Source organism: Schistocerca cancellata, chromosome 3, assembly GCF_023864275.1.
Source record: "Schistocerca cancellata isolate TAMUIC-IGC-003103 chromosome 3, iqSchCanc2.1, whole genome shotgun sequence".
Taxonomy (NCBI): domain Eukaryota; kingdom Metazoa; phylum Arthropoda; class Insecta; order Orthoptera; family Acrididae; genus Schistocerca; species Schistocerca cancellata.
Genome location: NC_064628.1, coordinates 140,612,609 through 140,684,697, shown reverse-complemented (window position 1 = coordinate 140,684,697; position 72,089 = coordinate 140,612,609).

Genomic DNA, 72,089 nt, shown 5'->3' with positions numbered 1-72,089 from the left:
CATGCGGGAGGCCGGGTGGACGTACCGCCGAATTGCTCAATACGTGGGGCGTGAGGTCTCCACAGTACATCGATGTTGTCGCCAGTGGTCGGCGGAAAGTGCACGTGCCCGTCGACCTGGGACCGGACCGCAGCAACGCACGGATGCACGCCAAGACCGTAGGATCCTACGCAGTGCCGTAGGGGACCGCACCGCCACTTCCCAGCAAATTAGGGACACTGTTGCTCCTGGGGTATCGGCGAGGACCATACGCAACCGTCTCTATGAAGCTGGGCTACGGTCCCGCACACCGTTAGGCCGTCTTCCGCTCACGCCCCAACATCGTGCAGCCCGCCTCCAGTGGTGTCGCGACAGGCGTGAATTGAGGGACGAATGGAGACGTGTCGTCTTCAGCGATGAGAGTCGCTTCTGCCTTGGTGCCAATGATGGTCGTATGCGTGTTTGGCGCCGTGCAGGTGAGCGCCACAATCAGGACTGCATACGACCGAGGCACACAGGGCCAACACCCGGCATCATGGTGTGGGGAGCGATCTCCTACACTGGCCGTACACCACTGGTGATCGTCGAGGGGACACTGAATAGTGCACGGTACATCCAAACCGTCATCGAACCCATCGTTCTACCATTCCTAGACCGGCAAGGGAACTTGCTGTGCCAACAGGACAATGCACGTCCGCATGTATCCCGTGCCACCCAACGTGCTCTAGAAGGTGTAAGTCAACTACCCTGGCCAGCAAGATCTCCGGATCTGTCCCCCATTGAGCATGTTTGGGACTGGATGAAGCGTCGTCTCACGCGGTCTGCACGTCCAGCACGAACGCTGGTCCAACTGAGGCGCCAGGTGGAAATGGCATGGCAAGCCGTTCCACAGGACTACATCCAGCATCTCTACGATCGTCTCCATGGGAGAATAGCAGCCTACATTGTTGCGAAAGGTGGATATACACTGTACTAGTGCCGACATTGTGCATGCTCTGTTGCCTGTGTCTATGTGCCTGTGGTTCTGTCAGTGTGATCATGTGATGTATCTGACCCCAGGAATGTGTCAATAAAGTTTCCCCTTCCTGGGACAATGAATTCACGGTGTTCTTATTTCAATTTCCAGGAGTGTACTCTGTCAAATCTATCCCTAAATAAATTGTTCCAAAATAAATAAAGTACAGTCCTTCCTGTCATTTTTCCCCAGACTGCCATGGGATGACAGCGCCCTCTGGTGCCAGTACTGTGTATAGGTCAGTTGGACTCCTGTCATTTACTTAGGTTAGTGGAGGTAGGCCAAGTGAGCTTTTTCCCCTACTACATTTGAACTTCTCAGTATGACAGCATTGTTATGTTGCCATATCTATCACCGCCATCTTGGATCGGTCATTTTGAATAAATTTGGCAACAATGCAACGTAGGGTGGTACATAGGTTGTCCCACTACTGTTGTCATTATAGCAAGTATGAATACCAAAGTTAATAAATCAGTCAAGAAAGCTAGGAGAGTGTTTCTGCTACACAGAGCAGATAAGCAGTTATTACCATCTCACTTAGACAGTGAATTGGCATCACTTAGTTTCAGTAAGATGGATGTAGAGGAATTATGGGCAAAGTTTAAGCAGATTGTAAACCATGGTCTGGAGCGTTATGTGTGTTGTAAGTGGATAAAGGATGCAAAAGACTGACCACGTTTTAATAATTAAATCTGGAGGATACTGAGGAAGCAGAGGCTGTTGCACTTACGGTTGAAAAGGGACGATAAGTGGAGGTTAGTGAGTTTTATGCATCTTTGGAAAGAGCTATGTGCGAAGCATAGAGCAACTACCACAATCACACCTTAGCAAAAGGTACGACTGAGAATGCGAGAGAACTAGTCTAGTGAAAAACCGCTAAGCGGGTCCAGGGTTACATTCGGTCACTTGTTGACCAGTCTGGTGTGGCAGTTGAAGACAGCTAAACAAAAGCCGAAGTTTCAAATTTAACTTTCAAGAAATCGTTTACACAAGAAAATCGTACAAAAATGCCTTCATCTGACCACAGGACAGACTTCTGTATGGACGACATAGTAATAAGCATCCCTCGCGTAGAGAAGCAACTGAAAGATTTGAAAGTATATAAATCAGAATGTCTGGATAGAATTCAACTTCGATTTTATAAAGAGTACTCTACGGCATTGGCTCCTGACCTAGCTTGCATTTATCGGTGAGTCTCTCGTCCAGCACAGGGCCACAAGCGACTGGAAAAAGGTGCAGGTTACCTGGGAAATTATAGAAAAATATCCCTAATTCAATTTGGTGCAGAATTACTGAACATATTCTCAGTTTTAATTTAATATACTTCCTGTAGACTGAGAAGTTTATGTCGACGAATAGGCATGGTTTTAGAAAGCATAGCGTGTGCGAAAGTCAGCTTATCCTTTTCTCACATGATATACTGCCAACTATGGACGAAGGCAACAGGCAGACTCCATATTTCTAGATTTCCGTGAAGCATTTGACACGGTGCCCCACTGCAGGCTGTTAAAGGAGGTACGAGCATATGGAATAAGTTCACAGATGTGTGTGTGTGGCTCGAAGACTTCTGAAGTAATACAACGTAGTATGTTGTCCTCGACGACGAATGTTCATCAGAAACAAGGGCACAGTCAGCTAGTGCCCCAGCGAAGTGTGGTAGGAGCGCTGTTGATTTGGTGGACAGATGACGATAACGTTTTGTTTGTGGTGCGCGGTCATCAGCGTCTATACAAAGGCCCAATTCTTACAAAGTCCAATTTTTACACAATCCAATCTAGCCACTGTCACGAATGATGAAGCTGATGATGAAATGATGAGGACAACACAAAGTCCAGAGCAGAGAAAATCCCCAACCTGGCTGGGAATCGAACCCGGGACCCCGTAATCCTTGGAGGACAGAGTGAGCAGCAGTTTGCGATTGTGTGCTGATGACGCCGTGATGTGTTATATTGTGTCGAAATTGAGTGACTGTCGGGATACACAAGACGACTTAGACAAAATTTCCAGTTGGTGTTGTCATGACTGGGTGTTGTGTGATGTCCTTAGGTTAGTTAGGTTTAAGTAGTTCTAAGTTCCAGGGGACTGATGACCATAGCTGTTAAGTCCCATAGTGCTCAGAGCCATTTGAACCATTTTTGAATCCAGTTGGTGTGATGAATGGCAGCCAGGAAAAACGTACGTTATTGCGGATGAGTAGGCAGATCAAACCCATAATGTCCGGATGCAGTATTAGTAGCATCCTGCTTGACGCAGTTAAGTCGTTTAAATATCTGGGCGTAACGCTGCAAAGCAATATGAGACGGAAGAACATGTGAGAACTGTGGTAGGGAAGGCGAATGGTCGACTTTGTTTTATTGGGAGAATTTTAAGAAAGGAAACCGCATATAGGTCACTGGTGCGACCTATTCTCGAGTATTGCTCGAGTGTTTGGGATCCTTACCTGGTCGTACTGAAGGAAAACATTGAAGCAATTTAGAGGGGGGGGGGAGAGGCTGCTATATTTGTTACCGGTAGGTTCGGAGAGTACTGAAGTGTTCCAGAGATGCCTGGAGAACTCAAATTGGAATCCCTCGAGGAAAGGTGACGTTGTTTTCGGAAGACACAAAAGAAAATTTAGAGAACCAGCATTTGAAGTTGAATGCCGAAAGGCTCTGTCTCAGGCTGATACTGATCTTCGGCCTGACATGGCTGCTTGTCCTGTTCCAGAGGTTGCCCCTCAGTCTGCAAGATCCGGGCGGTCGCAGAGGGTGGGCTTACTGGTAGTTGGGAGCTCCAACGTCAGGCGCGTAATGGGGCCCCTTAGGGATATGGCAGCAAGGGAGGGGAAGAAAACCAAAGTGCACTCCGTGTGCATACCGGGGGGAGTCATTCCAGATGTGGACAGGGTCCTTCCGGATGCCATGAAGGGTACAGGGTGCACCCATCTGCAGGTGGTCGCTCATGTCGGCACCAATGATGTGTGTCGCTATGGATCGGAGGAAATCCTCTCTGGCTTCCAGCGGCTATCTGATTTGGTGAAGACTGCCAGTCTCGCTAGCGGGATGAAAGCAGAGCTCACCATCTACAGCATCGTCGACAGGACTGACTGCGGACCTTTGGTACAGAGCCGAGTGGAGGGTCTGAATCAGAGGCTGAGACGGTTCTGCGACCGTGTGGGCTGCAGATTCCTCGACTTGCGCCATAGGGTGGTGGGGTTTCGGGTTCCGCTGGATAGGTCAGGAGTCCACTACATGCAACAAGCGGCTACACGGGTAGCAGGGGTTGTGTGGCGTGGACTGGGCGGTTTTTTAGGTTAGATGGCCTCGGGCAAGTACAGAAAGGGCAACAGCCTCAACGGGTGCGGGGCAAAGTCAGGACATGCGGGGACCAAGCAGCAATCGGTATTGTAATTGTAAACTGTCGAAGCTGCGTTGGTAAAGTACCGGAACTTCAAGCGCTGATAGAAAGCACCGAAGCTGAAATCGTTAGAGGTACAGAAAGCTGGCTGAAGCCAGAGATAAATTCTGCCGAAATTTTTACAAACGTACAGACAGGATAGATTGCATGCAACCGGTGGTGGAGTGTTCGTTGCTGTTAGTAGTAGTTTATCCTGTAGTGAAGTAGAAGTGGATAGTTCCTGTGAATTATTATGGGTGGAGGTTACACTCAACAAACGAGCTAGGTTAATAATTGGCTCCTTTTACCGACCCCCCGACTCAGCAGCATTAGTGGCAGAACAGCTGAGAGAAAATTTGGAATACATTTCACACAAATTTTCTCAGCATGTTATAGTCTTAGGTGGAGATTTCAATTTACCAGATATAGACTGGGACACTCAGATGTTTAGGACGGGTGGTAGGGACAGAGCATCGAGTGACATTATACTGAGTGCACTATCCGAAAATTACCTCGAGCAATTAAACAGAGAACCGACTCGTGGAGATAACATCTTGGACCTACTGATAACAAACAGACCCGAACTTTTCGACTCTGTAAGCGCAGAACAGAGAATCAGTGATCATAAGGCCGTTGCAGCATCCCTGAATATGGAAGTTAATAGGAATATAAAAAAAGGGAGGAAGGTTTATCTGTTTAGCAAGAGTAATAGAAGGCAGATTTCAGGCTACCTAACAGATCAAAACGAAAATTTCTGTTCCGACACTGACAATGCTGAGTGTTTATGGAAAAAGTTCAAGGCAATCGTAAAATGCGTTTTAGACAGGTACGTGCCGATTAAAACTGTGAGGGACGGGAAAAACCCACCGTGGTACAACAACAAAGTTAGGAAATTACTGCGAAAGCAAAGAGAGCTTCACTCCAAATTTAAACGCAGCCAAAACCTCTCAAACAAACAGAAGCTAAACGATGTCAAAGTTAGCGTAAGGAGGGCTATGCGTGAAGCGTTTAGTGAATTCGAAAGTAAAATACTAGGTACCGACTTGACAGAAAATCCTAGGAAGTTCTGGTCTTACGTTAAATCAGTAAGTGGCTCGAAACAGCATGTCCAGACACTCCGGGATGATGATGGCATTGAAACAGAGGATGACAAGCGTAAAGCTGAAATACTAAACACCTTTTTCCAAAGCTGTTTCACAGAGGAAGACCGCACTGCAGTTCCTTCTCTAAATCCTCGCACAAACGAAAAAATGGCTGACATCGAAATAAGTGTCCAAGGAATAGAAAAGCAACTGGAATCACTCAACAGAGGAAAGTCCACTGGAACTGACGGGATACCAATTCGATTCTACACAGAGTACGCGAAAGAACTTGCCCCCCTTGTAACAGCCGTGTACCGCAAGTCTCTAGAGGAACGGAAGGTTCCAAATGATTGGAAAAGAGCACAGGTAGTCCCAGTCTTCAAGAAGGGTCGTCGAGCAGATGCGCAAAACTATAGACCTATATCTCTGACGTCGATCTGTTGTAGAATTTTAGAACATGTTTTTTGCTCGAGTATCATGTCGTTTTTGGAAACTCAGAATCTACTATGTAGGAATCAACATGGATTCCGGAAACAGCGATCGTGTGAGACCCAACTCGCTCTATTTGTTCATGAGACCCAGAAAATATTAGATGCAGGCTCCCAGGTAGATGCTATTTTTCTTGACTTCCGGAAGGCGTTCGATACAGTTCCGCACTGTCGCCTGATAAACAAAGTAAGAGCCTACGGAATATCGGACCAGCTGTGTGGCTGGATTGAAGAGTTTTTAGCAAACAGAACACAGCATGTTGTTATCAACGGAGATACGTTACAGACGTTAAAGTAACCTCTGGCGTGCCACAGGGGAGTGTTATGGGACCATTGCTTTTCACAATATATATAAATGACCTACTAGACAGTGTCGGAAGTTCCATGCGGCTTTTCGCGGATGATGCTGTAGTATACAGAGAAGTTGCAGCATTAGAAAATTGTAGCGAAATGCAGGAAGATCTGCAGCGGATAGGCACTTGGTGCAGGGAATGGCAACTGACCCTTAACATAGACAAATGTAATGTATTGAGAATGCATAGAAAGAAGGATCCTTTATTGTATGATTATATGATAGCGGAACAAACACTGGTAGCAGTTACTTCTGTAAAATACACTCCTGGAAATTGAAATAAGAACACTGTGAATTCATTGTCCCAGGAAAGGGAAACTTTATTGACACATTCCTGGGGTCAGATACATCACATGATCACACTGACAGAACCACAGGCACATAGACACAGGCAACAGACCATGCACAATGTCGGCACTAGTACAGTGTATATCCACCTTTCGCAGCAATGCAGGCTGCTATTCTCCCATGGAGACGATCGTAGAGATGCTGGATGTAGTCCTGTGGAACGGCTTGCCATGCCATTTCCACCTGGCGCCTCAGTTGGACCAGCGTTCGTGCTGGACGTGCAGACCGCGTGAGACGACGCTTCATCCAGTCCCAAACATGCTCAATGGGAGATAGATCCGGAGATCTTGCTGGCCAGGGTAGTTGACTTACACCTTCTAGAGCACGTTGGGTGGCACGGGATACATGCGGACGTGCATTGTCCTGTTGGAACAGCAAGTTCCCTTGCCGGTCTAGGAATGGTAGAACGATGGGTTTGATGACGGTTTGGATGTACCGTGCACTATTCAGTGTCCCCTCGACGATCACCAGTGGTGTACGGCCAGTGTAGGAGATCGCTCCCCACACCATGATGCCGGGTGTTGGCCCTGTGTGCCTCGGTCGTATGCAGTCCTGATTGTGGCGCTCACCAGCATGGCGCCAAACACGCATACGACCATCATTGGCACCAAGGCAGAAGCGACTCTCATCGCTGAAGACGACACGTCTCCATTCGTCCCTCCATTCACGCCTGTCGCGACACCACTGGAGGCGGGCTGCACGATGTTGGGGCGTGAGCGGAAGACGGCCTAACGGTGTGCGGGACCGTAGCCCAGCTTCATGGAGACGGTTGCGAATGGTCCTCGCCGATACTCCAGGAGCAACAGTGTCCCTAACTTGCTGGGAAGTGGCGGTGCGGTCCCCTACGGCACTGCGTAGGATCCTACGGTCTTGGCGTGCATCCGTGCGTCGCTGCGGTCCGGTCCCATGTCGACGGGCACGTGCACCTTCCGCCGACCACTGGCGACAACATCGATGTACTGTGGAGACCTCACGCCCCACGTGTTGAGCAATTCGGCGGTTCGTCCACCCGGCCTCCCGCATGCCCACTATACGCCCTCGCTCAAAGTCCGTCAACTGCACATACGGTTCACGTCCACGCTGTCGCGGCATGCTACCAGTTTTAAAGACTGCGATGGAGCTCCGTATGCCACGGCAAACCGGCTGACACTGACGGCGGCGGTGCACAAATGCTGCGCAGCTAGCGCCATTCGACGGCCAACACCGCGGTTCCTGGTGTGTCCGCTGTGCCGTGCGTGTGATCATTGCTTGTACAGCCCTCTCGCAGTGTCCGGAGCAAGTATGGTGGGTCTGACACACCGGTGTCAATGTGTTCTTTTTTCCATTTCCAGGAGTGTATCTGGGAGTATGCGTGCGGAACGATTTGAAGTGGAATGATCATATAAAATTAATTGTTGGTAAGGCGGGTACCAGGTTGAGATTCATTGGGAGAGTCCTTAGAAAATGTAGTCCATCAACAAAGGAGGTGGCTTACAAAACACTCGTTCGACCTATACTTGAGTATTGCTCATCAGTGTGGGATCCGCACCAGATCGGGTTGACGGAGGAGATAGAGAAGATCCAAAGAAGAGCGGCGCGTTTCGTCACAGGGTTAGTTGGTAACCGTGATAGCGTTACGGAGATGTTTAACAAACTCAAGTGGCAGACTCTGCAAGAGAGGCGCTCTGCATCGCGGTGTAGCTTGCTCGCCAGGTTTCGAGAGGGTGCGTTTCTGGATGAGGTATCGAATATATTGCTTCCTCCTACTTATACCTCCCGAGGAGATCACGAATGTAAAATTAGAGAGATTAGAGCGCGCACAGAGGCCTTCAGACAGTCGTTCTTCCCGCGAACCATACGCGACTGGAACAGGAAAGGGAGGTAATGACAGTGGCACGTAAAGCGCCCTCCGCCACACACCGTTGGGTGGCTTGCGGAGTATAAATGTAGATGTAGATGTAGATGTAGATTCTACTGCCGTTGAAGTGCATTGCACTTGAGGGCCACAAAGGTAAGATACGAGAAATTAGGACTCATACGCAGGCATATAAATTTTTGTTTATCTCTCGCTCTATTTGCTAGTGTGACAGGAAAGAAAATGCCAAATAGCGGTACAGGCCCCTTCGCCACACACATTACGGTGGCGTGCGGAGTATCTATGTAAATACAGATGTGTATGTAATCGTCCTTTCATGTCCGAAGATGCGAGGGAGTGGCTACGGTCAAGTAGATGGGACGCCGTCAGTATGAGAGGCGTTTGAAAAGTCCTTGCAGAGTCCGAGAGATGACACTACCGGCGCGTATCGAGGTCATGTTTAGTTAGTAGCATCGTTGAAAAGAACGCACACCAAGTTTCAGCCATATTGGTCTATTTCTTTGGCATTCATGTCAATCAAGGAAGTCGAGTGATTGTCAAAAAATGGACAAAAACGAATTTCCTGTTGTGATTAAACATTACTTTATGAAAGACAAAACGCCACAGGAGACAAAAGAGAAGCTTGATATAGATTACGGTGACTCTGCACCTTCGATTAGAACAGTTTGCAAGTGGTTTCAAAATTTTCGTAGTGGCCATATGAGCACAAGTGATGCTCAACTTTCTGGGCAACCTGTGGAGGTTACGACTCCAGAAATCATTGATAAAATCCATCATATGGTGATAGATTACAGAAGAGTTAAGGTGCGTGAGATTGCTAGTGCTGTGGGCATCTCGAATGAACGGGTACATAATATTTTGCATAAACATTTGGACATGAGGAAGCTATCCGCAATATGGGTTTCGCGATTGCTCACGCTTGACCAGATACGGAATCGTGTGAAGTGTTGCAAGGATGGTTTGCAGCTGTTCAGGAAGAGTCTGCAGGACTTAAAGCCTCGTTTCGTCACTGTGGATGAAACATGGATACATTACTATACTCTTGAGACCAAACAACAATCTAAACAATGGGTTACTAAGGGATAATCTGCACCAAAAAAGGCGAAGAGCATTCCTTCGGCCGGAAGCGTTATAACGACAGTATTTTGGGATTCGCAAGGGATAATCGTCATCGACTATCTGGAAAAGGGTAAAACTATTACAGGTGCAAATTATTCATCGTTATTGGACCGTTTGAAAACCGAGCTGCAAGAGAAACGCCGACGATTGGCCCGGAAAAAAGTTGTTTTCCATCAAGACAATGCACCAGCACACACCTCAGCAGTTGTAGTAGCAAAATTATTTGAAATAGGATTCCAGCTCGTTTCATATCCCCCCCCTATTCTCCAGACTTGGCTCCCTCGGACTACTATTTGTTCCCCTTTTTGAAGAAATGGCTGGCGGGACAAAGATTTTATTCAAACGAGGAGGTGACTGCAGCAACTAATAGCTGCTTTGCAGACGTGGACAGTTCCAATTGATCGGAAGGGATCAACAAATTAGAACAGCGTTGGACGAAGTGTGTAAGTCCAAAAGGAGACTATGTTGAAAAATAAAAAAAGGTTTACCCAAAACACGTAAGTAGTTTTTATTCTTGCACGGACTTTTCAAACGTCCCTCATATAACCAGGGAAACGACCAAGAAGTCATATTCGACATTAGTGTCCGTCACGGGCCGGAGCAACCGCCGGAACTGAGGACATAGCTGAAGTGACATCGTCAGCCACCTTGTCCGCATCAGCTTGCGGCGTAACATATGTGACCGGAAATATCACTGACGAAGTGGGAAATACTAGTCCTCTAGTCAGTACCTGCATTATCAGTCGCTGCAGATATTTAGATCTGATGTGGCCCTCTTTTCTAGCCCCAGAACAAGTATACCACTGTCCGTCGTACATGATTACGTACCGATATATGTTGACGGTCAGCCAAGACGGAACATGACTGTGCAGATCAACTGTGATCTGACGCATCCTGTTACGAACTGGGTATGTACGGAAGTCGGCCCAGCATCCTGCCTTACGATCATGTACAGCGCCGCATGACCGAGAAGCCTTTATGACGTCCTTTGCGGGCACCTCGAACAGCGGTTCGAACACGCGAATAGTTCTAATGTCCAATCCCGCATGTTCGATTTTGACCACGTCAATATTACCATCAGATTGACGGAAACGGAGTCCCTGTTTGGTCGTGTTTAGAATGCGTTCCCGCGCATCGTCAATGATCATTTTAACGTAAGCAGTGTGAATGAGAATCAAGAGATGGATACCGAGAAGTTCCGATGGCGGGATCTTAGATTCCTCACGGAGGAAATGGTCCACGTCTAATGCTTCCAGTCATGCATTTTCAGGAACAAAAGTTGAAACGTAATGTCGATTTTCTGAACTTATTTACCATGATCGCAGTGCACGAAGCCCGCGTGAAGGCTAACGCAATGTAAACCAACACGCTCAGCAGATGGAGGTATGGGATGTCCTCTTTGGGCTGACGCTAAGGCCAGACTACAATCTCTGTTTTTCTCAGGTTTTCGAACATCTTGCACCATTTGACACCGTCGAAAACATTTTCCAGGACAACAAATCCTATGAATGTCTCTTGATTCTTCTTTAGTCTAGCTTCCATTATCACAGCAAAGTCAGAATAGCTCCTGTCTTGCCTTTATCTTTTCTAAAGCCAAACTGCTCTTCTAAAACATCATCGATTTTCTATTTCATTCTTCTGTATATTATTCTTGTCACCAATCTGGATCTACTAGCTGAGAAGATGATTGTGCAACAGTTCTCGCACTTATCTGCTCTTGCAAGCTTTAGAGTTGTGTGGATGTCGTTTTCCTGGAGGTCAGATAGTATATCGGCACTCTCATCCATTAAATTTTGATTCTAATAATGGCTCCCCTATTTCTTCTACATCGATTCATCTTTTTTTAGTATCACATCATCAGATAAGTCTTCCAAAATACACAGGCCTTCAGAGTACTCTTTCCAACTACCCTCTCTCTTCTCTGACATTTAACAGTGAAATTCCCATTGCATTCTTAAGTTACCACCCTTACTTTTAATTTCATCAAAGGTTGTTTTGATGTTCCTACTTGCTAGTCAGTCCTTCGACAATCCCTTCTTTTTCGATATCTTCACATTTTTCATGCAGTCTTTTCGTCTTAGCTTCCCTGCACTACCTATTTATTTCATTCCTAACTGACGTTTCTTTCTGTATTCCTGAATTTCCCTCAACATTTTTTGTTCTTCCTTCTTTCATCGATGAACCGAGGTATTTCTTCTCCTAGTGTAGCGTTGCTCTTGGGGGACGAAAAGAAAAAAAAATTGTTATTTTATTTTATTTATTTATTTTTTTTTTTGAAAAAAGGTCGAAAATGTGAATATTTTGGTGGGCCACTTGGCAACAGAATCAGGGATTGATTACACTATTATAATAGCATACGTTGACCATTAAATACCTGAATAAGAGCAGCATATTGATATATATATATATATATATATATATATATTTGAGATCGCTCAGAAGAACATTATCATTTCTGTGCTTTTTTATAGTCGCGATGTAGTCATACCCGGATCAACACTAAGGGACCAGAAGATTTATAGACTTTAAAAGAAGTGCAACACTACACAATTAAAAAAAGAATTGGTTCAGAAATAATAGGAAAACGATAATGTTCCTTCTGTTTCATGCTGCGTTCGGCCCATCAGCGTGATCGTAATTTCTGATGATGATGATGAAGTAACACAAAATAATTAACATTCAACTAAATAAGGAGATGGAATTATCAAGGTTAATTTACGAAAATAAGCACACTTATCTTTAACACGCGTTTTTTTTAATGCTACGTACCTTTCCATATTAAATTACAATAGATGACCATTGTGGTTAGATACTTTATACATAACAGTCAAAATGTCCTCTTGACGCTGTCTGTTCGATATCAGTTACAAGAAACTACATGTTTTCTGATTGGAAAAAATAACAATTAGCATATTCACTCAATACTTTCACATAGAATATAAAATGCAGTTGCGGAACACAGCAAGTCCGCGTCCGCCTCTCATGGAATACAAACAGTAAAAAGGTGAGGCGCAAAAGCCTCATTTGTCTTGAAACAACAGAATTCTTTTTTACACCATTAATCGATACATGTTCATAGAGATTTACTGGCACCGCGCAAGAACGGCAAAGATAAAGAATAATAGATTCTGTCGCTGCTATGCGATGGTTCATTTCTTTTACTTTACAATTGTTCGATAACTTTAGGCCATCAGGCGTTTACTATTGAGCGTATATTAATGTTTGTGAGGCGAAAATTACTAATATTACACTGCCTCCCATGAGGAGGGAAGGAATACCGAAGGTATTACTTTCATCCTCATGCCCATTGGAATATTTGTAATTTTCGGGTGTAACATACAGGTTATTAAAAATTTCATTTCACATTCATTTCATAATAAAAGAACTAACGCTTCAATTTGTAATTACTGACGATGTATCATTGTGAATTTGTTCTGTGTGTCTATCAGTGTTTGCATGGATTCAGTCTTTCTTGATGATTCTTAAAATTAAGGCTATAAGTACACATATTTACAAACTTTATAAGGAAATAGAGTCACACTTCATTTTTCAACGTTGCAAAAGTAATTTGACTATCACAACTGGTACACAACTTTCTGTTTTGACTGTATTCGTTATATTGTCATCGTCTTGTCGATTGACTGCCTTGTCCGTTGTCGCACTTAATTATACATTTATTTTCGTTGCACATACACTATTTATGATAGACTTGGATTGTAGAGCGGCCACTGGTGACGGCTTCGACAAGGAAGTCCATATCTTTCTCTTTCAGGGCTCGAGTGTGGCTCTCCGAATTATTTCACATATGAAACAGATAAAATATCTTATATTAGAATAGCTTACAAAACTAATTTTATATAAATGTGGGATGTGATTTAGGAAGGATCGGATCCTTTGACGTATTTTCGTGTGCTTTTTTTCATTCGTATCGTGACTTCGTTAAAGTTTACATTGCAACAGTGTTCAGAGGTGACCTTGTGACTTGTCTCTGTGTACAATCAGTCATTATAATAATTACGCTAACTTCTCTATCTTAGAGTCTCTCGGAAGGTTTATGATACATACAAAAATGTTTTCAGTACTGGGTGTGAATGTTTTTGCTACAGAATGTTGCGCACAGCAACTACTGTTGGCGGTTGAACGTTCACATTATTTCGTCACATGGTGGCTGTCCGCCTCCACTGTTGCGAGCAGTCTTGAAATTCAGTCTGCGCGCGCACGTGACCGGAGCTTTCTTGCAGAGCGTTGATTTCGCGTTTGAGGTGCCGTGCGTCGTTTTTGTTCGGCGGATCGTGGCTTTGTGCTTTTTAGATTGCTGAAGGGGCTTCTGCCACCGAAACTGCCTCACATCACTTCCTGTCCACTATCCAGTTACGGATTCACAGGTAAGTGGTAGCTACCGCTGCAACTGCATGTGTGGAATAAGAATAACACTGATTATGACACACTGCACACATCAATGAATTTTTTACACATATGGTGCAGTAGAATACTGCCACTGAAAATCGTCGAACTTTAAAACTTCACTTGCACTGTGGTGAGCGTCTGCGTGAACGATGTATTAAAAGAAATTCTCGCTTCATAACATCACACGGTGTTTACAAGTTGATTTACATACTAATATTTACAAGAGTTCATTTAAATCGAGAATTAATCTAATTGACCACTTTGAATCAGAACAATTGTTTCTTAATTAGTCCTTTTTTTTATTTATGCCTACGGTCACAGGTAGGCTATTACAAGTCCTTTTTCTGTGACCAAATCCATTCCAATCTCCTTTACAAATTAATTTCATTCATAGTAATCTTTATCACGCTTGCTTATTCATTTTGTAGGCCCAATAATTTTTTTTTAAATTGCTCGTCTTATTTAGTGACTTATGAGGAGAGCTTCATTTATGTCAAAGTTTTTTCTCGTATGTGCTTGTCTTTTAAAGAAAGTTCGAGGACAGATTTGAAAATAGCAATTCCGCCTCGGGATTTCGTGTGGAAATACAAACAGTCGTAAAAGAAAAGTGGGCAAAGCGGGCCTTCTCACAGATCGTCGACAGAATTTAAATTACTCCTCAACCAGGTCGAAAATTTAATTTACATTGCGCATTACAAAAGCAATATGCGCGTCGCGAACCTACTCATTTTTATATGTAGTGCCTCACTTCCTAAGCACACGTGCATCTTTACAAGTTGATCGTGAGGAGTGGATAGGATCAAGGATCTTAAAGGATTTGCACTTAGGAAAGGGATTCAGTAATCACAGAGAAAACAATAAATATTACAGTGCGCACTTAAAATAAAATCTATCACTTCAAGCATGTATATCTAATATGTATCTTGCTGCAGCTTGCTTACTACTCTTTGCTCATTTCTTAGACAAAGTCAAGTTTATGCATTACGCATTTGGGTATTAATTATCATTTGTATATATATAAGCCTCTCACTAGAGTGTTGTTGTTTGCTGCTGTCGCGACCTGTGAAGCTTGGGCGAGATTCTTATTCTATTTGCTGCTAGCTTGTGAATTTGCAGTATCGCTAATGCTCAATAGTACCGTGAAGTTGGCATAATAAACCATGCTACTCATATGTTCTTTTACTCAGCTTGTTTATAGTCTGGACTCATCTTACTTTGCGTTATATAATAAACTTCCTTTTTATTTCATCATACTTTTACTTAAGGTTAACGTCAGACCTTTTTAGAACAATTGCACTGCGTTATCAATTTGTTCATGCTTAATCCTAGGTATCTGTTTACTTCAAAGAGATGTTATTTCATCGCTGGCACAGCACTGTGCTGGAAGTTACAAGTTAAATCTACCGACTGTTTTGCGCTAACAGGTGGTGCCTTATTTACGTCACATTTAAAAATAGGGAATAACCTCATGGAATCGAATCTTTTCACGTAACTTTTCTCTTTTGTCTGGACGTTTAAGTATTTCCTTTTAAAATAGGTCATTAATTTGTCCTCGATTAAATTTCACTTACTAATACTAAGCACATATAATCATCATTTTCATATTACTATTTAGTGAGAGAAGTGCATTATTCGCTCCTTCCTGCTCATTCTCAAATTACTATTTAGCGAGAGAAATGCATTATTCGCTCCTTCCTCTTTCCTCATTTTAGTACCTCAGGGCTAATTAATACCTCTCGAGTACATCATTTTTCTTACATACAAACTTATAACTAAAATTGAAAATCACCTCTAGGACATGTCCTCCTGTTTACATAAAGATTATTCGTGTAAATACTTGTCTACAACTTATTCTGTATTTTATTTTCCAGACACGTTGTTTTGATACATAAGGTTTCCTTTTAGCACCGGTTAACGTCCGTAGTCAGTTCAGTTCAGTTCAGTTCAGTTCTTGTTACTCATTGGTTAATCCTGATCTCCAATACCTTAGAATTTTCTTACAGCTTAAACTAACTTAATTCCTGGCGTTATAAAATTTTCTTAAATCATGATGGTGGAACAATCCTTTGATTTTATTCGTGGCAGGGTCAGATAACAAATAGCTACCAATGTGTGGTTTCCTCATTATCACAAAGGGCCCTTCATAAATGTGTTGCCACTTACGATTCTTCTTTAACAACAGGGATGGTTTAAAGTGAGTCCTTACTAATACCTTTTCTCCTTCTTTGAAATCTATAACTCTGTTTACCTTCTTATCAAATGCCTTTTTTCGGAGGTTAGCATACGTTGTCAATGATATGAGATAATCTTGCATCTAAGACTAGCCTTATGCTACTATCTCATTTTAGTACAGACAATAAAGGACTCGAATAAGGTGAATGAGATACTTCTATCACATTCCAGCGTAACATTTTCCTGATCTCGCACTTGACAGCTTCTCGTCTCGCATATGGAATGGAATAGCTTGTTCTACAGTAGGTTGAATGGGGCAGGACATCCATTCGATATTCAAAGCCTTTTATTAGTCCAGGTTTCTTAGAAAATACTTGAACGTAATCTGTTAACAAATTGTAAAGCTCATTCTTCTGTTGTTTGGATAATTCAGTGGACTCACTAGCTTTACCGTATAATTCATTCTGACCGGGAATTAGGTCTTTATACTCATCGTCATTAACACTTTCAGGATCTGTCACGTCTTCTGTCTGACTGTGCTGTTGTCTTTTAGTCCATGGCCGTACAGCTATTCGAAGCACCCCAAAGTTTGTCTTCACCTTACTTCGTAACAAATTTACAGCTACTTGTTGCTGGCTCGCTACTAGAGTATAGATTCCACACTCGATGTCAATTTTAGCTTTCGTCTGCCTCAAGAATTCCATACCCAGGATACATGGCACTGATAGGTTTTTAACAATAAGAAAAATGCACGTTACTGAAATAGACTCTATCTGGATTTGAAGCTGAGTCTGAAGATTTACACGTTGTGTTAGTGGACCAATTGCTCCCGATACGGTGCAACATTGAAATGGAAGTGATAAAACTTTGCATACAGAGGATATTTGCTTAAATAAACATAAAGATAAGACATTTATATTAGCTCCTGTATCTATAATAGCTGTTACTGGTATGTTGGCAATTGATACTCTTATGGAAGCTTGAACTTGTTCGTCCCATACGTCATCATTGTCTTTCGTCTCAGTGTCTGCTACTAGATCATCCCGTAAGTGTGTCTCTTTGTCATACCTAATTGCTTTAATTTCGTGTGGACTAAGGGACAGGGTGCCCCCCATTCAAACCTGCAGCATCCTCTAGGAGGCTTAGGTGCTGCTTTTAATTTTCCGCTCGACGCTTACTTTCCTGCTGATTTATATTTCTTAGAGTTTCTTCCGTCTGGACTGGTGTTGGTTTTGTGGTACGAACTCGGTTGGATATGGATCTTGTTGTCCTGACGTATTCGCTTGGGCATAATAAATTTGCGTATTATGCGGGCGTTTAGGCTTCAGACTTCCCGAAGGTCCGTTCGCTTGTTGCGTGAAGTGTATATTTTGTGGCTGAAAGGTATTTTGCTGTGGCTTGTGTTGATTGTAACCGTTACTGAAAGGTGTACATTGGTCTCCACCTTGATTACGCCATTTATTTCTCTTCCACTGACGATTTGAATCGTAAGACTGATCGTTTTGATAATTACCGTTGATTGGTTGCGTGTTTCCATATTGCTGGGGCTGTGTGTTATAATGTGCATTTTCGTACTGAGGTGGTGACGAATTATATATTGGATTGTATCTCTGGCCGTTATTGTACTTATTTTTGTATTTGCTGTTGGAGTACGTAGTGTGTTTATTTTTGAAACCGTTATGGGGCTGGTACTGGCTGTCGCTGTGACGCGCTTTCGCTCGGCCACCATTGTTGCCTGCATATTCTGTATTGTGCTGGCCGCCTGCACTGAAGTGAGCGTTGCCAACATCAACTCTAGCGTCCTCGTAAATCAGATCTAACGAGTCTTAACACAGATAGGAAAGTGTCCGTATCGTCCTCAGACACGTTTACTAACTTTTCTCTGATCGCAATAGGTAGCTTAGTTTTTATAATCATAATAACGTCTTTGGCGGTGATCGGCGAATCCCAGAACTTGATTTTCGCTAAATACTTTTCAAAATACCTTCTCAAACTACCGCGCTTACTGTTAAACACTTCGGCGTTGTAAACCTCTTTTCTCAGGCGCTGCTGCACACCAGAACTCCAGAATTTAGCTAAAAACATCTGTTCAAACTCTTTGTAACTCTTACAAGAGTCGACCATTTCGGTTCCCCATAAGGCAGCATCGCCTACGATAAATCCACTAACGAACTGAATTCTCTGGCGGTCACTCCAGCTATTCGGGAAAATTCCTGAAAAATTTCGGAGGAACACTATAGGATGAATTTCTCTTTTCTGTGGGTGAAAGGTCGAAAAATACGATGTTTGATCACGCTTTCCTCCTGCATCAAACTGACGAAAGTGGGTGGGCTGGTACTCTGGTTAACTTGTGCTTCTATAGAACTATGAGTTTGAGCGTTATCAAATGGTGAACGGTAATGTACCTGCTGTTGTTCATTACTTCGTGGTGAATTATTCCAGTCTCCTGACACGGGAGGTGGGGAATTTTCAACTTGACATTTTAGTGTACGAACTTCATCAACTATCTGTTGACGCCATTCAGGTAAATCTTGGGCTAACGTTCGTCTTATCTGGCCTAATTCTGACATCACCGTGTCTCCTGTTTTTCCAGGGGCCGCCAATATTTCAAAGGTCACGTTTTTGACAGTTTCCCTGAGTTCGTTCTTGACCTTGTTTTCTATGAATCCGTCTTTATTTTTAATCCACTCTTGGTAGTGGTCAGACAATGCTTCAGCATGTGCCTTAACAGTATTCTTTATTTGATCCTCTACATTAAGAGTCTCAATCTGTTTGGAAAGATCATCAACAACATTCTCGATCGTGTCAACTGCGGTTTTAACTCCTTTGACCTCATCAGAGATTGCAGTATAATCTTCTTTTAAGGTCGCAGCTTGTTTTTGATATTCCATCACTTTTGAATTTATTTCTCCCTTGGCTGCTTCGATTTTTTCATCTAACCGTTTTGAAATATTCTCTATTTTTGACTCTACTTGTGTGTCAATTTCTAGCCTCATGGTCGTGATCTGACTACTGATTTGGCTTTGGACATTACCCAACAGGGTATTTAAATCAGCTGTTATGTCTGCCTTTAGTTCGGCCTTTACCGAATTTAACCGTGTATTTAGGTCATTTATCTCCGTTTGCAGATCTGTTTTTACTGAATTTATGTCTGTTTTTACCGAATTTATTTCTGTTTTTACCGAATTTATTTCTGTTTTTACTGAGTTGCACAGATTTGTAAGGACCTGATTTTTATTATGCCGTCTTTCGGCCTTCTCTTTTTCTTCGCGGGCCTTTTCATCTAATTTTTCCTGCTTTTCTCGTTCCTGTCTTTGCGCCTCTCTCTGTCTTTGACTTTCGAACTTGCGTTCCATTATTGCTTCGATCATTGCAGCCAAGTCATTTTTTTCAAAAGCGGGAATAGTTTGCACACTAGGACCAGCTTCTAAAACTTCGGTCGAGGCTGTTTCTGCCTCCGCTCGTGTACCTATCGCGCGTGATCGTAATGGATAGTGAGGTCCATTCGCATCACCGCTGTCGTCTGGTTTTGTTTGTGTCCGCTGTTTACCGTCAGCCATGTTCATGAATTATTTGTCAAACGTCAAAATGCTACAGATATTGTTTGTCACTGCCGTCAGTCGTTTGTCTGTGACGTAGTGCTATGGCTTACTGGGACCTAAGATGAAATTTTAACTCTGGGTAACAACTGACGTTCATTTACGCCAAGAAGACAAGATGGTTCCTACTAATTACAAACAAATGAAATATCACACGTTTTACCAGTTTTTGAGCGTAGTTATCCGCCATATCGTAATTTTATTTATGCACTGACAACAATGATACACTTTCACTGAATTTAACTACATAAGAATGGACTATGGACAAATTGAAATAAAGCTGTTTCAAGGCAAGGAAAGACAGGTTTACGTTCTGATCAACTCGAAAGATGCTACGTCACTACGAAAGCTTGGCTACTGCGTATAAAAATTTGACCTACTATGGCTGTCTTGATGATGATACGGATGAATACTCGTGCTTTTTTTTTTTGTAATTTCATCAATCGTTCTTCTGAATAAATTAAAAGGTTTTCCCACTTCTCTTTCTCGGTTGAATTGCATCCACATGAAAAAATGAAACAATTATTAGAACAAGCACTGAAAAATTTTTAAACACATACATGAAATGATTTTTTTGATCGAGTCCCTGTTCGGGCGCCAAGTGTAGCGTTGCTCTTGGGGGACGAAAAGAAAAAAAATTGTTATTTTATTTTATTTTATTTATTTTTTTTTTGAAAAATGTCGAAAATGTGAATATTTTGGTGGGCCACTTGGCAACAGAATCAGGGATTGATTACACTATTATAATAGCATACGTTGACCATTAAATACCTGAATAAGAGCAGCATATTGATATATATATATATATATATTTGAGATCGCTCGGAAGAACATTATCATTTCTGTGCTTTTTTATAGTCGCGATGTAGTCATACCCGGATCAACACTAAGGGACCAGAAGATTTATAGACTTTAAAAGAAGTGCAACACTACACAATTAAAAAAAGAATTGGTTCAGAAATAATAGGAAAACGATAATGTTCCTTCTGTTTCATGCTGCGTTCGGCCCATCAGCGTGATCGTAATTTCTGATGATGATGATGAAGTAACACAAAATAATTAACATTCAACTAAATAAGGAGGTGGAATTATCAAGGTTAATTTACGAAAATAAGCACACTTATCTTTAACACGCGTTTTTTTTAATGCTACGTACCTTTCCATATTAAATTACAATAGATGACCATTGTGGTTAGATACTTTATACATAACAGTCAAAATGTCCTCTTGACGCTGTCTGTTCGATATCAGTCACAAGAAACTTCATGTTTTCTGATTGGAAAAAATAACAATTAGCATATTCACTTAATACTTTCACATAGAATATAAAATGCAGTTGCGGAACGCAGCAAGTCCGCGTCCGCCTCTCATGGAATACAAACAGTAAAAAGGTGAGGCGCAAAAGCCTCATTTGTCTTGAAACAACAGAATTCTTTTTTACACCATTAATCGATACATGTTCATAGAGATTTACTGGCACCGCGCAAGAACGGCAAAGATAAAGAATAATAGATTCTGTCGCTGCTATGCGATGGTTCATTTCTTTTACTTTACAATTGTTCGATAACTTTAGGCCATCAGGCGTTTACTGTTGAGCGTATATTAATGTTTGTGAGGCGAAAATTACTAATATTACACTAGCCAAAGTCTCTTCGCAGTTACATTCCCTGTATATACCTTTTTCTCTCCACCTTCTGTGATTGTCCTTCTTAGAGATGTCCAGTCCTCCTCAAGTGAACTGCCTACTGAGTTGCTCCTTATTGCAGTATCTAGAGGCTCAGAGAACTTCAAGAAAATCTCTTCATGCCTTAGTATTTCCGTATCCATTTCTTTGGGCTTTGATTCTCCCTAACTAACAACTCCCGTACCTGATTTCGTAATCTCTGCCTGACCATGGTTTAATGTAACTGAAGTCTTTCCGAATCTCACGGAGTTTTCGAAGTAAACTTTCTCCTCTTCTAATTCTTGAGTATTCGCTATTACTAGCTGGAATTTATTGCATAGCTGAATTAGTATTTCTCATCTCTAATTCCCTGTACCAAGCCCATATTCTTCCGTAATGCTTTCTTCTACTGCTTCCCTTGCAATCGCATTACAGTCTCCCATGACAGATTTCCATCTACAATTAAACACTGAATTATTGTTCAGTATCCTCGTATACTTTCACTATCTCCTCATCTTCGTCCTGTGACGTAAGCATGTATACTTGAACTATCGTTGTCGGTGTTTGTTTGCTTTCGATTCTGATAAGAAGAACTCTTATCGCTGAAATTTTCACAGGATGCCTCTCTGTGTTCTACCATGCACTTCATAACGAATCATTCTCCTTTTATACCATTTATTGCGAGGCTGATAATGCACTATATTTATCTGACCTGAAATCTGTGTTTTATTTCCATTTCATTTCACTGTCCTTCACTATACCCTTATGATTTCCCTCTTCGGACTTTCAAGCTTCGCTACAACATTCCTCGCCCCGACTTGTAGAACATCATAAAAATGGCTCTGAGCACTATGGGACTTAACGTCTTAGGTCATCAGTCGCCTAGAACTTACAACTACTTAAACCTAACTCACCTAAGGACATCACACACATCCATGCCCGAGGCAGGATTCGAACCTGCGACCGTAGCAGTCCCGCGGTTCCGGACTGCAGCGCCTAGAACCGCACGGTCACCTCGGCCGGCTAGAATGTCATGTTTTCGTTCGTTATTTACTCTTTTTCTCATGGCCATCTGACTTTTTGGAGTCTCTCATAGAGTCCCAAATGGGAGACAAGTCGGAAATCTTATCCAATTGAGAGATCATCAAGCCCTGCGGATACACATTATGTATCTGTAATGCAGTGTTTCTCGTTTCCTTCTGCATCCTCATGCCGTTGATCACTGCTGATTCTTCTGCCTTTGGAGCAGTTTCCCACCTCCAGGGGAAGAGATTCTCTGGACCACTGTCCTCTCCTCCATTCTCTTTGACATGTCCGTTGCGTGAATGAGGATGGCTTCTTATGCCAAAAGTTTTTAGCAGAAGTTAAGCGATGGCGGGATTCGAGCCAGTGATAAAGAACGTTTTCATTATTAATCGAGGACATTACCCGTAGATAGTGGGGATTACAGTTTCGCATGTCTTACTTTGGAACAACGGCATAGATAATGTTGTGGGGGAAAGCGAACCAATGACCGCTATTACCTGCCAGAACACGTAGAAGATTCGATTGGTCCACGAATGAGACTATCTACACTACGCTCGTCCGTCCTCTTGTGGAGAATTACTGCGTGGTGTGGGATCCGCATCAGATAGGACTTACGTAGAACATCCAAGATGTTCGAGAAAGGCAGCCCTCTTGTAATTTCACGAAATAGGTGAGAGAGTGCCTCGGATATGATACACAAATAGTGGTGGCAACCATTAAAACAAAGATGTTTTTTGTTGCGGCGGTGTCTTCTCATGAAATTTCAGTCATCGACAGTCATCGACTTTCTCCTGCGAATGCAAATATTCTTTTAATATCCTCCCACATCGCTAGAAACAATCCTCGTAATGAAATAAGCGACATTATACACTATGTGATCAAACGTATCCGGACACCCCACCTACTGCCAGATACTCCGTATCAGCGAACTCAGTAGTCACTAGAGAGAGCTGAATGGGGAGCTCCGCGGAACTCACGGAATTCGAACGTGGTCAGGTGATTTCGTGTCACTTGTGTCACACGTCTGTACGCGTCATTTCCACACTCCTAAACATCCCTAGGTCCACTGTTTCCCATGTGATAGTGAAGCGGAAACGTGAAGGGACACGTACAACACAAACGCGTACAGGCTGACCTCGTCTGTTGACTGACAGAGACCGCCGACAGTTGAAGAGAGTCGAAATGTGTAATAGGCAGACATCTATCCAGACCATCACACAGGAATTCCAAACTGCATCAGGATCCACTGCCAGTACTATGACAATTAGGCGGGAGGTGAGAAAACCTGGATTTCATGGTCCATAGGCTGCTCATAAGCCACACATCACGCCGGCAAATTCCAAACGACGCCTCGCTTGGTGTAAAGCACGTAAACATGGGACGGTTGAACAGTGTAAAAACATTGTGTGGAGTGACGAATCACGGTACACAATGTGGCGTTCCGTTGGCAGGTAGTGGGTATGGCGAATGCCTGGTGAACGTCATATGCCAGCGTGGGTAGTGCGAACTGTAAAATTCGGAGGCTGTGGTGTTATGGTGTGGTCATGTTTTTAAGGAAGGGGGAAATGTCTCAACGCAGACCAAAAGCGTGAACAAGTGGCTGTTTCGCAGTTACATTTTGGTGCGATTTCACCGGGATCCTGTGGGATTTTTGGATCATCTCTTGGCTGTGAATGGGACACTAGTGTACCATTATGAACCAGAGACCAAGTAACGTCCAAACAATAGAGATACAGTGGTTCTTCATGTCCAAAGACGTTGAAAACAAAGATCAGCAGACAACTTTCTCCCATGTGTCTTTTGAGATACAGATGGGTTCTTGCTTACTGATTATTTACAACATGGTAAAACCATCAGGGAAAAGTACTCTGTTGAAGTTGTCGACAAACTGATGCAACAGTCGGTCTCCAAACGGCGAGGAAAGGTGAGGAAAGGAATCTCGTTTCCGCACCACAATCCCTCATCTCACAATGCGGCCATCACACAGTACAAACTGCTAAATCTTCTCTTTGAAACCCTCAAACAGCCGCCTGATTTGGCCCCTCTTACACTTAAATGTTCCCAAAAACGTTTCAAGGGAAGATTATTTGTAAAACACAGAGGAACCCAGAAAAGGCTACGAATCAGTGGCTTGGAGCACAATCGAAATAATATTTTTTAGATTGATCGAGGACGCCGGAACAAAAATGCCATAAAAGTGTTAAAATCAAGGGGTAAAACGTTAAGTATATAACTTTTTGCAATCCGAAAACACCGTTTTTTGTTTATAAAGCCAAGGACTCACTCGCTCCCTCTCGTAAATGAGGGGCTGCTATTTTTCCTGTTATTCTCCCACGAGATATACAGATTATCTACAAGCAGAAAGTTGTTAACGTTTTATAATACCTGGACGAAGGAAAAAGCTGCAGCATGCATAAATAGTAAAGTAAGTAGGTAGGGGGCGGCGGTTAGTATGGACCAGTGGGTAGTATGGGCCACTTGGTCTTTCAGCTATTCAGTACTAGGTAGCAGCATGGTACACAGTGTTGTCTTTGCCACCAGCGCCATTTCGCCATGTGCAGAGAGTTTGTTTGATTCCCAGTGTCGTATCATCAGTGAGTGATTATAGTTTGTTTCCGCTTCTACAAGTTGTTGCCTCGAATAGTTATTAACATCACCCTGAATCATTACAGGTAAGAATATACTTATAAAACTAGAGCTGTTGTTTAGTTTACTCTATTAATATAAGACGTTGACAATTGCATTTCGTTTGCTGTAACAATGTTTCGCTTACTGCCATGTTTTCATATCAGTGTGAGCCAGGTAATGTGGGCCATGCGACATTCGGGTGGTATGGGCCACGACATTCACTTTTTTTCTTTTTTTAGGATACTATGCCTACGTTTAAGAAAAAAACCAGAAGGTGAAGGTTGGGGAGAATGGTCAGAGAATTATATGAAAAATGCCGTTGCAAGTGTACTAGAAAATAAACTTTCCGAAAAAGCCGTGTCTTACCGATACCACGTACCTAGAAGCACTCTGCAAAGGAATTTAAGAGCTATAGCAAACAATGAGCCAGCTGATACGAAACTACAAATGGGGACTTTTAAGGCAACATTTGATGACATGTGTGAAAAACTGTTAGTAGCTAATTTGATGAATTTAGATTCGAGACTAATGTCCCTGTCCAAAACAGAGTTCTTGAAACTGACTTGTGTCCTGGCAGAAAAATCAAATTTGAGTCACAGATTCAACAAAAGGACAAAAATGCCTGGAAAATTTTTTTATGCCAGTTTTATGAAGAAGCACCCAAGTTTGATCTACAGTAAACCACAATCAACTAATCTGATGCGGTGTGTAGGGTTTAATAAGCCACAGGTCGAAAGGTTCCTCAGCCAGTTTTAAATTCTCTTAGAAAAGCATTCCTTTCGTCCATCCCAAATTTGTAATGCCGACGAGACTGGCGTATCGTGTGAGCATGAAAATGACAAGGTCGTTACAGTGAAAGGCAAACGTCAAGTGGGGGAAATTACTTCTAGAGAGAAGGGGTGTTATGTTACACTTATAATTTGCATTAGTTCAACCGGGCAGTTTATTGCTTCGCTTTTTATTTTCCCAAGGAAACGAATGAATGACAGTCTCATGATTGGTGCTTCAACCGAAAGCATTAGTTTCCCAACTTCTAGTGGTTGGAAGACAGCTGAGGATTTTCTTAAGTGGATTCGACACTTGGTTTTCTTCACAAAGTCCTCAGCAGGAGATCCTGTCTGGCTGATTGTAGATGGACATGCCAGTCTTGAGAACTTCGATGTCATCATGTTTGCTCGGGAAAACCACGTCCATATGTTAAGTTTTCGCCCACACACTTCTCGTACGTTACAGCCTTATGATAGAATGTTCATGAAACCTTTCAAAAACTGCTACAACACAGCTTGCAGTTTGTGGATGAGGGCTCATCCAGGGTCAATAATTAAAGACATGCCAACCAGCTTTGGGGGAAACATTCCCCATTGGTGATGAGCACAGGGTACACAGGTGAAACTCCCTGACAGTGCCGCAAATCGAACCCGGGACCCTGTGCTCGGGAAGCGAGAACGGTACCGCGAGACCACGAGCTGCGGACGGAGAAATGTGCAATTACAGCGGAATGAAGCATTTTAGTACGGTTTACGAAATTCCGACGTTGCTGGAGTAGTCGCTCATGTCCTGAGATAGTACATACCGAAAACGCCAATGAAAACCTTAACAACAGATGCGAACGTGCGCGCGTCCTGTCATAACACTGGTAGCCGAGTCGGCAGGTGTTGCGACTGCAGGGAGAACTTGGTTGGGATAGTTGTGGGCCATGCTAGGCCGGACGAGGTCCGCGGCGTTGTTAACAGGTGGCGGCACCTTTGACGCACGATCTTTGGTGGTGGAGCTCGAAGTGTGAGCTGCTGAGTGCTGGTCAGCTAGCCTGGCGCTCTGAACACAGAGTGGGGAAATACGCGATCGTTTCAACGAACTGCAGAGGGTAGGCACCATGGACGAACTGACTAAATAAAGAAGGTATGAGATAAAATGACAACTGAACCAAACTATTGACAGAGAAGACAGTCACATGGTTTTAAAGACAAAAATTACACTAGTGCATTAGTGAAGGCGCAATCTCGCTACGAGATTTAATTTAAAAGTTATTAAATGTTGAATGTTATGGATATAGCCCGGTCTTTAAAAATTAATGACTCAGTAACGCTTTAAGCGCTCACTGAGCACTATCGAACTGGTCCAGTAGATTTTCTGCACATTGCGTATTTCAAATTACAGGCCGGAATGTATATTTTGCGCATGAAGAGTGAGTTTTATAGTAAATAAAACATGAAAGTATTTGCAGCATTTGTCAACAGAGGTAATTTGAAAGTATAATTTGTTTAATTGCCCAATATTTATTAGTTACATAAAGACGAAAAATAGCACTCAGATGAGTAAAACTATTATTTGTGAGACAATCATTGAAGCTATACAAGAACTAACATCAGCATTGAAAACCGGACGAAATTTACGTTCAAATTCATGCGTAATATGTCTGTTTAATATTAAATTTATAGTTTGTATGTGTTTTCGAAAGTCAGAAATACTTGAGCTAGACTCAAGTTCAGTGCGAGGGTACAAGAATCGGCCGCCATTTCCGCGCGACACACACGGGGGTTTTGGCGTTCAGTTGGAGCGGAGTTCGCATACGGACAGGACGTACGTCGGGCTGGAAGTCGCCTCGTGTGTGTAACCGAAATATTTTATATGTATTCGCTTGGGACTTGTATAATATTCGCGTGAGACGATCGCGAGGAGTTTGAAACATTGTTCAGCGTTTTTACTCTGAATAATTTAGTATTATACCCGTCTTTAGTAATTCTAGTTCTCTTTCCTTCCTGAGGCCTTATTCCTGCTGCAATGCGAGGTCGGCCTTGTTACTATTTATTTGGCAGTGTTAGTTGCAGGGGATGGCCGGATGCCCTTCCTGCTCCCACCCTGACCCCCTGGGATGGAAGTAGTGTACCCCTGCCGACTGTGTCTAGCGTAAACCATGGAATAGTGCGAACATGTTTCAAATGTCTGCAAGTAGTCATGTAATTGAGGCGGAACGTGGGTACCAGCCCAGTATTCACCTAGAGGGATGTGGAAAACCACCTAAAAACCACGTCCAGGCTGGCAGGCATACCGAAGCTCGTCGTTAATGCGTCGTGCCGATTCGATCCGGGGCCGGCGCGCCTGCCCAAGTCCAGGAAGCAGTGCAGTAGCGCTCTCGGTTACCCTGGCGGGTCTCAGTAATTCTAGTTGCATGTACCAAAATAAACAACAACCAGTAGCATAAAAGAAATTATATATCCTTAACAGGCTTTAGGTACTTAGAACCTTTGTTCAGAAGGATGTGGTTCATAGTGCCTGTTTTTTGTACAGACACTACAAACTAAATCCTTCTCAAGAAGGGCACTAAATACTTGAAACCGGTTAACGAAATAATTTTTTTTTTATGCAGCTGGTTGCTGATTATATCGATACACTATGAATAATATTGGGCTACCCGACTTTGTCTAAAAATGTGTGAACTGTTCTGCTGTTGACTTTGATGGTGACATGCAATAAAAAATACCGTTAGCTCGCGATGACAGAATTTCAATTTAGAAGTGTGCTGAAGCACTCTGAATAATTTTCGCGGATTTTCTAAAGATCAAGCGAACATGTGATGCTCGTCGACCTACTTAGGTTCTCGCACTGACATTATTTTGATAATAAACTGTTGAGAATTGTGTGAAAGGATATTTCGTTTGTTTTCTCCGGAATATATTCAGTTTGTGAAAAATGAGAACTGAAAATTATTTCACAGCAAATCCCGTCGTGCAGTTAAAATTAACTAGTGACTGCTTTCATTTAGGGTTAAATGCGACAGAGGTTCAAAAATGGCTCTGAGCACTATGGGACTTAACATCTGTGGTCATCAGTCCCCTAGAACTTAGAACTACTTAAACCTAACTAACCTAAGGACATCACACACATCCATGCCCGAGGCAGGATTCGAACCTGCGACCGTAGCAGTCGCGCGGTTCCAGACTGAGCGCCTAGAACCGCTAGACCGCGAAAAAGGTGTTTGCTGACCCTCGGACAGTGACGAATCCAATATTTTGAAATACAACAGCGTTTTTCCATCTTTATTTAACTTTTTATTGCTGCTCCCACACGCGGGAGTTCACGAGTTTAACTTTGTTGGAAGCAACAGGGATTAATTTCACCATTAGTGAGTTACTTTTTTCATTAAACAAGCAACAAGAAGAACAGAACATTTTTAAAACAAACCGTTTTCCTCCCACATTTCTCCTACGTCGCAGGCAACACATGCAACTTTTGCGTTTACGTGGAAATGGAAACGATCACTCTTGACAGACGAGAGCCAAGAAGAGAATAAAAAGCCAGGGGCGTTGCTGTAGGCTCATTTACCAGACGTAGTCGACTGAGACAAGAAAATTGGAGTTGAACCATAGTGGTCTCGAATACGAATTCAGTTTCTTAACCAGTGCTCCATGTGGCTAGGTAGCTGATAATGGACACTGCTTAATTAGTGCTTCGTCAATAGCACAAGGAGAGATAGAAAAGCAAGTGTCTCCTGTGTTCATTTCGCAATAACGTGTAGCAATTGAAAGTATAATTTTCCGAGTACAGTGTTGAGACAAATCGTACTATAATCTCAAATGACCACTTTCAGTTCTTCAATTGTGTTATAATTTTTTTTTCTCGGGAGCTAGGCATTGCAGAATGTTGTAAAGTAATTAGTAGCGAATACTGGCAGTCATGATCTTTTAGGTGTCCCCTTCCTTACGTTTGACGGAAGTTTTGGTCACGAATTTCCGGCGTATTGGCCATTCAGCACTTGTGTAATTTGCGTTGACGCCAGCGCTGTGTTCTTCGTGCTTCGGGGAGGTGGGTGTTTAACTTGGTTGTTGCAGAACTGCAGTTTTGTTGTGATGATGCGATTTAGTGCGGTAGTCTCCACCAATGTTAATACACTTCTCCCAGCGATGCACTGGCTATTTTATAACTGATACAAATAAGTTCTTGTATTCTTTTTTGAGTTATTTTCCATTCCATGATTTATCTTTTGGACTGATTTAAAACTGTGAATGCTGGTTCATTACATGTAAGCGTCTTTTTCAGAAAAGGGTCACCATTCCTTTCACAGTATTCTCTCAGGTCTGTACACCAAGCCTTGTTTCCTTGGGTTGTTACGTAAACTCTTTCGGCACCCACCCTGTACTTGTTTGGCTGCTGTTTGGGCTTTTTACTGATAACGTTCTGAACTGCCCCAGCACTTACTGCAACTATTTATGCTATAGTTTCAACTGTAATACGTCGATCCTCAGTGCGGGTTTCAAGCGAAAGAATTGACACTTCAATTGGTCAGCCAGGACACTTGTCGTCAGTCAGTGAGGTTCGAACTTTTTTGAATTGTTTTACCGACTTATAATTTCTACAGTGCATACAAGTTTCACCATGCTGTAAAATCGCTCGAGAAAATGTTTTATTTGCTTTTTTACTTTTATAAAGCCATGCTTTTTTTACATTTAGAAAGCAAATAACAGTTCGGGAACTGTGTTCATCTAATTGGGAATTCAAGCGGACACGCTATCGTTAAAATACTAAGCTTATAACCAAAGGTATTTTTACCGTCAGGTGTTTTCAGCTCATCTTTGTGATGCCATCCTGAAGTTATAAAAGTACTAAACTTCTCCTACACACTGTTCCATTTCTACATCAATTTTACCGTTTAATTAACGAGTGAATCTCGTATTTCTTACCTCGAATGGTTACCCCTGCTTTTAACAATACTTATCTCCGTGCTAATGCATGCGTTTCAGCTGACAAGTTATGTTTTGACGAAGTACTCTGGTTGGTGGGACGCCATGCTTGATTCTGCGAAAGTCAAAGTTCCACAAGCCATGTGAAATAGAGTATTGTCTCGACGTCTTTCGTACGACTTGGCAAACCATGCAGTTTCAAATCTTTCGAAGTTCAACGTCTTTCAACCGATCAAGTCATTATTAGCAGTTAGTGTTTTACGTTTGACTGTTGTGGTAATACTGTATCGAGCCTACATCACCACGGTGCAGTGGTCACTGCAGCACTTTGCATTTTGTTATGATCTGTCGACTGATATTTTATGTTCACTACTATTCAGTATCTGGTACTATGGCTGCTGTATCTTACGTTGCACAGATATTGCAAGTATGTGCTGCTCAGTGGACTTTAGATACTTCCAAAATGGTTCAAATGGCTCCAAGTACAATGATACTTAACATCTGAGGTCATCCGTGCCCTAGAGTTAGAACTACGTAAACCTAACTAACCTCAGGACTCACACACATCCATGTCCGAGGCAGGATTCGAAGCTGCGACCATAGTAGCAGCGCGGTTTCGGACTGAAGCGCCTAGAACCGCTCGGCCGAAACGGCCGGCTTAGATACTTCGTTAGCCAGATATCATTTATTATATATTGTCAGTAAAATTAGCTTGTGATTGACAGATTGCAGTAGCGCGGAGCTGTGTTGCCGGCGAGCAGAGAGCCACGCTTTGCACGTACCTACAAAACTGGCGACACAGCCAGCAGATGATGCTTGAGAGAGAATTATGACTGGCTGGCAGCTGGCCCGCAACTCTCGAGTCGCTGAGACGTCAATCACAAAATAATGTTAGTCATAATATAACGTTTTACATGGGTCATTCAAAAATGTGTGTGAATTCCTAAGGGACCGAACGATTGAGGTCATCGGTACTTAGACTTATCCACTTCTTAAACTAATGTATGCTAAGAACAATACACGCACTCATGCCCGAGGGAGGGCTGGAACCTCCGGCGGGAGGGGCCGCACAATCTGTGACATGGTGCCTGAAACCGCCCGGCCATGGGTCATTACTGGAGTTATTACAACGCATAGTTTCTTCATAGAAGGGAATGTTAGGTTTTCTTTGCATTAGTAACACCATTTCTCTAAAGAGCAAGCACTTTACAATTTTTCTTTCTTTTTACTCTTCCTCCATAAAATTCGTTTCAAAATGCGAAACAACATGAACAGCATTTCTTCGTCCACTATAGACCAGATATTAGCGTCCTGACTGAGAGACCAGGATAGCCGCTGTTCGGATGTTAGCACAGTTTTCAACAACCCGAAGGCAGGTTTGAGCAGCACAACGCTTTGTGAACCATGTTTTTAATAGACATCTTGCTTTCCTGCTAAGTTTGAACTGACTTCGCAGCCAGTCATAAGGGGTTGTAAATTTTAAAGGACATTCAAAACCACAGAGCTACTCGGATTTTTTTTTCACGTTAATAAACCATTGACAGTGGTCGATAATAGAAGCGAACTCACGGACAGCTTCTTAGGGCCAACAGAGAAATCCAGTCCAAGACCTTTGAATGTATGGTCTGACACTTACCTACTGTAATTTTTATTTTGGCTGGAGCCACAATAATGGTAAATATTTTGAACACTGCTTCCACCATTACGCTCTAATAATTTTTATTTTATTGTTATACTAACCAGATTTCGGCCGTAGGCTATTTTCAGATACAAAACGGGAGTAAACAATAGAAGCATAAATCACAAAAGCAAGAAACGGGGCAACCATGTCAAACTACATCAACTGGTATGAAATACAAGTCCTTGTCTAAAAAGCATATCTGCTCATGTAGGCCTCATCTGTCATTAGTGCACGTGAGAACTTCTCTACAACTCCTAAATATATTGCACACTTTCATTTTTGGTTCCTATAGCACAGCTGTTACATGACACTGCTCACCAATAAACAGGTAGGCTCCACACTATTGTGTCTGAACAACTGACTCAGACATAGATGAAAGGATCTTTCAAACATAGCCTGAGAGAGATCACAGTCTGCACAATGCTTTCTGTAGTGTGTTTGTGAGGGAACAAAGTAACTGAACTGTTTATTTTACGTGATAATTACAATACAGTACCTTTTATACATCTTAGTTACGTAAGAAACAACCGTTTTAAAATGAGAAATACACTCCTGGAAATTGAAATAAGAACACCGTGAATTCATTGTCCCAGGAAGGGGAAACTTTATTGACACATTCCTGGGGTCAGATAAATCACATGATAACACTGACAGAACCACAGGCACATAGACACAGGCAACAGAGCATGCACAATGTCGGCACTAGTACAATGTATATCCACCTTTCGCAGCAATGCAGGCTGCTATTCTCCCATGGAGACGATCGTAGAGATGCTGGATGTAGTCCTGTGGAACGGCTTGCCATGCCATTTCCACCTGGCGCCTCAGTTGGACCAGCGTTCGTGCTGGACGTGCAGACCGCGTGAGACGACGCTTCATCCAGTCCCAAACATGCTCAATGGGGGACAGATCCGGAGATCTTGCTGGCCAGGGTAGTTGACTTACACCTTCTAGAGCGCGTTGGGTGGCACGGGATACATGCGGACGTGCATTGTCCTGTTGGAACAGCAAGTTCCCTTGCCGGTCTAGGAATGGTAGAACGATGGGTTCGATGACGGTTTGGATGTACCGTGCACTATTCAGTGTCCCCTCGACGATCACCAGTGGTGTACGGCCAGTGTAGGAGATCGCTCCCCACACCATGATGCCGGGTGTTGGCCCTGTGTGCCTCGGTCGTATGCAGTCCTGATTGTGGCGCTCACCTGCACGGCGCCAAACACGCATACGACCATCATTGGCACCAAGGCAGAAGCGACTCTCATCGCTGAAGACGACACGTCTCCATTCGTCCCTCCATTCACGCCTGTCGCGACACCACTGGAGGCGCGCTGCACGATGTTGGGGCGTGAGCGGAAGACGGCCTAACGGTGTGCGGGACCGTAGCCCAGCTTCATGGAGACGGTTGCGAATGGTCCTCGCCGATACCCAAGGAGCAACAGTGTCCCTAATTTACTGGGAAGTGGCGGTGCGGTCCCCTACGGCACTGCGTAGGATCCTACGGTCTTGGCGTGCATCCGTGCGTCGCTGCGGTCCGGTCCCAGGTCGACGGGCACGTGCACCTTCCGCCGACCACTGGCGACAACATCGATGTACTGTGGAGGCCTCACGCCCCACGTGTTGAGCAATTCGGCGGTACGTCCACCCGGCCTCCCGCATGCCCACTATACGCCCTCGCTCAAAGTCCGTCAAGTGCACATACGGTTCAAGTCCACACTGTCGCGGCATGCTACCAGTGTTAAAGACTGCGATGGAGCTCCGTATGCCACGGCAAACTGGCTGACACTGACGGCGGCGGTGCACAAATGCTGCGCAGCTAGCGCCATTCGACGGCCAACACCGCGGTTCCTGGTGTGTCCGCTGTGCCGTGCGTGTGATCATTGCTTGTACAGCCCTCTCGCAGTGTCCGGAGCAAGTATGGTGGGTCTGACACACCGGTGTCAATGTGTTCTTTTTTCCATTTCCAGGAGTGTAGTATCAAAATATCCTGAGTGCCTATAGCGGCAATGTGAGCAAATAATACTGACTACGAACTAATAAAGCTAATAATGGCAGTACTTCTTAGTCTTCTTCGACTTCTACTACTACTACTACTTCTACTACTACATCTGCCACTATGATGATAATAATGGCAGTGGCGAGTATAAAAAGAATTTATGGGTGTACAAACGTTTCCTGATACAGCTGGTTCTGAGGAAAGGAAATTTGAGGAGACTGCGCCAGCTAAGAATACTGAGTAATGAAGATCTACTTGGAAAGAATGACGTACAATGGTAACGAGTGCGTACAGGGACAGTGGTAATCATGGTGGCCTTAGTAGATATGTCGTTAACAGCCTTCTGAAGCTGGAGATGTTATTCAGTTCTGTAATATACTGCGGGAGGTCGTACCAGAGCCAGAGTCCTACTACTGAAAACGAACTTTGAGAAAAGTGGCTGACGGAAAGGAATTTGCTATGATGGGAGTGGTATTTCTGGCGTGTTGTTCAGGATAGAGCGTTAAGTTCGAGAAGAGATGTGGTGGACAGTGCCGTTGATAAGACAGAGACGATAGAGGACATGGAAATCCTCTGCGCTTGCCTGCACGCAGCCAAATTAGCCGTGCGTATAATGGTGAAATATGATGAAAGGGTCGCACATTATGCACGTAACTAACACACACATTCATAACCAGTTCCAGCCGCCGTGAGCGACTGAGGAAGACCTTTCAGGATAACATCGCTGTAGGCAGTAATTGTAAGTGTGTACAAATTTCTTTTTCAAGTCAAGAGGGAAGAGCTTTCTATAATCTTACGGGGCATGGACAGATACTGATGCCTTCTTCCACATTACAGTTACGTTCTGATTCCCATTTATAGTGTCATCTATTATTACTCGTGGACACTTTTCTGAGGGAGAGAAACTGGTATTTGTCCCATTTAGGATAAAAGGTGGTAGCGATTCCCAATGGCTAATGGGTGTCTAAAGACCAACCATTACCTCTTAGGTTTTGGACGGGTGGAGCTTTAACACACCATCCTGCACCCATTTTGACAGTGCATACCGGTAGGTATTGAGATTCTGGATAGCTGCCTTCAGGTTTACTGCTTTTGAACCTATATACAACTGGAGGTCATCAGCTCACATGTGATTTTTCAGTAGGGCAAACTGATGACATCACTTACAATAAAACTTCCTGGCAGATTAAAACTGTGTGCCCGACCGAGACTCGAACTCGGGACCTTTGCCTTTCGCGGGCAAGTGCTCCACCATCTGAGCTACCGAAGCACGACTCACGCCCGGTACTCACAGCTTTACTTCTGCCAGTATCTCGTCTCCTACCTTCCAAACTTTACAGAAGCTCTCCTGCGAACCTTGCAGAACTAGCACTCCTGAAAGAAAGGATATAGCGGAGACATGGCTTAGCCACAGCCTGGAGGATGTTTCCAGAGTTCGAGTCTCGGTCGGGCACACAGTTTTAATCTGCCAGGAAGTTTCATATCAGCGCACACTCCGCTGCAGAGTGAAAATCTCATTCTGGATCACTTACAATAAATTAAAAAGAGTATAGGAACTAATACCGAATCCTGGGAGGCTTGTGACTTTATTGTGACGAACATGACGCAACGTTGGTAACACGTAGGGACAAGCGAAAATATTTATCGGTCAGGAATGAAATATTAAAAGAACTGTTGAGACTACACACGACTGACTAAACTGAGGTCTTATTACTGTCCTTTTTGTGAGCTGAAACTTTTATGCACATAAGCCGATTACAGGATCAGTGATAAAAGCCCGCGGATGTGCGAATTTATTTAAATCTTCTCTTTTGTTGTGGCAAATTAAAGGCTGTGTGTATCGTATTGTACATATGTTTTGCTCTTTTCCAATTGCTTTTATTTACATTTTTCTGTTGATACAAACAGTTACCGTTCAGCGATAACAAAAATCAAACAAAATTTTTTAATGCATGGTTATATGAAAAATCCATTATTTCTATCTCCTGGGAATTATCTTTCCGGAGTACTCAAATCTGTTAGCGATATTTTGAAATGTTTTCCCTTTACACTGGTTCGTTTGACGAAGGCGTGCTGGAAAGTAATGCCTCCGAATTTGTGTGAAAACTCTTAAAACTTTTTAAATAAAACATACTTGAAGATTCCATTAATTTTCAGGTGTGCAGCCGCAAGAATTCTCCTTCTTCCTCTTCTTCTAATATCTCGTGTGTATAACGTTCAGCCATCTTCAGATTGAGGCGCAAGACTGCCGCTCCAGTTTTTTTTTCTTTATTGTGATTTTATCACCTTACACAAGGCGGGCTGTCAGCAGCTGAGTACGCCGCTCTTCAGCCTTGAAGTATACAATAAGTAACACATAGAGGGGGCACAGAGAATACAATCAAAACGTCGGGCAAAACAATGTAGACACTAAAAAACAAAAAAACACGGAGCCGTTCACGCTGGACGAGAAAACATCACTGACGCTAGTTGACACGGCGCACAAAACATGGATGACGGCGACGGTACACGTGAACAGTGGCGGCGTGACGGCGAACATACACTAAACACAAACGAAGGCACACACACGAGACACTGACGGCAATGACCTCCGGCGCGCGAATGTTCACTGTGCGTGTGCGAGTCCGGGGACCTGCCAAGAGAGGAGGAGGAGGAAGGGGAGTGGGAGAGCGAAAGGGGAGAGCAGAGATGCCACGGGCAGGGGAGATAGGGGGAGGGAGGAAGGGGGAGGGGAAGCCCAGGGGAAGAGGGGTGGTGGGAGGGGACGGGGGAAAAGGAAAGAGAAGGGAAGATAAGGGAGGGAGGGTGCCTAAAGGAAAGGACACCAGAAGTGGGGGGGTGGGGCAGGTTCAAAGTTGATAGGAGGGGTAGATGGAGGGGAGGAGGGCATCATCAGGGAGAGGGAGCTGGCGGAAGCCACCTTGGGAGAGGGTAAGGAGGGTGGAGAGATGGAGACCGGGTGGGACGTGGGAATACAGGCGCGGCAGCGGGCGGGGGTGTGAGAGGATCGGAGAGACGAGCCGGTGAGGAGGATCGAGTTTACGGGAGGTGTACAGGATCCGTATCCTTTCAAGGAAAAGGAGAAGGTGGGGGAAGGGGATGAGATCGTAGGGGATCCGCGTGGGGGAGGGGAGACGGATGCGATAGGCGAGGCGGAGAGCATGGCGTTCAAGGATTTGGAGGGATTTGTAAAAGGTAGGGGGGGGGGTGGAGATCCAAGCCGGATGGGCATAACAAAGGATAGGGTGGATGAGGGATTTATAGGTGTAGAGGATGGTGGAGGGGTCCAGACCCCACGCACGGCTGGAAAGGAGCTTGAGGAGACTGAGGCGGGAGCGTGCCTTGGCTTGGATTGTCCGGAGATGGGGAGTCCAGGAGAGGCGACGGTCGAGGGTGACGCCAAGGTACTTAAGGGTGGGAGTGAGGGCGATAGGACGGCCATAGATGGTGATATAGAAATCAAGGAGGCGGAAGGAAGGAGTGGTTTTGCCTACAATGATCGCCTGGGTTTTGGAGGGATTGACCTTGAGCAACCACTGGTTGCACCAAGCAGTGAACTGGTCAAGATGGGATTGGAGAAGGTGTTGGGAGCGCTGCAGGGTGGGGGCAAGGGCAAGGAAGGCGGTGTCATCGGCAAACTGGAGAAGGTGGATGGGGGGTGACGGCTGCAGCATGTCCGCCGTGTACAAAAGGTACAGAAGGGGGGAGAGGACGGAGCCTTGGGGCACACTGGCAGAGGGGAAAAAGGTGTAGGAATCTGTGTTATGGATGGTGACATAGGAAGGACGGCGGGAGAGAAAGGAGCCGATCAGACGGACGTAGTTGATGGGAAGGGCGAAGGTTTGGAGCTTGAAGAGGAGACCGGAATGCCATACGCGGTGATAAGCGCGTTCGAGGTCAAGGGAGAGGAAGATTGCGGAGCGACGGGAATTGAGCTGTTCAGAAAGGAGATGAGTGAGGTGAAGGAGAAGATCGTCGGAAGAGAAGGACAGCCGAAAGCCACACTGGGTAACAGGAAGGAGGCGGTGCTGGCGGAGATGCTGGTGGATGTGTCGGGTGAGGATAGATTCCAGGACCTTGCTGAAGACCGAGGTGAGGCTGATGGGACAGTAGGAGGAGACGGCGGATGGCGGTTTGCCAGGTTTAAGGAACATGAGGATATGGGAGGTTTTCCACAGGTCGGAGTAGTAACCGGTGGACAGGACTACATTGTAGAGCCTAGCCAGGGTGGAGAGAAAAGAGACAGGAGCTTCACGAAGGTGACGGTAGGTGACACGATCGTGACCAGGAGCTGTGTTGCGTTTTGTGCGGAGTGTAGCAATGAGATCCTGTGTAGTGATAGGAGTATTGAGTTCCGTGTGTGCAATGTTGTCCAAGTACTGGAAACCAGGAGCGAGGGGAGAGACAGAGGTGTCAGTTCGCTCGTGGATATCCGGGAAGAGGGAGTAATCAAACTGGGGATCATCGGGGATGGAAAACACATCGGACAGGTAGGAGGCAAAGTGATTGGCCTTACTAAGGGCGTCAGGGAAGGGGCGATCATCATGGAGAAGAGGATAGTAGGGGGAGGGCTTAGTTCCGGTAAGGCGACGGAAGGCCAACCAGAACTTGGACGAGTTGATAGGTAGGGTAGTATTTATACGGGTGCATGTCTGTCGCCAGTCCCGGCGTTTCTTAGCCGCGAGCCAATTACGAATGTGTCGCTGGAGTTGCCGGTGGCGTCGTAGTGTGTCCAGGTCACGCGTGTGGAGGAAGGCACGGTAGAGACGGCGGGATTCACGGAGGAGGAGGACGGCCTGTGGGGGTAAGGTAGGACGGTGGGGGTGGATGGCGACAGTAGGGACGTGGGCCTCCACGGCCTCAGACAAGGTCTGCTGGAGAAAGGAGGCAGCATGGGTTACATCATCGGGGTGGTGGTAGGTGAAAGGGTGGCTATCGACCTGGGTGGAGAGGGTAGCCCGGTAGGCATTCCAGTTGGCACGGGAATAGTCATGGATGTACTTAGGGGGAGGGTCATTATGAGGGTCAGGTCGGGGGCGACGTCCGTCTGAAACGGTGAGGAGGACAGGGAGATCGTCACTACCAATAGGCTCCAGCACATCCACCGTTATGCGACCAAGGAGGTTGGGGGAGGAGAGAATAACATCGGGAGTGGAGTTGGATTCGGGACGGGTGTGCTGGGGGATGGGGATGAGGTCGCCTTGGAGGGTGGAGAGGAACCGATGCCACCGCCATAACTGGGCAGCGGAACGACTATGGATGTTGAGGTCGGCGGCGATAACGTAGGAGGAGAAGGTACGGTCGATATGGGAGAGGAAGTCGAAGGGAATAGGAGCGTTGGGGTGGACATAGATGGTGGCGCAGGTAACGGTAAGGCCGGGGAAGAAGAGACTAAGGATCAGGTGTTCGGTGGGGTCGGGAAGGAGAGGTTGGAGCCGAACGGGGATGTGGCGGTGGTGCCCAATGGCAACTCCGCCACGCGCAATCGGGAGGGGATTATCGGAGTGGTGGAGGAGGTAGGGCGAAGTGTGGACTGTGTGGTGAGGTTGCAGGAAGTTTTCATTGAGGAGGAAGGCATCCATGCGGTGGGTGGCAAGGGTGTGCAGGAAGAGGTTCTTGTTGGCGGGAAGGGAGCGTATGTTGTTGAAAAGGATACGGTGCTGTCGCGCCATGATAGGGATTTAAACGAGGGTGTCAAGACGGAAGAAGGTGAAATGGGCCTGGTTGTTGGAGTAGGTGGCGTACATTTTGAGCTGGAAAACGGAACGGGCGGCGAGGGAGATCTGTTGGAGGGTGTGCGGGCGCTGGAAAGGATGGACATTCTGAAGGACGATGGTGAGGAATCTGATGATGTCCTCAGCGGTAGGGGGTGGGCGAAGGGAGTTGCCGGGAGGGGTGGGGGCGTCCAGAGGGCGGACGGGAACGGTGAGTTCGGGAGTGGGAGGAGGGGGTCGGGCCTTACACTTCTGGGAGTAGGTAGGATGAGGGAGGTTACAGGTATTACAGGAGGGGGGGGGGGGACTGGAGATTGGGGCACTGCCGTAAAAAGTGGGCTTGCCTACAGTGCGGGCAGGTGGGGGCCTCGCGGCACTCAGATGTTGGGTGCGCATTATACCGCGCCGCTCCAGTGCTTGCTTCGTCCCTTTATACTCGTGTACCGTGCAACTGTGCATGTGGCCACAGATGCAAATGCGCCAGAGACGTTGGTCGGCGGCAGAGACGTGCACAAAGCGCGAGTTACATCTACGACTCCGCAGTCGATCTATGTTGGCATGTCGATATATGATTGTGAGCTGCACTGTAACGAGCCATGGCTAAGCCATGTCTCCGCAATATCCTTTCTTTCAGGAGTGCTAGTTCTGCAGGGTTCGCAGGAGAGCTTCTGTAAAGTTTGGAAGGTAGGAGACGAGGTACTGGCAGAAGTAAAGCTGTGAGTACCGGGCGTGAGTCGTGCTTCGGTAGCTCAGTTGGTAGAGCACTTGCCCGCGAAAGGCAAAGGTCCCGAGTTCGAGTCTCGGTCGGGCACACAGTTTTAATCTGCCAGGAAGTTTCAAATCGGCACACACTCCGCTGCAGAGTGAAAATCTCATTCTGGAAACATCCCCCAGGCCATTCTTAACAAGAATGATTATTGGCTGTATTGTAAATGATCGAATTTAGTTTTATTTTTGTTTACTTGATTCAGATGATCCAACTAGAATCTTGAGCCCATCTCTTACACCAATTGACCAAAAATATCTGGACACCTATTGATGAACATTAATACGGGATGTGTCCATTCTTTTTTATGTGAGCTTGAATTCTGCTGGGGACACTTTAAATGAGGCATCTGAATGGGAGCCAATTCTTCCTCAAGCTCCGAAACGAGATAAAATGGACGTTTGTGGTAAGGTCTTATGGGACCAAACTTCTGAGGCCATCGGTCCCTAAGCATACGCACTACTTAATCTAACTTAAAGTAGCTTACGCTAAGGACAACAGACACACCCATGCCCGAAGGAGGACTCGAACCTCCAACGTGGGGAGACGCGTGGGCCGTGACCAGGCGTCCAGACCGCGCCGCTGTCCCGCGCGGCGAAACGAGAGAAGATAGTTAAGGTGGACTCTGGGGCATGGAGCAAAGTGGACGTTGTAGCTCATCCCGAAGGGGTTCCATTGGGTTCCGGTCGGGAATCAGATCAGGCCAGTCCATTTCTGGAACGCTATTGTGCACAAACTATTTCCTCACTGATGCCGTTATGACAAGGCACATTGTGTAACGATACAGGTATCATTACAACGCTAAATATGATTATTAGTAGAAAGATTAAATTTCTGTCACGTAAATTATTCGCTTTTATACATCACAGCTTTATCCCGCCCGCTTTGAGAAGAATGCTCTCAAACGTAGATTGTCGAGATAGTCATAGCAGGATGAAGACAGTGCGTGGGTATAGTCTTTGAGTGGTGAAAACTGAGCACTTGTGAAATTAGTCTCGGATGACTGTTGAATAACGCTACTAATTTTTAAAAGTGCAGCTAAACTGTGTGCTACAGAAGAAGACGTTTGCTCTGACATATTGCAGAGTGAAAAGCCAGCTGCGTCGTGGATCATAGGGCTCTGCTCACTGCAAGAGACATTGCTAGCTATACGTACAGCTGAAGATCCTGTAGCGTTTAGAGCGACAAATAGCAAGCTGCCACTTCAATTTCAATAGCATTTGTTAAAGAAGTTTGGACGCTGCTCGTCATCACGTAAAATTTAAATTATTTGGTCTGTGCTACAACAGAGATATTTCGTCTGCACTAAAACGTAAAGTGGCAAGGCATATTAGCAAAACGTGTAAAAGACATGACATAAATGGAACTGCAAGTTGAGAAAAAATGGTTCAAATGGCTCTAAGCACTATGGGACTTAACATCTGAGGTCATCAGTCCCCTAGACTTAGAACTACTTAAACCCAACTAACCTACGGACATCACACACATCCATGCCCGAGACAGGATTCGAACCTGCGACCGTAGCTGCAGCGCGGTTCCGACATGGAGCGTTTAGAACGTGTCGGCCACAGCGGGCAGCTGCAAGTTGAGAAAAACACATTTTATTTGTGAAGCAAAAGATTGTCTTGTATGTTTACGTATTTAAAAATCAACACCCTCAGTGTTTTCAATCGAAGATTTTTTCAGTAATAAGAGCTGATATTTGAATACAAAATCGATAGCGAATTTGCAGAGATTTCGTACATAAATTATAAAACAGCCAAATTTCGTAATGAGTACTATGTTTCGCTGCTGCTGTTAGGAAGACACCACAGGTTAAGCAGAACTATTTCTTATCGTCATAAAACTAGTGGCTTGTGTACTTTGCAACTCGAAACTAGTGGCGTGTAACGAAATCAGATTGTGTTAATGTCAGCTATAGGTAGTAATTGAGACCGATTACGTAATTTCTGATTACATATTTATTAAGTGACAAACTTTTTCATACCATGTCTGAAATATTTTTATAATATTAACTTTAAATATTTTACCAAAATAGCAGCATGTGAAATCCTCTTACATCAGATGGGAAAGGAAAAGGACACATGGTAGGGTGGACCCGCAATAATCGCATCATTTTTTCTTTGAGAGTTCATATTTATTTACAGGATATATACAATAATAAACAGAATGCAATATTTATCTTGCCAAAGAATGAGCAACAGGATTTTCTTTTGCAAATAATCGTTTTCAGCCACTGATACAAGACATCAAGCCACAGGCAAGAAACCAGTAAGAAAAAGAAATTTGGACTCTGAATAATTAAAAGCATTACTCTCCAAAAACTTTAAAAATGCCCACTTACCGATCTTGAAAGGGTTTTAAAAGATGAAATTTAAATTAATTTCAATATTAATCAGACTATCTGTGAAAGGAACATATGCAGTTGCGTCTACTAAATCAAGTCCAGACATCCAGTCTTTGGAAAAGACTAACATGGAAGTTAAGTGCCAACTGTCATAATCCAGCAAAATTTTCTTTTACATGCATGGAATGAATACAATACTGAAGTGATGGCAAAATAATTAGAAGAACATCTCGAGCACTGACCACTACAGAAGATTCAAAGTTTCCAAATATTAGCACAATAAGTACGAGCTTAAATAATCTGATTTTGAAAATGTGAAGGTTAATCATGAAATGGATAATATTACCCATTTCAGGAGAGACGTAAAACATCTGGTGGAAAATATTATCGTAAGAGCTTGTAATTAAGAGTGTAGGCTAAACAAACTTAAGAAATATGCTGATTGCGCAAGCAGCTCCACTAAGGTAATGTCAGGCAGCCACAAACACTCCAGAGAAACACCATGCCGGTGTGTAGCTGCAGCAGGTCCACACAGGAAGTGCCACAACAAACAGTGGACCCACAACTAGTATAATTAAGAGCTGCTGCCAATAACCGCTCAGGTGAAACATGAGGTAAAAGGAAGAAGTTAAGAAAATGTAAATCACCAGTGCCTTAATATCAATGGCATAAAACCTTCAAATATATCATAATAAGATAGTAACACTACTCAAAACTGCACAGAGCGAACTGCACTTAACATAAAACTGTAAAATAAAGGTGTAATAAACGTCTCGCGCCAAAACAACTGAATAGGGTAAGTCAACCTCAGAAAGTTACTTGACGTAGAGAAACGGACAATAAATGTCCTAGGCTGCACAGTCAGAGACTCGTTTGGCACAAGCAAATTTCTATGAGAAACAGGAGCTTATCTCTAGAAGGTGCTACTTAATTGATAGCATTTGCAAGTAAGGGTCTCTTCCATGATACTTTGATTTCAGAATCATCTAAAATATAATTTGAACAACTTACATTAGTTCGCCAAATTTCGTTAAAATAATTAAAAAATTAAGTAATAAATCCTAGAAAATCTCACGGCGTTGGAAACAACCACTTGATAAACAAAATTTAGAGCTTATGAACCATTTAACAGTACGACATACCTAACTTCATTAAACAATGGGGTAACTACAAGTACTCTGACGGCTCACAGAAAAATAACACTGATTTCAAAGCCACCAGATTTAAGGTACCACACAGTTCGTGGCATAGAGAATTAACAGTCAGGCAGAAATTGAAGTAGCGTTTATAATGGCAAGTAGCCATCTTTACATGTGCAGAACAAGCACTAAATTCTAACAGACCAATTGCGGTTAACAACTATTACAATGAATGAAATTTTTTTTTGAGCTCTGTAAAGGGAGAATCGAATGTGGGCATTTCACAGTGCTGTTATTACCAACCACTGTTATACAAAAAATTCGTTATTCTACAATTTCAGCTCAATGCAAAACACCAGCATCCAAATGCGCCCAGCATGGACATACTGGGGACATAAGGGAAGACAATTCAGCTGAAGCACACTGAAGGGCGTGGTGAAAAGTCCAATGCATCCACTACCGATACGCTAGCAACGACCCGCTCTCCTCACAAACATAACCAATGGCACGCATAGCTGACAGACCGACCATTGACCGTGTTGCCCTCTCCCCACCTACCCAGACACTTTCCCACTCCAGATGCTCCGGCGTGTTTTCAAGGCTCCGCACCAGCAATAACACAGGAAACTAAGGCTAGTTCATGCCACCTAGCAGGGCGCCAGCTACTGAAGTGGGAAGAAAAGTGAAACCACCATGTCTCAACTTCACCTACCCAAATCGAAAGAACGCTCTTTTTTTTACCAAGGGGGGAACTAACCAGCCTGCCTCACCTGGCTAACATGTACCTTAAGTGGTTTTTCCGGTATTGAGAATACGAACCAGTAAATCAACTGGGTTTAAGACCCTAATAACAGAACAACGGCAACAAATCATGGAGAAAGTTCCACTGTAATTGCAGTATGCTGTCCACCAACCACGCTGGACTTTCAGGCGAAAACCTTTATCTCCCACGACGCCTCGGAAGTGTTTCCTTCCCTGATTATAGTGTCTGTCCTGACGACGATGGGCTCATTTATACTTCCTCGGCCTGCCACAGTTCTGTTCAATCAACTCAGAGGTAATACACTCAAGCAAAAGACGGTTTATACTCTACAAGTTTCCAACAGAAGAGAGAGATGGTACGCAAACATAAGTGTCACTGGAACTGCGCTAGAGGCCCCATGCTGTGCATAATTAAAGGCGAAACTGAACCAAGGTAGCGAAGTATCCAATTTGCTCTGAGCCTTAGCACGGCAAATGATCAAGACGGTTTGCAAATTTATATTAACTCTTTCTTAAAAGGAAGGCTGAGGATAATAGAGGGTGGTCGCAAAATGTTTGATAGCATTATTAAAACAAAAACGCTTAAACTCGCTGGAAAGAAAAGCTGGGGCAGTGTCACAAATAAGGTCCTTAGGCAGTACAGACGAAGAAAATATAGTAGGTGGCGTATAGCTGGAGATGATGTAACTCCTCTAGTAGGAAATAATCAAATAGATCACGATCAATATATAACGATTTCCCTCCTTAGTGTGGGGAAGGATGCCTGCATAATCAATAAATAATTTAACCGTGGAACCCTGTTCCTTTTAGGATTGCAAAAGCCTCTTACGTGAGTTGTTGCTGGGTTTTGTCGTGCTACCCCATTCGCACATGCCTACTAAACGATGAAAGTCGTTGTATAACGAACGCCAGGTGAGGTGACGCCGCTCCTTAACTAGGGTCTTATAAATGCCCAAGTGTGCATCCAGCAGTGAACTATGAAAATAAAAATTGAAGGGCACCAGCGTTAGGTAAGTTTTAGGTTCAGTCTGCCAACTTCACGACACAATACCCCCTTTCTTAATAAGTAACTTCGAACCAGTTCACCAGCCAACAAACACTTCCTAATAGGTCCTAAATAATGATTCTGATATTGTTTAAGCCTGAGGTCGGTAAAGATCTGAGGTATCTCGGTCAAGACACTACAAACAGGAAACCGCCCAGTAAACAACAGCCCTCCAGTTCCCGAATCTCTTCTTCAAACACACGACTAAGCGCATCAGCAACATGGTTGTCAACACCTTCAATATGACAAACTCTGAAACGGAACGCAGATATACAGACAGCCCACTTTGGAATCCTACCGGTCTTCCTAGGTCGTGCTGAAACCTAACTCAAGGCTTGGCTGTCGGTCTCAAGATTAAATTTTAATTTGGCAAGAGAAAAAAAAGACAGCCAAGACCTTGTAAACCGAGTATTTAAGCTCAGGACCTACTTATCTTGTGGAGGCAAAAGCTAGAGGACGCCTCTACAGAATCTTCCTATAAAAGAACTGCGTCAGCTTTAAAAGAATCAGTCTGAACTATAATCAGTCGGTACTTTCGCGAAACAGTCCCTCAAATACTCCTCAATGGTACCCAACTACCATACCAAAAAACAGTAAAAGACCTTGGAATAATCTTGGATGAACACCTAAACTGGGAAGAACAAACAGTCACAGCTTTCCGGAAATCGCTCTCCTCCCTACATGCAATTCAAAAATTTAGAAAAATATTTCCAACCCATGTTAAACAAAAATTAGTCCAAACACTAGTCTTGCCTAATCTTTACTACTGTGATGTAGTTCAACACGGCACAAATAGTGAAAATTCGAGATGCCTCGAGTTAGTGATGAATGCTTGCGTTAGATACGTATGCAATATACGGTTGTATGATCATATCAGTCCTTCATACTCCCAGCTAGGTTGGATACGCCCACATAAGGCACGCGATCTCCACACTATGTGCTTACTTCATCGATTTCTTAGCCACTGGTGCCCCCAATACTTATCTTCTCACATTAAACACCTATCATCATTCCACAACCGCAATACCATATCGGATACGTCTAGCATCTTGGCTGTACCTTTACATAACACAAAATCTTTCTCTGTGTCACTCTCCATCTCAGCCATACGACTATGGAACGCGCTCCCCTGTGATCTGCGTCTTATCCACAACCACTTAACATTCAAGAGGGAACTCAAGACTTACATATTACGGACGGTATAGCCACCATTGTCGTGCCCCTCTCATCTTTTTCTTTCTCCTCTCCATCATAGCTTCGAATTTTACCATTCTATTTCTCTTCCTCTAACCTATCTACCTCTTCTATATCTCTTTCACCCCATTCTATCGTCTTATGTCTCTGCTTGATGAGAATAACTCACAAGCTGCAAGAATATAACGAGAAAATTCCCAACTAGCAATAGGACTGACATTCATAAAAGAAAAAATATGTTTACTTTCCTATACATAGTCATTACTATTATTATTATTCTTGATTATTATAATTATTTTTTGATTGTTATAATTATCATTGTACTACTTATATAATCTCTAATTTTTTTCTGTAACACTAATACTGTATAACATGTTATATGTCCTTAATGTTCTGTAGAAACTGAAATTTGTTGAATCTGAGTATGCCTGGTTAGGTGTAAGAGAGGGCCTGAAGGCCCTAATCTTGCCAGGTAAAATAAATGCATAAATAAATAAATAAATATCTTCTGAAAATCGAGAATGGCCGATACAAGAGGGTTAGCGAGAGCGCTCTTGATAGCTTCAAAACCAGATTGCTGACCCTCCAAAAAAAATTTCCTTTTTTTTCAAGGTGACTGTTAAGGGGGACAGCAAGCTGAACGGAATTAGGGAACGAACTTCCGGAAGTAGTTGGTTATACCGATGTATCTGACCACCCTTTATTATTGCTGGGAGGAGGGAGCTTTCTTAAATCGGTAGTACGCTCTTGATCAATCTTAATAACGTCCCTGTAAACCAGGTGATCCAAAAAATAAATCTGCTGCCTAGTGAGAGTAACTCGAGATGGTCTAACGGTAAATCCTGCTGAACGGATTCTCATCAACACATGCCCAAGATGAGGAAGGTGTCCATGAAAAAAGTGTAATCATGGTCCCCTAAAACGTTATCTGACAGTCGTGAAAGCACAGCAGCCCCAACAGTCCATCCAAACGGTACCTGGTTGAATTCATACTGGTTCCAATCCATGCAAAACGAGGTAACCTGTCTGGATTCCTCAGTGGCATCTGGTAGTAGGCTTGATTTAAATCAAGTGCTCAAAAACTGCAGACACAGAAAACCAAGTAAAACTGTTATGGAGATCAGGCAAGGGAACTGACTCCAAAATTACTTTCTCATTAAAGGCCCTATAATCTACACCCGGCCAATAATCTTCACTCTGTACCTTAGGTATCAGGAATACGGGTGAAGCATATGGAGTAGTTGGTCTAATAACTCCATTTCACTGCATTTGGTCAATTCTGCTTCAGCATTCTCATATTAGGAGGCGAAATACGATAAGGAGAATGATGCACCAGAATATCATCGACCAAACGGATTCAGTGGTTAATCTTATCGGTTACACCCAACTGATTAGTACGTACAGTAGAAAATTGTTGTAAGATACTACTCAGCTGTCTAGCCTGACCGTCTTCTAGATGACTAATGAACTTCGGCTGGCCTGTGCTTCAGGAAATAATATTATTAATCAGACGACAAGAACGAAGGGAATTGTCTCAGACGGACAAAATGTAAAGAAAAATATACACTCCTGGAAATTGAAATAAGAACACCGTGAATTCATTGTCCCAGGAAGGGGAAACTTTATTGACACATTCCTGGGGTCAGATACATCACATGATCACACTGACAGAACCACAGGCACATAGACACAGGCAACAGAGCATGCACAATGTCGGCACTAGTACAGTGTATATCCACGTTTCGCAGCAATGCAGGCTGCTATTCTCCCATGGAGACGATCGTAGAGATGCTGGATGTAGTCCTGTGGAACGGCTTGCCATGCCGTTTCCACCTGGCGCCTCAGTTGGACCAGCGTTCGTGCTGGACGTGCAGACCGCGTGAGACGACGGTTCATCCAGTCCCAAACATGCTCAATGGGGGACAGATCCGGAGATCTTGCTGGCCAGGGTAGTTGACTTACACCTTCTAGAGCACGTTGGGTGCCACGGGATACATGCGGACGTGCATTGTCCTGTTGGAACAGCAAGTCCCTTGCCGGTCTAAGAATGGTAGAACGATGGGTTCGATGACGGTTTGGATGTACCGTGCACTATTCAGTGTCCCCTCGACGATCACCAGTGGTGTACGGCCAGTGTAGGAGATCGCTCCCCACACCATGATGCCGGGTGTTGGCCCTGTGTGCCTCGGTCGTATGCAGTCCTGATTGTGGCGCTCACCTGCACGGCGCCAAACACGCATACGACCATCATTGGCACCAAGGCAGAAGCGACTCTCATCGCTGAAGACGACACGTCTCCATTCGTCCCTCCATTCACGCCTGTCGCGACACCACTGGAGGCGGGCTGCACGATGTTGGGGCGTGAGCGGAAGACGGCCTAACGGTGTGCGGGACCGTAGCCCAGCGTCATGGAGACGGTTGCGAATGGTCCTCGCCGATACCCCAGGAGCAACAGTGTCCCTAATTTGCTGGGAAGTGGCGGTGCGGTCCCCTACGGCACTGCGTAGGATCCTACGGTCTTGGCGTGCATCCGTGCGTCGCTGCGGTCCGGTCCCAGGTCGACGGGCACGTGCACCTTCCGCCGACCACTGGCGACAACATCGATGTACTGTGGAGACCTCACGCCCCACGTGTTGAGCAATTCGGCGGTACGTCCACCCGGCCTCCCGCATGCCCACTATACGCCCTCGCTCAAAGTCCGTCAACTGCACATACGGTTCACGTCCACGCTGTCGCGGCATGCTACCAGTGTTAAAGACTGCGATGGAGCTCCGTATGCCACGGCAAACTGGCTGACACTGACGGCGGCGGTGCACAAATGCTGCGCAGCTAGCGCCATTCGACGGCCAACACCGCGGTTCCTGGTGTGTCCGCTGTGCCGTGCGTGTGATCATTGCTTGTACAGCCCTCTCGCAGTGTCCGGAGCAAGTATGGTGGGTCTGACACACCGGTGTCAATGTGTTCTTTTTTCCATTTCCAGGAGTGTATTAGTAGCAAAGTCTAGCACCAAACTAGTCCGTTGAATGAAATTACACCCAAGCAACAAGGTGATGAACAAATTTTTAACTATAATGAGCTTAATAGGCCAAGAAAAATTACAGGTGGAGAAACACCTCCCTCCCCATCCCTGCACCTCACCCCTCACCCACCAGAGGTAAGTCTTTCCCATTGGAAACATGACATCTCTGGAAGGAGAGGTGTACAGCAGACAACTTCAACTGCGAAACTCGAGGTACCAGAGATGGTCAAGCAAGGAAACCATTTACAGAGTCTTGAAGCCCACAAACGGGCACAGAGATATTGAAAAGCATGTCTGTCACAGCCAAAAATAGGGGCAAAACACGTGGGAAGCTAACTGACAAGAGTTTTACCCTACATCTGGTGTCATCAGCTGTGGGCAAAGCCTCACGCACAAGGTGGTTAGGTGCATCACACAGAAAACCTTTCTCAGCTCGTATATTAAAGGGGGTTGATGACAATTATCCTTTGAAATAAAAGTAACAGCCTGAAAGCCCCTACCCTGCGCCAGTTGGTAATCCGCAAATTTAAGTACTTCAACAGAAACAAGTAAATCATTCAACTCAGAAAAAGTAGTAGGGCTGTAGGCAAATATAAAACACGAACGATCCTCCTTTCTCATGCCTTCTAAAATATTCGAGAATATCTTGCTTGTTGAAGTTCATATTCAAGGTGGAGGCAGCCATACGAACTCTTTCAATATAGTCAATGACTCATTTGCACCTGCCAGTAGTATGCATGCTCAAGCTCGCCACAAATGCGTGGTGGTAACTATTAATCGAGGTCTGAGCTAGCCCGAGGAGTTTGTCACACAACAGATCGCTGAACAATCCTTTTGAGAGAGGATTGAGCAAAGTAAGTACCACGGAATGCGAAACTTGCAAAGCATTCGCACGAAACTCAAAGAGGACAAGCAACCACAACAGTTTATGATTTTCATTTCATTGATCAACAGGCAATCGGGAACCCCACTGAGCAAGCACGTAATCGGGTTGGACAGCTTGGCAAAGGAATCACACTGTCCTACCTCTGCGTTAAGTCTCCACATCCCAAATCCTATGATTCACTAATCGCTATATTACCTCCTACCTTACTTTAGACTTCATTATCTAAAGCCAAAGAACATTACTGATCTTTAAATCTTTCACCTTAACAATTAACTGTAACGTCTCCTTTTCCTGATCACTAAGCTCAAGGTAATTTAAATCAGCAAGGTGGTTACCCCAATGGCACAAATGCACTTGCGATCTATAGATTTGCTCACAAGTAGACTGACTACCCTCAAAAAATTGAATATTGTGAGACAAATCCTCCAAATCTGCAGAAGCAGCAGAAGTAGCACCTACCTAATCGACAGTGTCAGAGTAAATGTGAAGAGGGCTATCTAATGCTGTGCACAGTTCGGCTACAAGTTCAGAGATATCACCCGCAATAGGAATGTTCCTCAGCCAGAGGTTGTTTTCGAGGCGCTCGCGTTTGGGGTAAAGTAAGCCCAAGCAACCTCTGGAATCGATAGCAGTATCGCTCTCTCAAACAGCTGACAAAATTTTTAGTACAAGAAGTCACAACTCTCAAATTTCGGAAGAAAAATTATGCAAAAATCACTGACAGTTCTTCCCCTCCCCTTTACCTAGAATGAAAGTAATCATGCTCTGTGGCTACCATTGAAATCCCCTTACGTAAGATAGGAAAGGAAAAGGACACATGGAAGGACGGTCCCACAATAATCACATCATTTCTCCTTTGACATTTCGTACTGATTTACTGAACACATTACACTAATAAACAGTAAATATTAACCACATCAAAGAATGAGTAACAGGACATTTTATGTGAATAACCGCTTTAGGCCACTGATTAAAATCCCCAATTCGCAAGTTCTAAATCAATAATAACTACAAAATTACAAAGTAAAAAGGTAAGATATTTGTTAATTAAAGCAATTTGGCCTTGGAATAATTAAAAGCATTGTGCTTTCAAAAGTTTAAGAAAAATCGGCACTTACAGCTCTTAAAATTGTTTTAAAAAAGTTATTTAAATTACTTTCCTTATTAATCAGACTAGCCTTTGAAAGTAACATCTGCAGCTGCGATTATTAAATCATGAGTCCAAACATTCAGTCCCCAGAACAGGCCAACCATGGAAGTTAAGTGCCAACGGTTACAATCGAGCAGTGTTTTATATAACATGCATGAAATTAATACAACACGGAAGTGATGACGGAAGAGAAATGTCATCTCAAACATTGAGTAATAGAGAAAGAAAGCTCAAAGTTTCCAAATGTTAACACAATAACTACAGGCGGAAATCTGATTTAGAAAACCTGAAACTTCGTCACAAATCGGATAATATTACCGATTGCAGGAGGGATGTAAAATATTTGGCGGAAAATATTAACGTAAGACCTTTAAGTAAGAGCGTAGGTTAAACGAGCTTAAGCCATACGCTGCTAGCGCAAACTGCTTCATTAAGGTAATGTCGGGCAGCCAAAAACACTCCCAAAAAACAACATATCGGTGCATAAGAGCAACAGGACCCCGAACGCAAGTGCCAAGGCAGACAGCGAACCCGGAACACATAAAACTAAAAGCTATTAACAAACACCACTCAGGTGAATGCTGAGCTAAAAGACATAAGAAAATGTAATTCGCCCATGCCATATTAGGCTAAGAATGGCATAAAATCTTCAAATGTAACATAATAATCAAACGATACCATTACTTAACAATGCACAAAGTGAACAACGTGTAACAATATAAAACTTATAACATAACGGTATAATGAACGTCTCCCCCTAAACAACTTAACTGAATAGGGTGACATCATTAGCCCCAAAGTTACTTGAAATAGAGAAACAGTCAAAAAGTCACCTAAGCTACACAGATTTGTTTGCAACAAACTGAAATTTCTATGAGAAACAGGAACGTATATGTAGACCGTGGTACTTAACGGTTAGCATTTACAAGTAAGGGTCTCTTCCATGACACTTTTATTCGAGAACGATCTAAACCACAATTTGAACAGCTTACGTTAGTTCGCCAACTTCCGCTAAAATAATTAAAATATTTAACAATAAATCACAGATGATATATCAAGGCGTTAGAAACAACCACTTAATATACCAGGTTTAGAGATTACGGATAATTTAACAGCACTAAATAACCAATTTCAAAAAACATTAGCATAATGATAAACGCCCTGCCGGCTCGCAGGAAAATCACACTGATTTGAAAGCCACCAGATTTAAGCTACCACACAGCGTGTGGCGTAAACAAGTAACACTAAAGCAATACCTGAAGTAGCACTTATAACGGGAAGCAGTCACCACATATCCATACACTTCCCCATTTCACACGCCCCGGCGAGTTGTCAAGACTCCGTGCCGGCGATGACACACAGGAAGCTAAGGGTAATTCGTGCTACTCAGCGGGTCGCCAGCAGATGAAGGGGGAAGGAAAGACAAAATGAAGGCGCCGCGGCTCAATAAGTGTCTTCAGTACTTAACAGGTTACTCATTAAACGTTTATTATCTTATTTTCCTGACAAGTGCTGTGGTATTTGATGTAATTACGTGTGTGTGTGTGTGTGTGTGTGTGTGTGTGTGTGTGTGTGTGTATAGGCACATTAATGTAAGGCATTCCTGCTCCATGTTGAACTAATATCCTGTACGATAGTCACCTCAAAGGCAGTTAACATTGAAATTACTAGCTTTCCTCTACGATTACTTGCTATTATCATCTGTTGACTATCGTTTAACCTAATTCGTGTGGTACACTTCAAACTCACACAGACATATGAGAGTGATCAGTCACCACAAAGCTGAGCATGTACTGCACGCGACTGTCTCCCGTAATTTACGAGTCCGATTGCCACACATTGTTAGTAAAGCAATTATCACATCGTAATTAGGTTAAAATAAATGGAATCAAACGGGAACACGGCAATTGTCATGCTAATACAGACATCGTCTGCTAACTGTTCCGCTGTTCTATGCGTAACACAGTGTTGTATCTCGTGGTCGTGCGGTAGCGTTCTCGCTTCGGGGTCAGGGATTTTCTCTGCCTCGTGATGGCTGGGTGTTGTGTGCTGTCCTTAGGTTAGTTAGGTTTAAGTAGTTCTAAGTTCTAGGGGACTGATGACCATAGCTGTTAAGTCCCATAGTGCTCAGAGCCATTTGAACCATTTTTTGTTGTAAAATATACTCATATCCTTCATCATTTACCGTTTTATTAAAAACAATGTTGCGGAAAAATCTCCATTTCGTAATACTACCAGATCCACACTCCACTGTTGGCACCATACGTGATGGTAGGTAACGTTCACCAAATCCAGATCCTTCCATTGGATCGCCACAAGGTATACCTTTGTTCATCACACCCAACCATTCGTATCCTGGCGCTCTTTACACCACCTCTAGAGACGCTTAGCACTGACTGCAAAATTGTGTGGCTTATGACAGGCTGTTCAACTGTTGTACCCAATTATTTTTTTACTCACTGTCACGTGTTTAGCTGGACTAACGAGTGATTGCTTCCACTGATTTCACACGATTCTTTAGGACCATCTTCCGCAATGTAGGACTGCTCCTGTCCGTCGGTATATGAGGTTTCCTTTATATTGGTTTAGCTGTTTCTTCGCATTTCGCCGGCCGGAGTGGCCGTGCGGTTCTAGGCGCTACAGTCTGGAACAGAGCAATAGCTGCGGTCGCAGGTTCGAATCCTGCCTCGGGCGAGGATGTGTGTGATGCCCTTAGGTTAATTAGGTTTAATTAGTTCTAATTTCTAGGCGACTGATGACCGTAGTTAAGTCGCATAGTGCTCAGAGCCATTTGAACCATTTTTTTCTTCGCATTTCGACTTAACAATCATATCAACCACAGTTGACTTGGGCAACATTCGAAGGGTTTAAATCTCCCTGATGGATTGATTACTCGGATGGCACCAAGTGAGACTGAGCCGTCCCCATTCTGCTATGCTGTTACAACTTTTCTACAGACAACACAATAATCCCCATATCCTTTTAAACTTAGGGGTTCGCCCTTTCATGACATATAGTGCTCAGTTCCGCATTACATAGGGGTTACTTTTGATCGGATAGTGTATATCGAGTTAGCGTTTAGCACATATAGTTCTTTCTAAATTTCAGTTACTTAATAATAATAACAAAAATTTTAAACTGAAAATCGCCTTTTTTTAGAAAACTGTGGCATCATCTGCAGTGTCATAAGTGAGATTTAAAATTAACGTACCGGTAGACACCCAGAGGACGCTTATTATTGGGTTTATTTGACTACTTTTTCGCATAAGACGCAAGCAACCTCAAATATTCTTTGTATTGGTGGCAGCACATCGGAAGTTAAAAACAGCACTTTGAACTTCTGACGTGTTGCCACTAGGACAATGAATATCGGAGACAACACGTTATAGTTCTCAATCCGTTGTTTTCACTTGTGACTTGCTGCAACCATGGAATGAATGTCTGACGTTGTTCGTGTCAGATGAGCAAAACTATTCAAATAAATCAAATAACAGATTAATGGTAAAAAGTATGAAATGTTAGTTAAAGAATTAAAATGACTTGGAAGAAGATATGAGTATTTCTAACGGTGTCTGGAATACTAATACTGACTATGAACTGATGCTAGCCGGCCGGGGTGGCCGTGCGGTTCTGGGCGTTACAGTCTGCAACCGCGTGACCCCTACCGTCGCAGGTTCGAATCCTGCTTCGGGCATGGATGTGTGTGATGTCCTTAGGTTAGTTAGGTTTAAGTAGTTCTAAGTTCTAGGGAACTGATGACCTCAGAAGTTAAGTCCCATAGCGCTCAGAGCCATTTCTGAACTAATGCTAAAAATACTAGTGACACTACTACTACTACTATTACTACAACTGCAGGCCGCGGTGGTCTCGTGGTTCTAGGCGCTCAGTCCGGAACTGCGGTACTGCTACGGTCGCAGGTTCGAATCCTGCCTCGGGCATGGATGTGTGTGATGTCCTTAGGTTAGTTAGGTTTAAGTAGTTCTGAGTTCTAGGGGACTGATGACCACAGATGTTAAGTCCCATAGTGCTCAGAGCCATTTGAACCATTACTACAACTACTGCTACTACAACTACTATTGATAATAACAACTATAATAATAAAAACTATTATTATTATAATATCAATAATAACAGTGACTGTATACCATAGGAAAAGTATTTACCAATGTCCAGAGGTGAGATTTCATGCCAATGTGAATAGTGGCAGAGAGAAATTCAGATAGTCTGCAACAACAGACGCATTTGTAAATGAAGGAAGACTGGTGGGCAAGGAAGGTATTTAATAGCAACGTAGTAAGGGGTGTGTACAAAATAAAGAAATACATTACTGTTATTGTTCGTAGCAGGTATGTAGTAGTTGTCTTCTGACTCTGCATATATAATTCTTATCACTGATGTTATGAGGGAGATCATTCCAGAGTCGGTCTCCTGTTACTGACAACGACTTAGAGAAGGCAGAAATGATTTTTCTGTAATGGGATGGAGTGTCTGTGCCGTGTCGTTCAGACCAGAGGCTTGAGGTCGTGGAGATACATAACGGAATCTATACAGTGAGTGGGTGATAAACAATTTACTTTTCTAATAGTTTCTGAATTCTTAGGTGATGCAATCTCATTATTTGGGACAATAAGAGACGAAGGACATGGAAAGTAAGCTGCAGTTTGCAGTTGAGAAGGGAGTAAGACAAGAGCGTAACCTCTCCCTAAAGTTATTCTGGCATGAACAATGAACAAACAGTGACAGGAAAAAGGCGAAATTGGGAAGGGGGATTAAAGTTCATGGAGGAGAAATAATGACTTACAGTTTGCCATGACACTGTATTTCTATCAGAGACGGCAAAGGACTTGCAAGAGCAGTTGGATTGTGTCCTGGAAAAGTGGTTATGAGATGAACATCAACAAAAGCAAATCAAGTGCAATGCGATCACGTGGTGTTAATATAATTACATTAGGATGAGTTTCGCTATTTGGGCAAGTAAATAACTGACGCTGGCTAAAGTAGAGCATCAGTAAAATGAAGATTTGTAATAGCAATAAAAGCTTTCAATAAAAAGAGACCTTTACAAGTCTCAAAAGTCTATGTTGTAATATATGCAAACTGAAGAGATAAATGAAAATTTGTACCAAGGCTAGCGTACAAACCCAGATCTCCTGTTCACAATATCAATATATTAACCACTACGCTACACCAGCACAGTGTCTCCTGCATGGACTACCCTAACACAATTCCTTCCTCAGTCCAAATTCCCATTCAGTACCAAGAGGCCGAGGAGTGAAAGGGAGTTTGCACTGAGAGGAGAGGCGTCCTAGGGTTGTTCATGTAGTTGTGCAAATGCACTGAGGAAGTAGGGGGGCGTGGGGGGGGGGAGGGGGGCGGGCGGCGGGGAGCGAGAATAAACACAATTTGTTAGTGTGGGTTACATACAATCTGAGGCATACTCGATTGATTTTTGACCCCTCGCCCCTCTCTTAACCTATTGTTATGCTAATGACATATTACCTGCTGGAGGCTGATTCATGATCCCCTGGAGGTTGTTCGTCCTTTTTAGAAGCCTCCACCTCTCCCCTCCACCTATGTGAGAAATCCCCTCGCTGTTACAAATAAACTTTTGATATCAGATTAATTAACTAATTAATTAAATCGATAAATTAATTAACTCTCCCTCTCAGATAAACCTCCATCCCTCCCCTCCACTCCACCTAGGAAACGATTGGCAGGAAAATTGCTCAATCTGTGCAGAGCTGTTGCTGTGGAAGATGCAGGTACTACCCTGACCAGCGACTACATGTCTTAAGTACGTAATTACGCAGCTACAGATTGAAGGTGTTGTCTTGTTCGAAAATTTTCATGTGGGTGGTCACCTTGAAATGCAGGTATTGACTGAACTAGGGCACAGTGCCACCACCAGAAGAAACCTCACCCATCATTCACTCCTTCCCCACCCATCCCACAAAAAACTGTACAGAAAAATCCCTGTAGTGTGAAATGGAAGGATTCCATGACAGGAAATTCAATTAAATAGCAAAGTATATACTGTTTATTTATATCTTAGAAAATGTATCGAAAAGAAGTAATTAAATAGATTGCTTTTTCTGATTGCACAGGAAATACCTCACGAAACACTCACCACACGTAAATATACTGCCACAGATAACGCTAAAGATGCCTGGCGTAAAAAAACACCCAATCACGTCGTTGACTCTGAAGTCAATCACACCACCTGCGAATCCCACTGGTCAGGGACCCCCACAGCTGTAGGACCTTGCTAATCCACCTCAAACAAAGCATCAGGTACCAGAATCCCTTTGAAATATGACACCAGAATCACTTCCTGACTCTCTATCTCTCTCTCCCTTCGCGTCTCTCTCTCTCCCTCTCTCTGCTTTAAGTGGTTGCTTCCTGTATATGTGTGACCTAACGTATGCAAACACACACAGAACAAGATGTCCCCTAATCCCTCTTCCCCTCTCCTGCCCCCTTGGCCACTCATCCAAACCTGTCGTTGATAGCTGGCACATCACTTTGTTCTCACACTTCCAATGCGATGGGAAGCTGTAGTGGATGGAACAAAGATATTCGAGAAGAAGTAGGTAGCGTCTGTTAGGTACCACAATAACCCCACCTTTGTCTCGAGCAGAGTAGTGGATACCTGGTAAACCCGAAGCTGTGGACGCCTTGGAGCTGAGCGTTTCTAGGCGCTTCAGTCTGGAACCGCGCGACCGCTACGGTTGCAGGTTAGAATCCTGCCTCGGGCATGGATGTGTGTGATGTCCTTAGGTTGGTTAGGTTTAAGTAGTTCTAAGTTCTAGGGGACTGATGACCTGAGATGTTAAGTCCCATAGTGCTCAGAGCCATTTGAACCATTTTTTGACATCTTGGAAACATTCACCCGCTCTGTTAGATTGATTGACTAATTAACTAATTCGATACCCTTTGTGCAGGCAGTTTTTCCTTCCATTCTATTGGTGGATACTAGTCATGGTATATTTGGCTTTATTCGATCTTGCTACACCCAGTTTCCAACACATTTTCCATTTTTCCCTTTTGCCTCCTATTGGCTGATACTAGCACAGTTCGCCGTTTGGTAGGAAGTTATTATGTTGGAGGTAGCTGAGAATTTCAAATCTCAGCTCAACTGCATGTTATGTTCTTAAGCAATCTGCAGAGGGGCTGGACAGATGTCTGTTCACAGTATCACTATCGGAAACAATAAAATGCTGAATTGGGAATTTGTTGTTGCGACTGGATTTTTAAAGAATCCTATAGAATTCCTAATTTGGTTCTCTCAGCTATACTAGGATGAAGAAGGAGGAAGAAGACGTCTACCGCGTGACAGGATGATAGGATGGTAACAGCAAGAATTACCTCAACAGGACGGAGTCTACTGCAACGTACTGAGAAGCACTAAACTGCGATCCTAGTAGTTATCACCGCTAAATGCTTGAGATCACTGAAAACACTCATGCATACAGCCCACTCACATCCATCCAGGGATGACTGAAGTAGGAATTCAGATGTTATCAATACGTCTAACGCCAACGCATGGCAGTGATCGATACTGAATCTCTCTATTTTCCACGGAGAACACATGCAAAAACAAATGCAACGACAGAGACAGGTCAGTGCATACTGAATATTAGTACACTCTTCAGCTATCTAGAGGGCGCTGCAATGGCCGCCACTGGGACTTGTCATCCTGGCTACTTGCAAGAATCGACTAGCTGGCTACCTCAACTTCTCTTTGTTCCCCCGAATTGCAACTGTCTTAAGTTGCAAATGTCAATTCATTTCAGCCAGCGGCACCTCTGCCACACACTCTGCATGCCTAACAGTATCGTCCTAAGAAACCAGCCACGTACTTAAAATTAAATATTACGACTTCAGTCCAAATCTGGTGACATTGACAGTGAGAAATGTATCAGAAATACGTCCTCCTGACAGCTGTGGCTCTGGAAATATCAATATCTATATCCTTCTTATGACCGGACATAACGTTACACATAAAATCTTTCATCCTTCTTAAGGCTATGGATGCACTGAAATTAGAGATTTCCAGTCAAATCCATACCTCCATTATGACCAGACATAGTCATTTTCTTTGTACATGTTGGAACACTGACCACAGTAACTTTACACCCCAACACATGCTTTATAAGCTTGCTGATCACAGTGAATCTATCGCTCAACCGTACCAAGTATAACACTTCGCCAAATAACTGAATGCTGGTGGCACCAAACAATATTGAGCAAAAATTCAGCGATGGATGGACATTTGTTTCTCTTGTTAATGGTACCAGTGTGTCTTAGGAACAGAGACGTAATCGTCTTATAAGTGACCAGGTATTGCAAACAAGATCGCAATGGCTATGTTACTGTCACCCTACATAAAAAGTAGTCTTAGTCGTGTAGGCACAAACAAAAGTCGCTGATGACATCAGTGTTAAAAAAAAATGCTTTTTAGATCAAGGTATGGTATTGCTTCCAAATGAAAGGGTCTTCCACACAAATACCGCGACATTGAAGGTAGATGGCGATCGCTGGTGCATCAATCGACCGAAAGTGCAGGTGTACGAAGTGAGTGGTATACGCTCGTAATAAAATGACCATTCGCACCTAATTTAGAAAGTGAATTTAGCTAAGGAACATGGTATTGATCCGATATTTGTAACTCCCTCATGCCGCTGCTAGATATTTCTCACGCTAACGAATAGTATTTGTAACACTCTCTGTCTTGATGGTTCAAATGACTCTGAGCACTATGGGACTTAACATCTATGGTCATCAGTCCCCTAGAACTTCGAACTACTTAAACCTAACTAACCTAAGGACATCACACACATCCATGCCCGAGGCGGGATTCGAACCTGCGACCGTAGCGTCTATCTTGATGCCATGTAGACTATGTAATTGAGTTTTAGTGATATATCCACGAAGCTGTAGGCCAGGGAGAGTGATGATTGGTTGAGAATGATCACATAGAGCACATGGTATGCTACGTGAGGAATGATTTAAAATATGTAGCGCTAGACTGAAGTTGTAAGAAACGTACAAAATCCTATAACTAATATACTGGCCTTTGAGATCTATAGTGTTATCCTTTCTGGTAGAAATGCTGTTAGCGGTTTGGAATCAAGGTCTTCATTCAACCATACACTTGCATTGGATCCTATGGAGATGTCTTTTAATGGTGGCAGCAAATGAATCATATTTGTTGCACTCTTATATCTCGAAATGAGTCACCTTTCCTGAACCTATTTGCTAGGGAACTCATGTTGCAAAACTCCAATGTGGTTTTAGACACTCTTTCTGCATCTTATAATTGTTCCTCAGTCTCTGCCCCCCCCTTCCCTGCAGCTTTGTCCACGTGATCACTCCAGTTTAAGTCAAAACTGACAGGGGTCAACGAGTGATATATTTACCACCTTCTGTATCTCGTCGAGAAGCAGGGTAAACTGAGTTAGCGTGGCAAGACTGTATTTAGACTACTAGGTGGAAATGGGAAAATGTGTCATATCTCCACCAGCTATGTACAATGTGTAAGGCCTGTGCCAAACAAAGATTTCTCCTGCAACAACAGGTAATATAAAAGACAGTATGAGCAGTTACGGTGGTGGTGATTCTTATCGGGAAAATTGGGAAGACTTTACATCATATGAGAACTTGAAGAAGGATGAGGATTTTGCTCCTGCATTGTACTGCATTTCCAAAATACATATAGGTACTGAAGTCCAAAGGGGAACTGAATCTCTCAGGGAGTATTCATGTCTGTCAGCCAAGCACTCTGTCTCTCCTTTTTATTTTGTACCATTCAACACAGAAAAACTGCAAACTATAAAAACTTCACAAACATCACACAGTAGATGACTCGATAAGGTATTACTGTATCCCTCTCTTCCGAAATATCGAAAACAAATACCATCTGCAATCTGACATTGAACGTATGTGGCGATTCTGTTAGATATACAGGTACTGATCCACTGGAGCAGGTCGTCAGTGGTCAAAGTCGCTTGCACAGACCAGTGTAAAATTTCATCGCCCATACTGTAGGGCGATCATATCCCACAGACTATCAATCACAAGATAGGATTCCTGTGTTATTCTTTCATAGTCAGTTTGATACATTGTTTTCCTGCTGTAACACATCTGAGCACTGTATGAATACTGCTTTGTACACCGCCATACATTTTGTTTTTCCGCCATGACATTGACATCTGTGTCAGGTGCTAAGCTGACATTAACACATTTCGATCCATTGGCTCTCACAGAAAGCTTGATATCGCATGGCATAAATTGTGCTGCTCCTAAAACACACAGGATGGTTGAAAAAAGGCAGTGATGGTGTTTCTTATTGACTAGAATGTCGAGGACATCGTAACATATGGAAACTGAAAGAGTTTCCGGCGTTACAAAACAGCTGTCTCAAGATGATCCTCTCTACATTTAATCTCATATTTCACTGTGACAGGTAGCATATGTCTCAGAGTTCCCTTTTTCAAAGAGATCCTATGCTTTGATTCCTCATACTGGTGTTGCATATTGCACTCAGGTATACGATCGCTTTTCCAGTGTCCTAGGTGGTAGTCATCTTGACCTCCAAATCTTTGGACACTGCATCTTTCATCTTTATACCTCACAGTGCATAAGCACACGTGGAACAAGGAGGTGTTCTGTAGGACTTAAACCCATGGATAGTATGCACCATTAGTTCTGTCCCACATGTGGAGGAATCGAATGATTTTCATTCACCGAGGTGAGATTGCAAGTTTCCTCATCCTTCCACATTTTTTGTCATGTTTTCATGAGTGTTACGTCTTTTCCATCAGTTTTCGGAATTTTACCAGGTTTTCCATAATTTCAACGCATTTTACTCAAGTTACCTGAGGTCCAAACCACCACTCTCGACGAGTTGTCACGTGAACATCTCATCATAGTGGTCTCGTGATGCTATCATCCAATGACATTGCAGCACAGTTCACAATTTCTGTATTAATGCTAAATTTTTCCCCTCCATTACATTGCGAGGATAATATACATGTCTGCGAAATGAGCTACCCCTCTGTTGAACCAATAGGCTAAGGACCCTGAGAAAAACTCAATGTGACCTCTCTCTAAGCATCTCGTAGCTCTTCCTCTGTCTTTAACCAACTCCTCACTGTCTCCAATTTAATTTGAAACTGTCCAGAAGTAGGAGGGTATTATACCTGCTACATTCGACATCTCATGAAGGAACAGAATGATCTGAGTTCCACATAATCAATACACTTCGATATTTAGCTTTTGCAAAGAATATAACACCTGTTTCAAACTTCTACTGACAGGCGCTAGTGACTTAGACCGGTGTTCTCATTCCAGTACTGTAACTACCATTCTGAGAAGATTGTTCCATACTTACTCACATCACCCACCAAATTACACATGATCTCTGTAATTGCTTGAATGCTGAGGTGTTTAGCATTCCTTGCTGGTGTATAGGCAATATGGGCCTCATACATTTGAAAGTGTTGTGGTGATATAACAGACGATTAAGAAAAAGACACATTTGAGTTATGCATGATGGAGCTGTAGACAGAAGGAGTTTGAAACATTTTACATAAACCACTTGTGCCATCAGTTCTGTAGAACTGTTATAGTGTCTGGATTCTATACCAAGAAGGTGCTGGGAAGAGACAAATGATCATAGAACATGAACACAAAAGCCTTGTAGTGGTGTTGATATGTGTAATTACATACCATACTGCGCTAACTCTGTGAACAGAACACATTCTCGTCCAGACACACACAAAATTTATCCAACTGATGTATACAAAGGTACTGCAGTACCTCACAGACCCCTGTCACTAACTTAGAATCCCTGTAGATATGATATTGAACACTCGATTTATGTACAAGACATAGCAGAGAAATCTAGTATTGTCATACATCTTCGTTCATCTAGAGGATGGTGTCAAAACAGTTTTTCTATCGATGGACATCATTAAACACACATGCTTTGGAAGTCCTCTGGTGATTGTGGTATGGAGAGGTTTGGCACTGGACGTTGATAACATGCGAAGTCCTACCGCGCCAATCATCCCCAGATGCTTTCCATGGCAGGGGTGGTGCACTACTGCTGACATGCGCATCCATGACTCCAGCCGTGCTCATGGTGGCAGTTCTCTCTGGTCTCTGAGTGTTGGCGCTGGAAGTGTACAAGGGGGTGGGCGCACTGTGTGTGGGCATCTGGGACGTGAGTAGGCTGTATGTATGAGTGTTTTGAGGGATCTCAGACATCTGACAGTGACAGCTACCAGGATCGTGGTTTAATGCTTCTCAATACATTTTCAGCAGACTCTGTTCTTAGTGGCTTTTGTTATTGTTACTATCCTCTTATGCAGTAGACTCTTTCCTCCTCCTCCTTCTTCACCCTGGTGTAGCTGAGAAAAGAAATTTATGATTCTATAGTGCCTTAAGAACACAACCGCAACGTCAATTTCCCGACTGACAATAATCTCTGACAGCTAGCCATGACAACTACTACTATGGATTGGACCATAGTTTAAGTGTGTGGTGTTTAGTGCTTCTCAGTACATCGCAGTGCACTCTGTCTTGCAGTGGTGTTTATTGTTGTCTCTGTACTATCACGCAGTAATCCATTCCTCCTCCTTTTGAATGCAGTGGAAAGGACCAACAAGAACTTTATAGCACTATAAAAACCCAATCGCAACATCAAATTCCCGATTGATCAATTTATTGTTTCCAATGCGAGCGCGTATTTGTCTAGCCGCTCTGCAGATTGCTTATGGGACCTAGCATGTAACTGAACTGTAATTTGCACTTCTCGGCTACCTCCAACATAATAACATCCTACGTAATGACCGAACTTTGCCAGTATCGACCAGTAGGAGGCAAGGGGGAAAATCAAGAAGGGTTTGGAAACTGGGTGTCTGCAGGACCGAATCCCACCAAATATACCAGTCCTACTATCCAACAGTAGGATACAAGGAGAAACTGACTGAACACAAAGGGTATCAATTTAATTAATTAGTCAATATTTACAAGACATTCATGGCTTAGCGTTTACCAGCTATTGTGGCACACAACGGACGCTACCTATTTCGTTTTGAATGTCTTTGTTATTTGTTCCATCCGCTTCTGATTTCCATAGCAGTGGAAGTGTGAGAGCAAAGTGTTGAACCGAGTCCCAAAACAAGGTCTGCATGAGAGGCCAGCGGGCAGAGTGGGGGGGGGGGGGGAGAAAGAGTTGGGGGACATCTTGTTCTGTGTGTGATTGCATACGTTAGTTCACACAAACGGAAAGCAACAACTTGAGACAGAGAAAGGGGGAGAGAAAGAAAGAGAGAGAGAGAGAGAGAGAGAGAGAGAGAGAGAGAGAGGGAGGGAGGGAGGGAGAAAGAGAGGCGGGAAGTGAGTCAGGTGACAAACTTTAAAGGTATGCTGCTGCCTGATGCTTTGTTTGCGGAGGATTAGCGCTTCAGCGACATTATCAGGAACTTTTTCTTCTCGAGATAGGTTTAGCGCGATCTGTGTCAGTGTAAGTACGAGCGGCGAGTGTTTCATGACGGTATTGCTTTCGTGATTGGAAAAAAGGCGAGCTATTTAATTACTTATTTTCGATGTACAATGAAGCACCAAAGAAACTGGTATAGGCATGCGTATTCAAATACAGAGACATGTAAATAGGCAGAATACGGCGCTGCGGTTGGCAACGCCTGTTGCGCTGTTGTCAGACCAGTTACTGCTGCTACAATGGCCGGTTAGCGAGATTTAAGTGCGTTTGAACGTGGTGTTACAGTCGGCGCACGAGCGATGGGCACAGCATCTCCGAGGTAGCGATGAAGTGGGGATTTTCCCATACGACCGTTTAACGAGTATACCGTGGATATCAGGAATCCGGTAAAACATCAAATCTTCGACATCGCTGCGGCCGGAAAAATATTCTGAAAGAATGGGCCCAACGACGACTGGAGAGAGTCGTTCAACGTGACAGAAGTGCAACCCTCCTGCCAATTGCTGCAGATTCAGTGCCGGGCCATCAACAAATGTCAGCGTGGCAACCATTCAGCAAAACATCATTGATATGGGCCTTCGGAGCCAGAGACCTACACGTGTACCCTCGATGAATGCACCATATAAAGCTTTAAGCATCGCTTGGGCCCATCGACACCGACTTTGGAGTATTGATGACTGGAAACACGTAGCCTGGTCAGACGAGTTTCGTTTCAAATTTTATCAAGCGGATGGACGTGTACGGGTATGGACACACCCTCATGAATCCATAGACTCTGCATATCAGCAGAGGACTGTTGAAGCTGATGGAGGTTCTGTAATGGTGTGTGGCTTGTACAGTTGGAGTGATACATCTAGATACGACTCTGACAGGTAACACGTACATAAGCATCCTGTCTGATCACCTGCATCCACTCATGTCCATTGTGCATTCCGACCGACTTGGGCAACTCCAGCGGGACAATGCGACACCCCACACGTCCAGAATTCCTATAGAGTGGCTCCAGGAACAGTCTTTTTAGCTTAACCACTTCCGCTGGCTTCCAATCTCCCCAGACATGAACATTATTGAGCATATCTGGGATGCCTTTCAACATGCTGTTCAGAAGAGATCTCCACCCCCTTGCACTCTTACGGATTATGGACAGCCCTTCACTATTCATGGCGTCGAGTCCATGCCATGTCATTTTGTGGCACTTCTGCATACTCGCAAGGGTCCTACACGATATTAGGTAGGTGTACCAGTTTCTTTGTCTCCTCGTTGTTTTTCACAAGATCTGCATCTTCCGAAACAACAGAGAATGATGAAATTATTCACATCAAATAAAACAGAATTCAACTTGTGTGAACTGAATATTATAAATAAACAGTATATCCTTTTTTTCGTAATTGAGATTCCTGTCGTTGGATTCTTCAAGTCTGAGAGCTCAGTGATTTTTCCCATCACTTTTTTCCGGAAAGTACGGGGAGGGAGTGGACGATGGGTGTGACATTCACTGGTGATGGCATGGAGCACTATCTCGGTCGATCCCTGCGTGTCAAGGTGAGCATACACACACAGCAATTTTCCAACAAGACATCACCTCCATTCTGCAGCTTTGTAATTATGTAATCAAGACATGTAGTAGCTGGACAGGGTAATACCTGCACTTTCCACACTAAACGCTCTGCACACACTGAGCGATTTTCCCATCAATCTTTTTCTCAGCAAGGGAAGGGGGGTAGGAGTGAGCTGGGGGATTTACCAGAGGGCGCGGGGTTAGTTAATTTATTGATTTAATTAATTAGTCAGTTAATTTGATATCAAAGGTGTGCTTGTATTGGGGAGGTCATTTCCTAGAGAGGCGGAGGAGAAGTAGGGAGAGAGGGGGGTGTGGGTTTCCTCAGAAGGGTGGATTATCCCTAGGGGTCATAAATCAACCCCCAGGAGGTCATAAATCAATTAACATAACAATAGGTTAATGGGTGGGGTTCATTAATGAATCGAGTTAACCTATGTAACCTGCACTAACAAATTGTGCTGATACCCAATTTGGTCCCCTATTGCCAGGGGGATGTAAGGGTTAGTGCATCGCCCTAGTGAGCAGAAGACCCATGTTTGAATACCAGCCTTGGTACAAATTTCCACTTGTCACTTCAGCCTGCATATACACATCATAAAATTAAGTGATAGGAAGTCATTTCTGTAGGTATCTGTATGGAGTATTGCCTTCCTTGGAAGTGAAAAGTGAACATAAGTATTTGAGATAAGGAGAGAACTGAAGCTTTTGAAACGTTATTGAACAGAAGAATGCTGAAGATTATGCAGATAGATTGTGTTAGTAATAACGAGATACTCAAACGAAAGCGGGGAGGGGTGGATTATGATTTAACGCGACTAAAAGATGTGTTTTATTGATAGGACACATCCTGAGACATCAGTTTTGGATTGGAAGAAAGCATGGAGGCAAAAATAGTAGAGGTTAAGAAAAATTTTGAATACAGTAAGCACGTTCTTATGGATGTAGGTTTCAATAACTTTGCACAGATAGAGGAACTTCCGCAAAATAGACTAGCGTTTGAGCTGCGTCGAACTAATTTTTGGACTGGAGACACATTTAATTATGCATGTTCCTTGCTCTTTTGATAATTTTTGACAAATCTCTGTTGTTTCTATGACTCAAGAAATTATCGTATTATTGTGCCCCATATACATACATGCAATCGCTTGTATCAGATTCTGAAGAATATCATTATGCTGAAACTGTATCTCAGTTTAAGAATGCAAAATCTCACGGAGATAGGAACATTTTTGTTTAACCTATGGTATCACCTTCGACAAAGATGGCAGGATGGAATTCAGCTGAGGTGACTGCTGACTGCTCTAGCAGGTGCAGTAAACGTAAAATGTAAAGAGTAGGAGATATGTCGATGGTACGAGGGCTAAGCACCAGTGACATTATCGTAACCATAGCATATATTCACAAGGATAGCGCTAACAGCCACACAGAGGACACATAAAAGTCGATGGTGGCTGAGTACAGTTGGCCGAAAGCCAGTTAATGTTTAGCCACATCATTTGCTAGGACGGAGAGAGAGTTTTATTTCTGAAGGGGGTGTTAGAGATTCCTCGTTATCTATTTCTAATGAAGGTAAAATGTAAGTCCTATTAACACAATACGGTTTCGTTTCCATACAGATGTGTCCTTTATTTTCTTCTTTTATCTTTTTTTATATTCATATGTAATATTATACTTTTCTGAATTGTGGAACTGTTTAAAAGCGATGTGTCCATCAGCGATTATTATTGGTGGAGAAACGTTTAAACTCGTCGATAATATCAATTTATTGCTGTATACTCAAAATTATAAATGGTGAATTTAATTTGTATCATTTGAGACCCAAGAAGTTACAAGTGATTCCAATACTTTCATACAGTAAGTAATTTTGTCAAACAATTTGAGAATATGTTTTGCGTTAGAGTTGAAATATGGGCGTCATTAACCTGTAAAATGGCAATGGTTTGGTGATGAATTAGAGAAAAAGCTGACAAGTAAACCAACCCAAACAATATACATCATATTTGATCGAATTTCCATATGTCGCAGTGTAGGGCAAAATAACAAATGTTCAAATGAGTGTGAAATCTTATGGCACTTTACTGCTAAGGTCATTAGTCCCTAAGGTTACACTCTACTTAACCTAAATTATCCTAAGGGCAAATACATACTCCCATGCCTGAGGGAGGACTCGAACCTCCGCAAAATAACAGATAATTTTTTGTACCTAACCACAAAGCTAGTAAGGGGGTAAAACACGTTCTTGAAAAAAATTGAGTTCAAAATTTCTGAACAAATACCGTTGAAATGGTAACACATACGAAAAAAAATCTTAAAAAAAAAGTGAAAGTCATTTTTATTGAAATCACCTTTTCTCCCCACATTTAATTTTTATTTTCGACATTTGGCTAACAGAAAAATGCATAGCATCGTTGATACTAAACTCACTTATATACGAATATGATTAAGCGGCATTTGAGAGTCGCATTTGTCAGAAATAAGTTAGAAAGTCTCTGTATAAATGCACATTCAGCAGTTTTTGACCAGAACAGTTCTGCGGCTTTCTCATTTTTGTACAGATGTATGATAACATTACAGCAATAAAGTACATACAATTTCAAATGTAACATTATTAAATCTGAAAAGGCTGCAACTTGAAAATAAAAAAAACATCAAATGTAAAAAGTAAACACTAATACATCAGAAGAAATTATATATTTCACAAAATTAAAAGTCATATATATATATACTTTTCAGTTTTCCCATGTATGAGCGCAAGTACCGCCGAAGCATTTCACTTTTGTGCTTTCCCACTCGTGAGTGTTTGTATATGTAGAATATACATTTAGAATATGTGAATATGTCATTGCAGAAATCTACCTAGGTCACTTTTTTGGGGGTATGGAAAACTGAGTTGTAACCATTTCCGCTGCCCATGCACATAGATACACATTCTGAACAGAAAGGTGAGAAAGCCATTGATATCGTAAGGGTGATAAGCTTCAATGCAGAAAGGTTCCCAAGTCACTGACGTGGATACTATTCCGCTTTCCCACGCTTGAGCGCTAGTGTCGCGAAAACATTCATAAAGCTGTATAATGGCTGAAAATAAGAGGGTGTTGTGGGAAATGAAGAATATAAAAGAAATTGTACTAAGAAAGCATGACTGTGTAAGTAGTGAAGAGCACATTTCCTGTAGTGCAAAGATAGTGTATCACATAAAAATAGGCTTACAGTGCAGGTAAATATCAAGAAGTTTGAATTACTGATTTATTGCTTTAAACTGTAGGTTAAAAAATTCGTGCGTTGCAGGAACAACTTATGTTGTGTGCTGTCTCTCGAACTAAATAATTTAAAATTGAGCAATAGGTAAACGGAGACATGGTTCAAAGGCCGACTTTTCAAACTGCTGTAAGAATAGACCTATCTCTATGCCTTTGTCCTAAATAGTTTAAAATTCAGTAATAGATAACTGCGAGACATTGTTTAATGGCCGACTTTTCATGTTGTTGTAAGGCTACACCTACTCGTATGCCTTTGTGTGTACAATAATGTTTCACTGTTAATATTAGTACTGTTGAAGTCGCAGCATTCAGTACTGAAATGCACAATGAGAATAAACAAATCAAATTTAGAATCATACTACATTCGACTTCTTAGCCCCAAGTAATAACATTATGTTACAGCTTTTCAGTTGTAGTATGTTATGCTGTATATGACACCTGATTTTATAGGACTGTGTGTAAGAACTGATATGAGATTATCAGTGAAGAGGAACAGGAAGAAATATTCTGAACTCTCTATAGGGTGAACATAGATCATAAATAGGATATTCTTTTGCAACGAATGGCTGAAGTGGAGGATCCAGCACAACATAGACCATCCAGAGAAGACTCAGAACTGAGAAACAAAACATTTAAATACAATGTCTAGTTGCTTGAAGAAAAAGTGCAGGTTCGCAGGGCAGTCTCCTCCTCCTTATGTAGTGTGTCTTATGAATACAGAAGAAGACTCCGTAGATTGCTGCTTCTGGGACAGTCACCACATGATGCAGGAGGGAAGGGATCTGATGGAAACGCTACGAAGGTAGAGGAACTGAGGCTTATCTGAGAACATATAGAAACGATTCCACTGAAACAAAGCCGTTATTCTGCTAAAATAATCTACTGTTTAGATGCGTCGTGGTCTGTAAATACGAAGTATTTACTCTTTACAAAAGAAACATCCAGTACAAAGATGAACTATAGGTTTCCTAAGAAATACTTCAATGAAAACATTGCACTGCGGTTTGGATGCCCAGAAACAGATGAGTGCTATGTTTATGAGGTACTAAACAACAAAATTAGAAACCCCAATCTGAATCAGACAGCCAAATGGCAGCAGTAGCTCAATTAATGAGCCACAAAAGGAAAAGTAATGTACATGACATAGCTTTAAGGAAAAGGTAGGAAAAATGCATGAGTAATGAAAGCACTGTTGCCTCAGTGTTTGACTTCATGCAAAACCTATATCTGCCAGCAATACCATTTAAAGACATATTCTGTTTGAGGCCGTTATCCATCA